Genomic DNA, 72089 nt, shown 5'->3' with positions numbered 1-72089 from the left:
AAACCGCCATCGTGAAGCACGTGGAGGTTGATTAACTAATTTGAGGTTGATGACATTGCTATCATGGTCAGATAGAGACATGGGGCAAATATCTGAGCAAAGACAGGATGAGGAAAGAGAACAGGACACAAATATGAAGTCGATCCTGGAATACGATTTGTGCCTTGAAGAATAGAATGTATATGCCTTGGCAGTGGCATTAAGAAAACGCCATGAATCTACCAGAGACAGTGCAGAAATACAGCTTCTGAGTTTATCAGTGCATGCTGCTTGTAAATGAGTTTCACTTTCTCCTGACCTGTCCTCATCATGAGACATGACCGCATTCATATCTGCCCCCATCACAATCTCATAGCCCGCCATATTGAGAAGATAGTTTGTGAGCTTTGAGAAGAATGCAGGATCATATGTGGAAGGAGCATAAACAGATAGAAAGGCCAACTTCCTGTTTCCCACCAAAGCCTTAACATGAGTCACTCTGCCATCAGTATCATTGTCATGCTCAATAATATCTATACCCAAATTCCTTCGTAGTAGTATCATAACACCTTTAGTTTTATCAGTGGCACTAGAAGCAGAAATTACTTTATAAAATTTATTGTTACATCTATGAACATCATCTTTTCTGAGATGGGTTTCCTGAATCAAAGCTAAATCTATCTTTCTCCTTTTTAACAGTTCTAGACAACATGCACATTTATGAGGTCCATTCAAACCATTCACATTCCAACTCAAAATATTTAGGTTAGTCATAACTGTCAAATACTTGCAATGAAGCAAAAAGTAAAGACAAACAATGTAAATTTCCTTCATGATGCTCACCACTATCCCACCCCCCTCCTACCCCTGGGTCAAAGAACATAACCCCATATCTAACAGGGTCCCTCAACCCAACGCAGACTGGGTATAGAACAAGCCCACGTCTGCCATGTTCCCTTACATAAATCCGTGACATCAGTAATGGATCGCACGCTAGGTGCCGACACAAGCCCTTATAATGAAAACCAAAAACTAAATAGCTTAATAGCAAAGTCTTAAACATATATTGTGCATAATGGAATTAAATGAGGGTTCATAAGAATGTAAACAAAATTCACCTATTCTCCTATTTTACTGGAGGAAGTGATAAGAAAAGACACTGTCCCAAATATAATTAAGCTCTGTTGGTGTGTTACATCCTACAACATCGCCATAAACAACGAGTCAATCATTTTGACTGTAAGCCAGGGTAGTATGTAGATATACACAAAAATGCGTGCACGAAACTTACAGTGTCCCATATAAAACAAACTCGCATCATTCCGTGTCGCTCTCAACAATGGGCTGGAATTCTGTCAGTGAGTCGCAAAAAGCACTGGCCTCCTCTGGCGTTTGGAAAAATTTCGTTTCCCCTCCTTTCAAAGTCACCTTGAGAGTTGCCGGATACTGGAGGAAAATTTGGCACCCCTTTCTCTTAAGCTCCCTCTTCACTGTGGTGAATGCAGACCGTTTCTTCGCAGTAGCGGGCGAGTAGTCAGGGAAAATACTGAGGGTCGTCTCACCATCGTCCATCTGAATGGTCCCTTGGTCCCTAGCTGCTCGGAGAATCATGTCTCGATCAGTGTAGCGGAGAAGTTTGAAGATGAACACTCGGGGTCTCTCAGGCCTCTTAATCTGCGGTGTTTTAGAGTTGCGTTTAGGAGGATTTGAATAAATGCGATGGGCTCTTTCGATTTCAATGTTTTTGTCCTTCAAAGAAGGAAACCAGACTGGCAACGACCGCTTGAGAAAGCCCACTGGATCGTCTTTTTCCAAGCCTTCGGGTAGACCAATTAAACGGAGATTGTTGCGTCGGCTACGGTCTTGCAGCTCAACAAGTTGTCGCTCAATAGTATCTAGACGCTTATCATGACTGTGCAGAATTTTTTTCTGGTCTCTTTGCTCACCAGACAGCGCGTCGATTTTCGAGCACATAGTCGCCATATGTGTCGATAGCTCACTTCTCATCGTAGCCATTTCGGATTTCAGAATACACTCCAGTCTTTCCATAGCGTCCTCCATGCTAGCACTTGCTGGCTTAGCCCGACTGTCCGCTGGCTTTGCTTTCCTCTTTTGAGAGGTGGAAGACGGAGTTAAATTCAACTGCTTGTGCGCCACGGACATTTAGAAATGTTAACAGACGAAAATTAAGTGGTGTATTCAGATATAAGCCGGATAAATACTGAAAGTAGGGCCTGATGTCAGGAGCTCCCTCAACACGCGTGCAGCTCCATCAGCGCGTCACGTGATCTCTCAGTTTCTCAGCTTTCTAAGGAATGAAATGTACTAAAATGATTAATGAAGTTAGCAAATGGCCTTGTTTGTTAAATGTTTGGGTGCTGAATTCATTTTTCATTTGTAAAACGACATATGACCTCTGATAACTTCAAGGTCATTAAACTTGGCCTATAGGCCTATGCATTTAACGGCATTTTTAAACTGACTTTACTCCCCCAAAAAGAATATGAACAGACAAAAAACAAATAGAAAGGAACAAATACAACATTAAATGCCAGTTCATGTACATGTGACTTACTTTTCACATTGAGAATGCCTAGGCGATCACCTTACATAACATTGCATTACATTTAGCGGTTATTGTTTATACAAAGCTACTGAAAAAAGGACAGATTCAGCAGCATACAAAATGTGGGGGCATACAGGGTATACAGGTTAATCAGGGTTAGTATATACGAGAGTTTTTTTCTTTGTTGTTTGTTTTTTGTTTTGTTTTAAACGGGGTAAAGCCTTTACAAAAAACAAACAACAAAGAAAAAAACCTCTTGTATATACTAACCCTGATTAACCTGTATACCCTGTATGCCCCCACATTTTGTATGCTGCTGAATCTGTCCTTTTTTCAGTAGCTTTGTATAAACAATAACTGCTAAATGTAATGCAATGTTATGTAAGGTGATCGCCTAGGCATTCTCAATGTGAAAAGTAAGTCACATGTACATGGACTGGCATTTAATGTTGTATTTGTTCCTTTCTATTTGTTTTTTGTCTGTTCATATTCTTTTTGGGGGAGTAAAGTCAGTTTAAAAATGCCGTTAAATGCATAGGCCTATAGGCCAAGTTTAATGACCTTGAGGTTATCAGAGGTCATATGTCGTTTTACAAATGAAAAATGAATTCAGCACCCAAACATTTAACAAACAAGGCCATTTGCTAACTTCATTAATCATTTTAGTACATTTCATTCCTTAGAAAGCTGAGAAACTGGGTTCAGCTGAGACGTTTACAGGCCCAAAGTTCAATGACCTCTAGAGGTCAACAGAGGTCAGATAGAGCTCGGCATATTGCAGATTTGAATTCGGCACACCCAAATTGACAAAATAAGCCTGTTTGCCGACTTTGTCTCAAAAATGCCTTTAACTCCTTAAATAAGCACTTTTTTGAATTTTGGTACCAGTCTAAGAGACAAACAATTCACATTCACACTTATGGTCAATTTAGAGCCACCAATTAACCTAACCTGCATGTTTTTGGACTGTGGGGGAAACCAGAGCACCTGGAGGAAACCCGTGCAGACACGGGGAAAGAGCTCGGCATATTGCAGATTTGAATTCGGCATACCCAAATTGACAAAATTAAGACTGTTTGCCGACTTTGTCTCAAAAATGCCTTTGGGTGTCACAATTCTGGATTTTGGTACCAGTCTATCTGTGTCAGCCCTGTGATAATTTGGCGACTTGTCCAGGGTATACCTTAGCCTGGGAAATCCCATGCTGCTTTGCACAATCGTTCCGATCTGAAAAGACAGCATGGAAACTATGGTCTAAAGGCTCGCCTGAGTTAGGGAGCCAATCAGAGAGTGGGGAGGGGTGGAAAGACTGTGACGCGTACTACTCGACAAACGGAAGCTTGTTTATTTGGAACTGTTTACGGATCACATTTAACATGGCGGCGAGCGATACGAACCAAACTTTCGATCAAGCTTTAGACACTGTTCTGAATAGTTTAGAGCGAAAGTTTGTTTTAAAACGGCAGTAATCGTTTGGTGCCATTGTTTTCCTATTTTTGTTTTGCCTTCTCTTTCCTTCTCTTCTTCGTCTTCTTCGTCGCTCTAACTACGTCACCGGGTACAACTGCCATGATTGGCCATGGGCCATGATTGGCCATACACCAAATGATAGACATTCGCAACGTCCAATAAACAGCCGTTGACAATCGTAAACCACACCTCCCCTACGAGAAATTCAATAGGCGGATTCCAGACCATATTTCACTTGTGATATGGTCTGGTGTTAACCAGACTAGGCATACCCCACCTCTCACCCATAGTCAGCTGGGATAGGCTCCAGCTTGCCTGCAACCCTGCACAGGATAAGTGATTACAGATAATGGATGGATAGAAGTAAACAAATCTGGATAGACGTTATATGCACCCTAGGTACCCCTACCTTCATGCCAGAAAGAATCAAATTTGGTGAAGAATTGAGGGAGAAGAAGCGATTTGTGTGGAACCTGCTCATTAGGACTTAATTATTTCATATTTTCATTATTAATTGAAATTATGCAAATTTGGGTAGAAGCTATATGCACCCCAGGCAGACCTACTTTCCTGCCAAAAAGAATAAAAATTGGTGAAGAATTGAGAGAGAAGAAGCAATTTTCATGAAATGTGGATGACAGACGGCAGACAACACATGATGGCATAAGCTCATCGCCTGTCGGCCATATGAGCTAAAAATGTTGATTTTTCTTCAACTATAAAAGGCTTGAAATTAACAAGGTTTCCAGAGATGGGCATTTTCTCCATTGCTACTAGGATAAGAGTAGCCTAGATATTTCATTAATTCTATCCACTAAGGACAGGTTCCTGTTTAGGGAAATATATCAATTTCAAGCCTTAAAAAAATGACATAATGAAGAGGAAAATATTGCATCTAGAAATTGTTTGATGCATCAAGAAAACACCTCATGCCAGAGCTTGCAAAATTGGGTAGATTACTTAATGGTAGGATTAATGTGTGCTGAATAACCTCAATTTTGTTTATTTGATACTTCAAATAATTTCAATTTAGTATACATGATAATCAAATCCAATTTAAATATAAATAGAATTTAATGAAAAAATATTGTTAGTCATCTACAGTTCACAGTATCACTTGTGGTCTACCACTCTAAGACTTGCAAATTTTTTTTAAAAAGTCTAGTTATTTAGAATATTCTCTCTCAGTCATAATGTCACTGTTCATACAGGAACCACTAGTTAGTTTTTGTTTTTGGTCTACCCCATCCAGCAGCATTCTGATGTTTTAGCAGTTGGTAACGAGTTGGGTATTCCAAGTCACAGTAAAGTTTCATTTTCACAAGTTTTATTGTCTTCTGACAATGGGCAGCAGCCTGCCAGAGTCGCTCTTCGTTGTCTAGTGTGTTTTAACTTTTCTTTAGATTTAAGTATTTGTAACCTATAGCTGTAATTATGTTTTTGGTCTTCGTGGTACGATGTGGTTTTGCACGTTCTTTTTTGTTTTAATTGCTTGTGGAGTACTTTTACCATGTCGGATCCCTTTCTTGGCATAGATGCACCAGGGCTCTATTGTTTACACCAGGGATCAGCTGTTGAGCCTCCAACAAAGTGATTATAGCTGGTGAGAGACCTGAAATCCCCAAGGAGCTGAGGAAGAAATACAGGGGCTGCAGAGCCGGGAGGAGATGATAGCTAAGCAAAAGGAGATGCTGACCATATTTTCCCTCTATTGTTTATAACAGGAGGAAGACTGCCTTCAGGAGTGGAGACAAGGAGGAGATGAAGGTGCAGATTGAACTGAGGGAAAAGATCGCAGAGGGCAAGGAGTGTTACAGGAGGAAGCTAGAGAGCAAACTCCATCAAAACAATGTGAAGGAGGTGTGGAGTGGTATGAGAACCATAACTGGTCATGGAAGGAAGACTGACCAGAGGATGGAAGGTGATCAGGCCAATGAGTTAAGCCTGTTCTTTAACAGGTTTGAAAAGGGGGCTTCTGCCCACTCCCCTACCCACCTCCTCCTGTGACTCCTGCTCCCCCCCAGCTCCTCCTGTGACTCATCCCTTCAGACATCTTCACCTCAAACATCTCTGCCTACCCTCCACCTCCCATGCCCTTCCCCCAACATTTCTCACCTCCCACACCATCACCACCATTTACCCCAACACCCGACTTTACCATCCCCACTCAATGACTCTCCTGGCCATTCACCTCAGCCCTTCTCCACCCCTTCTCTGTCAGGACTCCAGAGCAGCTCTCCAATCAGCATAACAGAGGAGGTGAGAAGGCAGTTCAGTCGTCTCCACCCAGGCAAGGCTGCAGGCCCTGACGGCCTCAGCCCCAGAGTGCTGAAAGGATGTGCTACTTGGTTGTATGGGATTTTTCAGCACATATTCAACCTGAGCCTGAGCAGGCTGATTGTCCTGGCCCTGTCGAAAACATCATGCCTTGTTCCTGTGCCCAAAAAGAAAAACTGCAAGTACATACAGTGATTACAGATCAGTGGCTTTGACTTCACATGTCATGAAGTCACTGGAGAGGCTGGTCTTGAAGCACCTCTGCTCAGTAGTAGAACCATCACTGGACCCCCTGTAGTTTGCCTACCAACCCCATATTGGAGTGGAAGATGCCATCATCTTTCTGCTGCACAGGGCTTATACCCATCTAGAGGAGATTTTTTTTTAAACTTTTCTAGTGAGTTTAACACAATAAGACATGCCCTGCTTGGTGATAAGCTATTGAAGATGCTCCTCTAGTGGCCTGGATCACCTCACAGGAAGGCCACAGTATGTGAGGTTGGAAAACAATGTAGGGATGGATTGCTATGCCCATAGCCATAGTCACCATTTATGAACCATCTTCTCCCTTTCACTGTACAGCATTGAACACACCAATCACTGTACTCTAAGCCATGTTCTATCTCCACCCATTCTTCTGAATCCCTGTAATGGTATTGGATACAGAGATGATACCAGATACCAAATACAGTGACATCACGACTGTGCTTAAAACCCGTGGCGAAATCGAAATTCTTTCTCTCTGGCAGTGGATTCCACGCATGAAAGAGAAGCCAATGCATCGGTGCTTCAGAAGGACAGAGAACAAAGAATGAGCTATTGATACTGGACCTTTAGCCAAAGTTCAATGTATTTGACCTTCGCATAGTTGTAATAATAACTGAACTGGTTAGTTACTGCAGCCCATGAAGTATTTCAAAGAGAAAAGGCGACTGGATCCCTTTTCCCTTTCTCAACGTCGACGAACTATAAACAAGATTCTTTCCAGATCATTGGATGACCAACAGAACACCGAAGATCTTCAGCTGACGAGCTGTAAAAGTGAAAGGAACAAAACTGTTTTCTTCCTGGACCTGCGCTCCGCACTGTCTAGGCGCACTTTCAATCGCCAAGCAAGCGCAATCTCAAGTAAGGCTGGCATCTGGGCAATTGTTAGTCTTAGTTGTGGCTATTTAATGTGAAGTGTTGTTTATTTGGATTCATTTATGGTTTAAATGTACGCATTTTGATTCACATGAAAGTCAGTCTTAGACCGCATGTTGTTTGATTTACCTTGTTTACTATTTGTATTTTAATTAGATCGTGCATGTGTTCTCTCTCTCTCTCTTTTTAAGTCCCTCTGTCGTACTATACTTCTCAACATTGGGATTTCAGGAGTAGCTAAAGTAGAAGTTGAGTTTAAGGCCTAGCTGGACTAGTTTAAACTACAGATTCCTTTGTCTCTCTTTCACGCACTCTCCCTGTGTTGACCATTCCTTCTGGGCATGGCCTGGCACAAGGCTCGCGCATTCCATTCGCATTACACACACAAACATGTGATTTCCCTCTCACATTTTAACATCCACTCGCCCCTACACTGTAAACTTGCATAGCTTATTACTTCTGATCACCATTAGTGCCTTAGTTATAATCATATACACTACTGATTATTACCTGTATACATTGTATCACCATATATATTGAATTATTCCTTGGCTGCTATTGTTGCTATATCAGTATTAGTTTGCTAATTCATGTCAGCTATCTCAATAAATGGTATCTTTTGGAATAAACTGTGTCCTGTCTATTGCTACAACACTCACTGAGTGCCAACCTCTGCCAAACAAGTATTCTAATTGCCTTCGCCCATTTGATTGTTATATGAATGTTATAGATCTAGAGTAAATGTATTACATTAGAGCTACAATACTCAATAAACTATAGGAACATCAAGTTATTCCAGTGATTTTAACAGTTTAGCTATAAACTATTAGACACTTGAATTAATGATTAATGAATTTATGAGACTGATCTCTTTTTACATGAGTCTGATTTGATAAGCCTATTGCACCTACAGCAACATGTCGGACCTTATAGTGAGCAGCACAGGGGTGCCTCAGGGGACAGTCCTGTCTCCCTTCCTGTTCACACTCTATACTTCTGACTTCAGATACTGCTCACAGTCCGCCACCTGCAGAAGTTTACGGACGACTCTGCCATTGTGGGCTGTATCAGTATGGGACAGGAGGCTGAGTATAGGAATGTGATGGACAGGTTTGTGGAGTGGTGAAGACTAAATCACCTGCAACTCAACATTGCAAAGACTAAGGAGTTGGTGGTGGACTTTAGGAAACAAAGGACCAGTCTGAGCCCAGTCAACATCGAGGGAATGGAGGTGGATGTGGAGGAATACAAGTACCTGGGCTTGTATTCCTCAGGAACAAGTACCTCAGGAGACTCAGGTCTTTCAATGTTTGCAGAACCATGCTGCAGATATTTTATCATTCTGTGGTGCCCAGCATCATCATCTATGCTATGGTGTGCTGGGGCAGCAGGGTGAATGCAGCTGATGCCAAGAGACTCAATAAGCTCATCAGGCAAGCTGGGTCTGTCCTTGGGGTGGAACTGGAGTCGTTGGTGGAGGTGTTAGAGAGGAGGATGCTGAAGAAACTTCTCAGTATTATGGACTCCCTGCATGACACAGTGGTGTCACAACAGAGCACCTTCAGTGGGAGACTGAGGCCACCGAGGAGCACTACAGAACGCCACAGGAGTTCTTTCCTACCAGTGGCCATCAAACTGTACAACTCCTCCCCCTTCTGCAAGATGGACAGCTGATCAATCATGACAATGTTTTTTTCACAACACCGTGTGCAATATTTACTTTCACCATTAGGTTAGTCTCTTACAAAACATATCTTATTTCTACTATTAGAATGCTAACCATCAAGGCACTGGTTTTTGCATTTTCTATTCCCCTTATGTAACTTGCAGTATTTCTATTGCTGTTCTGTTAGACACTGTTTTTTAGGCATTTATTTCTTGCACAGTTCTTATCATGTATTCCCCCCCCCTCCAGCTTGTACGGTTGTATTTTAACTTATATTGTTTTGTTATAGAGCAACTTCTGGCACAAGAATTTTCCTCAGGATTAATAAAGTTTTATCTTAGATTTTTTTTTGAAAAGCGTGGTCGTATGGTACTTGCTTCCAACTGGTTCATATGTGCTCCACTTTCATGCTGCGTGGTCTTTTGAAATGGCATCTTACCTCTCGAAGCTGTCATGCATGAACACAAAGATATTCAGGAAGTTGTTGTGTAGGGTTACTGGTTTTTTTTTTGTATCACCGTTGTTCTACATTTAGCGAAATTGAAGAGCTTTTCAAAACAGTCATCACCGGCTGCTGCCATTGTTTGTGACTGTTGTTAGCAAGAAGAGCTACTCCCCAAGGCCGTTATACGCTATATAGAGCTAGACAGGAGATCTTGTTTTGAACACAGTGGCTTTAACTTCTCATGACCCAATCAACATTTTAAAAGTATACGTAAACATTAACCCTCTCCCCCCCAGTGTACAGTCTGTATGCTTGTGAAATTGTTGAAAATGTTGAACCACCCCTTATCACCCAGATGAGGATGGGTTCTTTTTTGGGTCTGGTTCCTCTCAAGGTTTCCGCCTCATGTTGTCAGGGTTCTCCCCCCTTGTCACCATAATCTCAGGCTTGCTTATTAGGGATAAATTCACATGTTTAATATTTTATATTTTTCCTGTAAAGGTGCTTTGCAACATTGTCTATTGTTAAAGGCTGTATACAAATAAAATTCACATGAGGAAACTACAGTGTGATTTGCTAAGGTTACCTGGTCTCTTTAATGACAACAAGCTAATCTCTGCATGATGTGTTTTTATTCCATACTCATGTGCATTTCTTCTTTTAAAAAACAGAAGAATTTACCGAATTCAGGTGGTAGCAGGCATACATATTGCCTGATGCATTTAAAATGTAGCAAGCTAAGGTTAGCTTGGTGTCAAGGTTCTGAGTGACAGCAGCTGCTGTATCTATTCTGTCCTCAACATGTGTATGCATCTATACACGAATTGACAGATAGCGAACAAACTTCCAAGAGAAAGTCAGAGGCTGGAGTAAGATTGAAATGTCTTTACTGTTGTCATCATTCTCTTGAACAGATTTCTTTGTAAAACTGAAATTATACAAAACAATTACTAGATGCAATTTAAGTAACATAATATATGCCCAACATGAAATGATTCAGGTAACAGCTACAATATTACAAATGTCACATTCCAGTGATGTGTTAATAGCTGTATATGGCTTGCAAATAATGTACACCAAATTCACCAGTTTACACAAACACAAGAGAAGTGCTTACATATATGCAACCGAAAACAATCAAATGACTATTAAACTGAAAAGCTGTATTTGCTCATAGCTTGTTAACATTAGTAGTCTCAGCATATACTGCATATAAACTGGGTATTCAAATGTAACACGCTAAAAATACACCATATAGCACTTATATGTTGTTATAGTTAGTTGTAAATTGCAAATGTACTCACAAGCGATGCTTTCCTGGACACAAATGAGGGATGGAAAGTAAGATAGCTGTGGCTGCACTCTGGTCACATGTAATTTGTCAACTACAGGGCTTCCCTCTTTATTTTCCCTGGGCTATGACTTGACTGCATCACATGACTAAAACAACCAATGAAAAGAAACAGCTAGTAGAAATTAAGAAAGAGTGTGTTACCCATAAACAACCACCAGGTGGAGAAATACCCAACTAAATACAAAGTTATACAAAGCATGACACTCCCCACCTGGTATTGATTAAATACCATTATCTGAATAACTAGAACATGTCTAACAATAACAACCAACTCAGTCTGTATCCTCAGCACTTTTCAGAAAGACTGTCTCAGAGACAGGTCTTAAGAAAGTCTTTGCTGATCCAGATTTGGTGACCTTCAGTTCGACCTTTCTGATCTTTCCATCTTGGTCAGGGAATGATGAAGGGAAACTTTTATTTTGTGTTGAGTGTGCTATGTTCAAGTCTACCTCCTATTCTCAGAAGACCGTCTTCATCCACTCAGGGGCTCAACCTTCTCAGAGGACTGTCCTTTGCAATGTCCTTGCCGGCAGTCAAGCAGGTAAACTCTTTGTTGTAAGTCTCTCTTTGTACACACTTGATTATGAGAGATTGTGCCTTTGACAGTTGTTCTGCCGTATGGGGCTCTTTGCACTGATAACGGCTTCCGCAGTCCTTATGCTTCACTTTGGTTGTACTCCTTCGGGACTGAAGAATGCGCATCAAAGATGCTATGGCTTGTACCAGGGATTTCCAGGATGAGAACCGCTCGAAGCGATGAAATCCCAGATCAGATGGCGGAAGAGAAAGTGCAGTGACATAAGAACGTACTTCAGTGTCAGAATCTGGATCAATAAGTTCATATGACCCCTCTTCTGAAGTAGGCACACCTTCTGGTAAGGACAGGAATGGAGGTCCTGTAAGCCATGTCGTGTTGGCTAGCTCAGCTGCAGGTACAGATCGAGTAGCATGATCTGCTGGATTTTGGATAGTACAGACGTAGTGCCATTGTTCGGGTTTGGTGGACTTCCTAATTCTCTGTATTCTATTGCAAACGTAAACATAGAACCGTCTAGTTTGGTTATATATGTACCCCAAGACAACCTTGCTATCTGTGTAGAATCGCAACGTCTATAATAATGTCCAACTCGCTCTCTATCAGCTCTGCCATTTCCACTGCCAATACAGCTGCGCTCAGCTCTAACCTTGGGACAGTGAGGGCATTCATAGGTGCTAGTTTTGCCTTTCCCAGGACAAATCCCACATGGCTCTCTCCATCACAACTAATGACTTTCAGGTAGGCTACAGCAGCGATGGCCTTCACAGAGGCATCTGAGAAGATGTGGAGCTCCTTCCTTTTAGCAGTTGTATAAGCTCTTGGTATTGTGAACTCACTCAGGTCTTGCAAGGAGTCTTTCCACATCCTCCATTCCTCTTCCTTTTCCTCTGGAAGAGGGCTGTCCCAGTCGAGAGTTTCACTGCTGGTCAACTCTCGCAGCAGGGATTTCTCTTGAATAGTGACTGGTGCAGCAAGTCCAAAGGGGTCAAACAGACTATTTACGGTGGCTAGAACACCTCTACGTGTGAAGGGTTTCTCAGTGGCTGCCACTTTGAAGGTGAAGGAGTCATGTTTCAGATTCCAACTAAGCCCTAAGCTTCACTGAATGACTGTTGAATTATCAAAGTCCAAGTTCTGTAGACCCTTTGCATGGTCTTCTGGCAAGAAGGCTTCCAAAATGACAGGGTCATTTGATGCGATCTTATGGAGACGTAGGTTGGAAGCAGAAAGCATCTCGTGTCCTCTGCAGCAGGCTAATAGCATCAACAGCTGACTGAACTGACGTAAGACCATCATCAACGTAGAAGTCACGCTGTACAAAGTGTTTAGCATCCGTGCCATATTCACTTGCTCCATGTTGTGCTGCACGGCGAAGCCCATAAATGGCTACTGCAGGTGATGGACTGTTGCCGAATATGTGAACCTTCATTCTATACTCGACAATCTCTTTGTTGAGATCGTTGTCTCTGAACCAGAGAAAGCGAAGAAAATCTCGATGATCTTCTCTCACTGTAAAACTGTGAAACATCTGTTCGATGTCTGCCATCACAGCCACTGCTTCTCTCCGGAAGTGCAACAAAACTCCCAGTAAGCTGTTGTTCAGATCCGGGCCAGTAAGTAAAACATCATTTAAAGAGATGTCATGATGCTAAGCACTGGAGTCGAAGACGACTCGGATCTGATTTGGCTTTTGAGGATGGTAAACACCAAAGATAGGCAAGTACCATCGCTCGTCTCCCTCTGGCAGCGAGGATGCTAACTCTTATCAAAAATCTTTTGCATGAAGTTGAAAAAGTGAGATTTCATCTCAGGCTTTCTTTCTAGGGTGCGACAAAGAGAGGTGAGGCAACTGAGAAACTGCTCTCGATTGTTCGGGAGCTGTCGCCGTGGGGATCGAAATGGAAGGGGCGCTACCCAGCTGTTCGTGTCATCTATAAACATTTCTTTGTCCATAAGCTCCAGAAAAAGCCTGTCTTCAATGGAGAGACCAATCTTTTCATCATCTTTGGTTCTCTCAAAGACTGCGTTGCTAAAGTTGTTGGCCTTATGGACAGGGATGTTATGTGCAAAACTAAGGTGAGAAGTGCAGTGCTGTGTTTTAATGCTAAGCTTCTCCTTGACTTGAAGACGATTGGGGCATGGACTGAGAAGAGATGGACGTCCATTTTCAAGCACATTAGTTTGGAAGGAAGACACAGCCACTGGCTTATGAGCTGAGCCCAAACAGACATTACCTACAATAACCCATCCTAGGTCTAATCTTTGGGCATAGGGAGCACTATGAGGACCATTACGTTGCTCACTGACTTTATGAACCTGTAGGATGTCTCGTCCCAGAAGTAGAAGTATCTGTGCTTCTGGATCTAGGTGTGGTATCCTGTGAGCAATAGACTTCAGGTGAGGGTGATGCTGTGCAACCACTGGAGTAGGAATTTCCGATCGGTCGTCTGGCATATGGTTGCACTCGATGAGTGTGGGAAGCATCACACTCGTCATTCCATCCAATGACTCTGCTATAAACCCTATGGCTCTTCTCCCAGATGTTTCAGTGACTCCTGCACATGTGCGAAGAGTGTATGGGGAATCTAATCCTCTAATTTGGAAGAAGTCAAAGAATTCAGACCTAGCCAGGGACCTGTTACTCTGGTCATCTAGAATAATGTAGATCTTGGTGGCTTGGTCTGGGTGTATCTTGGGATATACCTTCACCAGACAGATCTTAGAACAGGATCTGGGCTCTTTACCTTCATCACAGACTTCTGTGCACTTGGACATGACTGCTGGCTGGGGTGTCTCTCCTTCTCCCTCCCCGCCATGCTCTGAGGCGGGATCAGTTATGTTCCATGGGGGTGGTCCAGGGTGAAGCGCTGCAAGGTGACTATTACTCTCACATTCCCTGCACTTCAAGACTGCCTTACAATTCTTTGCCAGGTGCATGGTGGAAGAGCAACACTTAAAACAGATACCGTTCTCTTTGATAAATGCTTTACGCTCTTCGAGTGGCTTGCTCCGAAAGCCTCTACACTTTTTTAGAGGGTGAGGTTTGTGGTGGATGGGGCATTGTTTGTCAATGTCACTCTGTTTGCTGTTTCCACTGTCTGACTGAGAAACTGGCTGATGCGATGCGACTTCAGCTTTGTGGGCAGAGACATGACTTCTGACGTAACCTGATTTCTTTTCCCATCGTTCAGGCTTCGTTGAACCTGTGGAGAACTTACAGGGACTGTTTGTTGAAGCTGTGGGCACTGTTGAGAAAGTAAAACTTGGGTCATTTCTTCTGCGTGCTTCACTACATATAAAAGTTTGTAAAGAATGTGAATGGAGGGAAGGGGACGCCATTCTGCTCTTTGTATTGAGAGCCTTGGGCTAACCACCTCTCTTGAAGGCTTAGTGGCAACTTCTCAACAATAGGGTTGACACCTCTGGCAGTGTCCAGGTACGAGAGCCCAGGCAAGTAGCCTTCAGATTTGGCAGATTCTAACTCTCTTAAGAGATCGCCCAGTTCCCTAAGCTTTAAAGGATCTTTGTGACTAATTTTAGGAATGTTGTCCAACCTCTCAAAGAGAGCTTTCTCAATTACTTCCGGGGAGCCATAGCACTCTTCTAAGCGATCCCAGGCCATTTTTAAGCCTATGGTAGGGTTGGCAACATGCACTGAACGGATCCTCATAACATATCCTGAAGACTGAGGTCCTAACCACTTTGTTAAGATGTCAAGCTCCTCACTGGCAGTCAAGTATAGTCCTTGAATAGCATTAAGGAATGAGGATTTCCACGCCCAGTAATTTTCTGGGCGATCACTGAATTTTGTGAGACCAGAATTCACAAGCTCTTGGCGTGCCAGGTACCTTGCAACATCACCCATACCAGTCCTGTCATCAGTATGTGGCTGTAATGAGCCTCTGTTCAAAGGGGAAGTGTGCAGCTTACCCATGGGAAGTGAGTCAGGAGGTTGGCGATGAGCTGTCTGTGTCATCCTCTCAAACTGCTTTGTTACATGAGGGTTGTTCATGGATGAAGGCTGTCAGATCTGGTTGAACTTCAAATTTGCTGAGTGGCTGTAGAGACGGTGTATATGGTTGATGTACAGGGAGTTCTGCACCACCGTGGTGCGATTGGGAGTATTGGTCAACATAGTCACAAGTACGTTGAATGGCGACAGAAACTACGTCATGATTACTCCTACTGCCCTGTCCAATCCCAATCTCTGCTGCTGCCTCAAGAACTTCAGCCTCTGCTAAGGCTGCTGCAACCTCTTTCTCATGCTCCAATGCTAATAACTCAGCTGCTATACGTGCTTCTATTATCTTCAGATCGGCTTCTCTTTGAACAAAAGGTGGCACGTGCACGTGCAGCTTCTGCTTTAGCACGAGCCCTGGCTGCTGCTCTGCTAGCAGAAGAGGATGAAGAGGCTGATGAATTGGAATACTATGATCTAACTTCATATGCAGGGTCTTGTACTGTGGCACCACCATCAGTGGACAATCGTTCCAATCCAGCTTCACTGGTGTGTGACATCATGAATTGCAGCCTTCCTTATTTTTTCCAGTTGCTTTTGTGTCCGCGTGAAAAGGCGCTTTTTTACTATTCTGTCCTCAATGTGTGTATGCATCTATACACGAATTGACAGATAGCGAACAAACTTCCAAGAGAAAGTCAGAGGCTGGAGTAAGATTGAAATGTCTTTACTGTTGTCATCATTCTCTTGAACAGATTTCTTTGTAAAACTGAAATTATACAAAACAATAATTACTAGATACAATTTAAGTAACATAATATATGCCCAACATGAAATGATTCAGGTAACAGCTACAATATTACAAATGTCACATTCCAGTGATGTGTTAATAGCTGTATATGGCTTGCAAATAATGTACACCAAATTCACCAGTTTACACAAACACAAGAGAAGTGCTTACATATATGCAACCGAAAACAATCAAATGACTATTAAACTGAAAAGCTGTATTTGCTCATAGCTTGTTAACATTAGTAGTCTCAGCATATACTGCATATAAACTGGGTATTCAAATGTAACACGCTAAAAATACACCATATAGCACTTATATGTTGTTATAGTTAGTTGTAAATTGCAAATGTACTCACAAGCGATGCTTTCCTGGACACAAATGAGGGATGGAAAGTAAGATAGCTGTGGCTGCACTCTGGTCACATGTAATTTGTCAACTACAGGGCTTCCCTCTTTATTTTCCCTGGGCTATGACTTGACTGCATCACATGACTAAAACAACCAATGAAAAGAAACAGCTAGTAGAAATTAAGAAAGAGTGTGTTACCCATAAACAACCACCAGGTGGAGAAATACCCAACTAAATACAAAGTTATACAAAGCATGACAGTATCTCCATGTACGTTTAGAGCCATTATTTATCTGATCCATCAGATGGAGAGTGGCACTTATTGCCACAGCTCTGACCACTGCTGTCACCTATGGCAGTTGTAAGCTCCATGCCACTTTGATTTTAATAAAATCCATAATCAGTGAGAACATACATGTTGGGTAGTAGGCCTACACACAGGCTGATATGTGTGGCTCATCCACCTGACAAGCTATCAGCTGGGAGACAGCAGAGCATCAGCTTGATTGACCCCACAATTGTTGAGAGGAAAAACATACAACCAAAACAATGATAATAATAATAGATGATTATTCTATATACAACATACATTCATCTCATTATCTCTAGCCGCTTTATCCTTCTACAGGGTCGCAGGCAAGCTGGAGCCTATCCCAGCTGACTACGGGCGAAAGGCGGGGTACACCCTGGACAAGTCGCCAGGTCATCACAGGGCTGACACATAGACACAGACAACCATTCACACTCACACCTACGGTCAATTTAGAGTCACCAGTTAACCTAACCTGCATGTCTTTGGACTGTGGGGGAAACCGGAGCACCCGGAGGAAACCCACGCGGACACGGGGAGAACATGCAAACTCCACACAGAAAGGCCCTCGCCGGCCCCGGGGCTCGAACCCAGGACCTTCTTGCTGTGAGGCGACAGCGCTAACCACTACACCACCGTGCCGCCCATACAACATACAGTGGGGCAAAAAAGTATTTAGTCAGTCACCAATTGTGCAAGTTCTCCCACTTAAAAAAAGATGAGAGAGGCCTGTAATTTTCATCATAGGTATACCTCAACTATGAGAGACAAAATGAGAAAAAAAAATCCAGAAAATCACATTGTCTGATTTTTAAAGAATTTATTTGCAAATTATGGTGGAAAATAAGTATTTGGTCAATAACAAAAGTTCATCTCAATACTTTGTTATATACCCTTTGTTGGCAATGACAGAGGTCAAACGTTTTCTGTAAGTCTTCACAAGGTTTTCACACACTGTTGCTGGTATTTTGGCCCATTCCTCCATGCAGATCTCCTCTAGAGCAGTGATGTTTTGGGGCTGTCGCTGGGCAACACGGACTTTCAACTCCCTCCAAAGATTTTCTATGGGGTTGAGATCTGGAGACTGGCTAGGCCACTCCAGGACCTTGAAATGCTTCTTACGAAGCCACTCCTTCGTTGCCTGGGTGGTGTGTTTGGGATCACTGTCATGCTGAAAGACCCAGCCACATTTCATCTTCAATGCCCTTGCTGATGGAAGGAGGTTTTCACTCAAAATCTCACGATACATGGCCTCATTCATTCTTTCCTTTACACGGATCAGTCATCCTGGTCCCTTTGCAGAAAAACAGCCCCAAAACATGATGTTTCCACCCCCATACTTCACAGTAGGTATGGTGTTCTTTGGATGCAACTCAGCATTCTTTCTCCTCCAAACACGACAAGTTGAGTTTTTACCAAAAAGTTCTATTTTGGTTTCATCTGACCATATGACATTCTCCCAGTCCTCTTCTGGATCATCCAAATGCTCTCTAGCAAACTTCAGACGGGCCTGGACATGTACTGGCTTAAGCAGGGGGACACGTCTGGCACTGCAGGATTTGAGTCCCTGGCGGCGTAGTGTGTTACTGATGGTAGCCTTTGTTACTTTGGTCCCAGCTCTCTGCAGGTCATTAACTAGGTCCCCCCGTGCGGTTCTGGGATTTTTGCTCACCGTTCTTGTGATCATTTTGACCCCATGGGGTGAGATCTTGCGTGGACCCCCAGATCGAGGGAGATTATCAGTGGTCTTGTACGTCTTCCATTTTCTAATAATTGCTCCCACAGTTGATTTCTTCACACCAAGCTGCTTACCTATTGCAGATTCAGTCTTCCCAGCCTGGTGCAGGTATACAATTTTGTTTCTGGTGTCCTTTGACAGCTCTTTGGTCTTGGCCATAGTGAAGTTTGGCGTGTGACTGTTTGAGGTTGTGGACAGGTGTCTTTTATACTGATAACAAGTTAAAACAGGTGCCATTAATACAGGTAACGAGTGGAGGACAGAGGAGCCTCTTAAAGAAGAAGTTACAGGTCTGTGAGAGCCAGAAATCTTGCTTGTTTGTAGGTGACCAAATACTTATTTTACCGAGGAATTTACCAATTAATTAATTAAAAATCCTACAATGTGATTTCCTGGATTCTTTCCCCCCATTCTGTCTCTCATAGTTGAAGTGTACCTATGATAAAAATTACAGGCCTCTCTCATCTTTTTAAGTGGGAGAACTTGCACAATTGGTGGCTGACTAAATACTTTTTTGCCCCACTATAGATATATACTGTATGATATTATAATACATTATATGGATAGATAGTGACAATGATGATGGCAAGGATACCAATATTCAACACATAATTTACAGAGATTTACCATAAGATTGGGAATTTATATATATAATACACACACACACACACACACACACACACACACACACACACACACACTGTGTGTGTACAACCCCAATTCCAAAAAAGTTGGGACACTGTGTAAAACATAAATAATAACAGAATGTGAAGATTTGAAAGACATGGAAAACCTACATTTCATTGAAAATAGTATAAAGACAATATATCAAATATTGAAACTGAGAAATTTTGTTGTTTCTTGAAAAATATATGCTCATTTTGAATTTGATGTCAGCAACATATTTAAAAAAAGTTGGGACGGGGCAACAAAAGACTGACAAAATTGTGCAATGCTAAAAAAACCCTAATTTGGTTAACTGGCAACAGGTCAGTAACATGATTGGGTATAAAAAGTGCATCTCAGAGAGACTCAGTCTCTCAGAAGTAAAGATGGGGAGGGGTTCACCACTCTGTGAAAGACTGCATGGGCAAACAGTGCAACAATTTAAGAATAACGTTCCTCAATGTAAAATTGCAAAGAATTTGGGGATCACATCATCTATGGTACATAATAATATTGAAAGGTTGAGAGAATCTGGAGAAATCTCTGTATGCAAGAAACAAGGCTGAAAACTGCCATTGGATGACTGTGATCTTCAGCCCCTCAGGTGACACTGTATTAAAAGCAGATGTGTCTGTAGTGGAAATCACTGCATGGGCTCAGGAACACTTCAGAAAATCATCGTCTGTGAAAACAGTTCATTACTGCATCCACAAATGCAAGTTAAAACCATATATACACAATATCCAGAAACACTGCCACCTTCTCTGGGCCCAAGATCTTTTATGATGGACTGAGGCAAAGTGGAAAATTGTCCCAAGGTCTGACGAATCAAAATTAGAAATTATTTTTAGAAATCCTAGACATCATGTCCTCCAGGCTAAAGAGGAGAGGGACCATCTGGCTTGTTATCAGTGCACAGTTCAAAAGCCAGCATCTGTGATAGTATGAAGGTGCATTAGTGCACATGACATGGGTAGCTTGTACATCTGGGAAGGTTTCATGAATGCTGAATGATATATACATGTTTCAAAGCAATATGCTGCCATTCAGACAAAATCTTTTTTGGGGAAGGCCTTCCTTCTTTAGCCCTGTGATGACCTGGCGACTTGTCCAGGGTGTACCCCGCCTTTCGCCTGTAGTCAGCTGGGATAGGCTCCAGCCTGCCTGCGACCCTGTAGAACAGGATAAAGCGGCTAGAGATGTGCTTGTGCCTTCCTTCTTTCAGCAAGACAATGCCAAACTGTTTTCTGCACATATTAAAACTGCATGGCTCCGTACTAAAAGAGTCCAGGTGCTAAACTGGCCTGCCTGCAGTCCAGATCTGTCTCCCATTTAAAACATTTGGCACAATAGGAAGCGCAAAATACGACAAAGGAGACCCCAAACTTGAGCAACTGAAACTGTATATCAGGCAAGAATGGGACATTTGTCTTTCAAAACTACAGCAGTTGGTCTCCTCAGTTCCCAAATGTTTACAGAGTGTTGTTAAAAGTAGAGGTGATGCAACACAGTGGTAAACATGCCCCTGTCCCAATTTTTAAAAATGTGTTGCTGGTATTAAATTCAAAATGAGCATATATTTTTCAAAAAACAATAACATTTCTCAGTTTCAACATCTGATATGTTGTCTTTGTACTATTTTCAGTGAAATAAAGGATTTCCATGATTTGCAAATTATCGCATTCTGTTTTTATTTACAGCTTACACAACGTCCCAACTTTTTTGGAATTGGGGTTGTGTGTATATATATATATATATATATATATATATATATATATATATATATATATATACACACACACACACACACACACACACACACACACAGTGGCATGCAAAAGTATGGGCACCCTTGCTGAAAATGTCTGTTACTGTGAATAGTTAAGTGAGCAGAAGATGAACTGATCACCAAAAGGCATAAGGGTAAAGATGACAAATTTCTTTAATATTTTCCGCAAGATTACATTTTTATTTCCATCATTTACAGGCGTAAAATACCAAAAAATGAAAAAGGACCTGAAGCAAAAGTTTGGGCACCTGACATGGTCAGTACTTAGTAACACCCCCTTTGGCAAGTATCACAGCTTGTAAACACTTTTTGTAGCCAGCTAATAATCTTTCAGTCCTTACCTGGGGGATTTTCGCGCATTCGTCCTTGCAAAAGGCTCCCAGTTCTACAAATTTCTTGGGCTGTCTTGCATGCACTGTTCTTTTGAGATCTCATCTCATCTCATTATCTCTAGCCGCTTTATCCTTCTACAGGGTCGCAGGCAAGCTGGAGCCTATCCCAGCTGACTACGGGCGAAAGGCGGGGTACACCCTGGACAAGTCGCCAGGTCATCACAGGGCTGACATATAGACACAGACAACCATTCACACTCACATTCACACCTACGGTCAATTTAGAGTCACCAGTTAACCAAACCTGCATGTCTTTGGACTGTGGGGGAAACTGGAGCACCCGGAGGAAACCCACGCGGACACGGGGAGAACATGCAAACTCCACACGGAAAGGCCCTCGCCGGCCCCGGAGCTCGAACCCAGGACCTTCTTGCTGTGAGGCGACAGCGCTAACCACTACACCACCGTGCTGCCTCTTTTGAGATCTATCCACAGATTTTCAATGATGTTTATGTCAGGGGATTGTGAGGGCCATGGCATCTTCAGCTTGTGCCTCTTGAGATATTCCATTGTAGATTTTGAGGTGTGTTTTGGATCATCGTCTTATTGTAGGACCCATCCTCTTTTTAACTTCAACTTTTTTACAGATGGTGTGATGTCTGCTTCCAGAATTTGCTGGTATTTATTTGAATCCATACTTCCCTCGACCAATGAAATGTTCCCTGTGCCACTGGCTGCAACACAACTCCAAAGCATGATTGATCCACACCCATGCTTAAGAGTTGGAGAGGCATTCTTTTCCTGGAATTTGCACACTTTTTTCTCCAAACATACCTTTGCACCTTGTGGCTAAAAAGTTCTATTTTGATTTCATCAGTCCACAGGACTTGTTTCCAAAATGCATCAGGCTTGCTTAGACGTTCATTTGCAAACTTCAGACACTGAATTTTGTGGCTAGGACACAGGAAAGGTTTTCTTCTGATGACTCTCTCAGGAAGGTCATATTTGTTCAGGTGTTGCTGCATAGTAGAACAGTGCACCACCACTCCAGTGTGGGTGCAATTGGTCTTAAGTGATCAGTCTCATTAAATCAGTCTCATTAAATTAGTCTGGGCCCGCAGGGCCCCAGACACCAAGCCATTTTAGGTGTTATATGGTGTATTCTGAGCATTTTCTGCAAGTAAAAAATTGATCTCAACAAGTAAATATTTGACTAGTCTTGGTCTTCATTTTGCCATATAAAATACCTATCAACAGTTTTCTCTTTTAAAATGAAAGATCCATGTAAAATACCTTGAAATATCTAATAAGTGCCTATGTATTTTATCTCTTAATCAAAATAAAAGTAAAAAAAAATGTGTAAATAACAATTTAAAGAAATGTTAATAAAAGAAAACTTTGATAGGCCTTTCAAAATGACTGTGAAAAATCATGCTCAATATTTAAGTGAGATACCTGTTGTCTTCCAAATTACACTTAATTCTTGTATTATGTCCTGGCTTTTTCCAAGAATCTGTCACAATGTCTCTTGTCTACAGAGCAAAAGTTTAAAAAAAACTAATGTTTCTTATCTAATATATTATTTACATCTTTTCTTTTACTTCTGGCTCCTTCTATTCCTCTTTGCATCACTCCCAGCTATTTCTTTCAATTCATCTTTCAGTAAGGCTATTAGTTATTAGTTCTATAGTATTTGCATTCCTCTATTAAAGCTATTTACAAAATGTTCATAGTCTGTCAAACAGCATCTAATGAAAGTCTTTTAATTTTCTTTTCTTTAACACCATCTCTTTCAGTTTTGCAAACTTGTTCTTTTTCATCTTTTCCTTCAGTCTGTCTGTGTGTTCTTTTCTAGCCCTCTTTGCATCTCTCTCAAACACCTCCTTAGCTTTCCTTTTTGATGGCATCTTAACTATGTCTGATCTTGCACCCTGTAAGTACAAAATTCACGTACGCGGTGCCAGGTCATGCAATAGCTATTTTTAGCTCTGTCATGCACTCCTGAGTCGCAGTCAAGACGTGTTCCACGCTCAGCTGCCATAAAACTGCGCAAGTCCGGCTGTATTGAGCTGCCAGTCTTGTGCAAGGCGATTAAAACCGACTAGACCCCCCCCAATGATTTTTAATGCAAAAATAGACATTTTGTGAAGATGATATTTTTCGTGACAGAATCCGCGGAAATTTCACAGCCCTGCATATTGAATTAAGTTCAACGCATTAGAAACAAAAGCACGAACGGAGTTAAAACACATTTTCTAGCAAACGGGCGCAGCCATATTGTTTTCTCGTTCTATTGCGTACAGTCTCGCGGTATTTACATCAATTTAACTTCCGAATGTTCCCGAATGTCAATGAGAACAAACGAAGCTGACAAAAACATCGCTAAACAAGCAAACCAAATCAGAATGTATTCTGCTGGTCATTTTACTTAAACAAACATATTTTTAACGGATATACAAGAGATTAAAAAAAAAAAAACACCACCACTTTGGCTAGAAAAATAGCGGAATTCCGCTAAATAGCGGACGTCTGGGATCCCTGTATTATGATCACTACTGATGCAGCAATAATGTATTACTTACCGTATTACATAGACACTACAGCCAATAGCACTCATATACACTTGGGTGAAGGCAATTTGGAGTTCTTTGAGATTGTGTGACTTCAAGAATACAGTAGCAAAAACACGGACAAGCACAGTTTAACAGAATAATTGAATTTATTATAACAATGATACTAAATGGGTAATAGCAGTTGAATACATTCAATATGGTCAGCAGCCAAACAGTGAGGTAGTATGTGTGTGTGTATGTATGTATGTGTGAGCGTGTGTGTGTGTGTGTGTGTGTGTGTGTGAGTGAGAGGGAGAGCGAGGGGTGTGTGTGTGTGTTGTAAATAACTCAGAGATTGGAATGTTATCTAAGGTGTTGGGGGAAGGGAAAATCACCTCGTGGTCTTCTTGAGACAAAGGAATTCGTCGTGGTTGCTAATCCACTCCCTATAACATTACCAAATCCACTGAAATCTTGATGAGGTCAAAATGTGTGGAATAATGAAATTAAGGGATGTTAGTGAAGATAGAAAAGAGCATGCAACAACCTATCTATTAAACAACGGAGAGAGAACAATTGTAGAACACATATTTACTAACTCGACAATCTAAGTGTCTACAGTGTGCACAATTAAACAGTTCCTGAGTTTAAATTCACACTACTTCATAAAGCTAATTCCTAAGACTAGTTTGCTCAAATGCCAGCCTTACTTCCAATATCTTGCTCCTATGCAGGATATGCAGAGATGTCCCGAAATTTCTATGCAGGATATGCAGAGATGTCCCGAAATTTCTATGCAGGATATGCAGAGATGTCCCGAAGTTTTGCGTTCGTGAGGAAAAGTCTCTGACGATAATGTGCACAGCGATTAAGTCAGAAGGAATCTGGTCGCTTCTAACTTTTAATTAACTGCTTGGGCTGCAGTCGTAACGTTACTTATAATAAACAAATAAAACTCAATTGAGTGAGATGGCGCAACTTAGGTACTATTTACCGTGGCCAGTGGTATATACGAAAGCGCGCTGAGTCCTTTTTCTTGCAAGGCAGACATCTTGATTTTGGATGTTCTGATGAAAGTGGGTGTCTCTTTATGTCTGTATGACGCGACGGTCCACGATGAGAGAGACAGTATGGAGGGTGACCGAGTCACTTATAGAGTCGGTCATGTGACGTGACGTAGGTGATCATGGCCGCCGTGACGTAGGTCATTGCGGAAGTTAGTTGATGGGATTTGTAGTTCTAGACGGGACTGTGGCTGTACCTACACCAGGGTCTGCTAAATCTTTCTGAAGGTCTTTTGCAGTCAAGCAGGAGTTTTTATTTGCCTTTCTAGCCATCCAATAAGCAGTTCTTTCAGAAAGTTTTCTTAATCTTCCAGACCTCACCTTGATCTCCACTGTTTCTGTTAACTGGCTGTAGCAAGTGTTCTAGGTGGGTGGAGCACAGAAGCACAGCAGGCCAGAACTGAGTTCTCAAAGACTCTTATTATAGCTTTTCAGCTTTGAACTATACACATACGCACACAAGTATCCAGGTTGGGGAGAAGCTCCCTTCCTCCGCTCTCCCTCTCCTCTTATAGGGCGCGGTCACTGGGGAAGACACACAAACACAGGTTAATTCCCGTCAGGTGCAGTGATTCCGCCACTTACCTTCCCTGACTCAACCCTCCATTCACAGACTGACGCTTGACCACGCCCCCGCTGCCACATACCCCCACCGCCCAACTCAGGCCAGGGAGCCGTCCGGCCTGCAGCCAACTCCCCCCCCCCCCGACGGGAGAGGAACTCTGCCACAACCATCTGTGCCCCCGGCCTGTGGACCACCTCGAACTTAAATGGCTGGAGTGCCAGATACCAATGGGTGATCCGCGCGTTGGCATCCTTCATGCGGTGGAGCCACTGCAGGCGTGCGTGGTCCGACCAGAGGGTGAAGGGGCGCCCCAGCAGATAGTAGCGGAGGGCGAGGACCGCCCACTTGATGGCGAGGCATTCCTTCTCTATGATGCTGTACCTGCCCTCGGGCACCGACAGCTTGCAGCTGATGTAAGCACTGGACAGTCCTCCCCCTCCACCTCCTGGGACAGAACAGCCCCCAGCCCTCTGTCCGATGCATCTGCCTGTAAAACAAAGGGGAGAGAAAAGTCAGGGGAGTGTAACAGTGGCCCCCCACACAGTGCAGCCTTTACCTTAGAGAAAGCCCGCTGGCATTGCTCCGTCCACTGGACCGGATCTGGTGCCCCCTTTTTAATGAGATCAGTCAAAGGGCTAGTGACATCCGAATAATTAGGTATAAACCTACAATAGTAGCCAGCCAGCCCCAGGAACTGCCTCACCCCCTTTTTGGTCTTGGGCCTCGGGCAGGCCGCAATCGCTGCTGTCTTATTGATTTGGGGACGCACCTGCCCATTGCCCAAGTGGAAGCCCAGATACCATACTTCCACCCACCCAATCGCACACTTCTTTGGGTTGGCTGTGAGCCCCGCTCGCCTCAGCGACCCCAGGATGGCCCTCAGGTGTTTTAGGTACCACGGCCAGTCATTACTATAAATAATAATGTCATCGAGGTATGTGGCCGCATAGGTGGCGTGGGGGCAGAGGACCCTATCCATAAGCCGCTGGAACATAGCGGGCGCCCCAAACAGCCCAAACGGAAGTGTGACGAACTGGTGTAAGCCAAACAGTGTGGAAAAAGCTGTTTTCTCTCGGGATAGTGGAGTCAAGGGGATCTGCCAATATCCCTTTGTCAAATCCAGTGTCGAATAAAAATGAGCCATGCCTAGTCGATCAAGCATCGTCAATACGAGGCATTGGGTACGTGTCAAATTTAGACACTGCGTTGACTTTTCTATAGTCCACAAAGAACCGGACCGAACCATCGGCCTTGGGAACCAAGCCCACCAGACTACTCCAGTCACTCTGGGACTCCTTGACGATGCCCATTTTGAGCATGGCCTCGAGTTCTTCCCGAACCACCTTTTTCTTATGTTTGGGTAGTCTATAAGGGTGGCTGCGCACTACTACCCCCGGGGGCGTCTCAATGTGGTGTTCTATGAGGTGGGTGTGGCCGGGCAGGGGCGAGAACACATCAGAAAATTCTGTTTGCAACCAGGCGACCTCCGCGAGCTGGGTCGGGGAGAGGTGGGCTCCACAGGGGACCGGAGCAGTGGGTGATGCTGATTTTCCCTTTTGAACCTTGGGCCCCAGCTCCGCCTTCTCTGGAACCACCGACACCAGCGCCACGGGGACCTCCTTGCTCCAACGTTTTAACAGATTGAGGTGGTATACCTGTAATGCCCCAACTCTGTCCGTTCACCTCACCTCATAGTTGACGTCCCCGACTCGCCGTGTGACCTCAAAGGGTCCTTGCCACCTGGCGATTAATTTAGAGATTGACGTGGGCAATAACACGAGTACTTTGTCTCCCGGTGTGAATTCCCTAAGGCGCGTGCCCCTGTTGTACAGGCGGACTTGACGTTCTTGAGCCTGCCACAAATTCTCCTGGGTTAGGTGTGTGAGTGTGTGGAGTTTTGCGCGCAGGTCAATAACGTATTGAATTTCATTTTTGTTCAAATTACAAATTCATTTTTGTTACAAATATTTTAATTATGTTTTTGAGGGTGCGATTAAACCATTCGACTAAGCCGTCTGTTTGTGGGTGATAAACGCTGGTGCGGATCGGCTTGATTCCCAATAACCCATACAGTTCGCGCAGTGTGCGTGACATAAACGTAGTGCCTTGATCAGTCAGAATCTCTTTGGGGATTCCGACTCGGGAGATGATGTGGAAGAGTGCTTCCGCAATACTACGTGCTGAGATATTGCAAAGCAGCACTGCTTCCGGATATCACATTGCATAGTCCACCAGAACTAAAATAAAGCGATACTCTCGCGTTGACCGATCTAATGGCCCGACGAGATCTATCCCAATTCTTTCAAATGGGGTCTCGATTAATGGTAGAGGGCGCAAAGGCGCTTTTGGGATGGCCGCTGGATTTACTAATTGGCATTCGCGGCATGCCGTACACCACCTACGGACATCGCTGCAAATCCCTGGCCAATAGAACCGGGCCATTATTCGGGCTAGTGTCTTATCCTGCCCTAAGTGTCCAGCCATGGGATTAAAGTGAGCCTCCGGGAATACCAATTCCCAGCGGCTCTTTGGGATCAAAAGTTGGGTTATTTGTTCCTTAGTCTGAGTGTCCTGCATCACTCGGTATAACCTATCCTTAATAATGGAAAACTAGGGGAAGGACGGGGTGGCGTTTGGCTGGAGCATTTGACCATTGATTACTCTCACTTGGTCAAACGCATGCCGCAGAGACTCGTCTCGCGATTGCTCTAACAGGAAATCCGCGAGGGATTCCCCAAGAGAGGGAGGAGGAGCCTGCTGCTCCTCACTCTGACGCAGTGATGACGTAGACAGCTCTGTGACAGCTGCTCCCACCAATGCCACACCGGGACCTCCCCCCGCTGAACTACGGCAGGACCCACTCTTCACTAAATGTGTCATTAAATCCTGAAATCCCGGCCAATCAGTCCCCAAAATTATAGAGTGGGTAAGGCGAGGATTAACCGCCGCCTGTACTCTAAATTTCTCCCCTCGAAACAGAATATGGACCGACACTAAAGGGTAGTTGTGAACATCCCCGTGCACACACAACACCTTCACCAACTGTGCTCTTCCCAATGCCTCATCTTGCACAAGGCTTTGGTGGATTGAGGTCTGATTACAGCCGGAGTCCACCAAAGCCTGATACGTATCCCCTTGGATACTCACCGGTATGTGATACGCTCCGGCCTGATCGAGGGCGGTTCCTGACGCATCGGGGATCCGGACCACCGTGCCCACCTCCATTGCCGAGCACTGATGCTGTAGGTGCCCCGGCTCCCTGCAGCGCCAGCACACCGACCCAGGCTCTCTCTCTGCACCGGTGTTCAGGATATCACTCACCTGAGGTGGGGAAGACACAGACATGGAAGTAGGAAACAGTAGGACACCGTGGGTGCGGCGGGCCGGCTGGGGTGGAGCTGGCCCCCGTCTCTGTGGTGGGGGAATGGGGCAAGGGCGAGGAACAGAAGGGGAGAGAGAGAGAGAGAGGGGAGGGGATAAGGGGAGACACGCTGTCCTGCCATTGGAACAGCTGCCATATGGTCCTCCGCCAACTCAATGGCCTGATCCAGCGATGCCGGGCAATGGCACTGAACCCACTCTGCGGTTCCTTCTGGAAGTCGAGCAACGAACTGCTCCAGTGCCACCGGATCAATGATTTCCTCGGCATTGCGGTTGTCGGCCCTCAGCCACCGGCGGCAGGCGTCCCGGATTTGCTGGCCAAACGCGAACGGCCGGCTGACCTCCTCCAGGCGCAGCGCGCGGAAGCGCTGCTGCTGCTGCTCTGGAGTGTGACCCACGCACTGGAGGACGGCCCTGCGGAGGTCCGCGTAGACCAGCCGGCTGTCGGTGGGGAGCTGTAGCTCAGCCAGCTGTGCCTCGCCTGTGAGCAAGGAGAGGAGGCGCGCCGCGCGCTGTTCCACTGGCCAACCCCACGCCTCTGCTGCCTGCTCAAAGAGAGCGAGGAAGGCCTCGGGGTCATCGTGGGGGCCCATCTTTGTTAGTGTGAGGTGGGGAGGGCCCGCGGCGGTGGAGGTGGTGGACCCCACCAACGCAAGTAGGTGCCGGAACGCCTGGCGATCTTCCTGCTGCACCAGCACCAGGGCCTTGAACCTTTGCTCCTGTTCCTTCTGGAGGGCGACCAGTGCCTGGTGCTGGCTCTGTTGGGCCATGGCGAGGGCATGAATCAGGTCCTTGAAGGGGGAGGACTCCATGGGGCTGTTCTCTCCTGCACTCCGTTCCTGGGTTTCAGCACCACTGTAGCAAGTGTTCTAGGTGGGTGGAGCACAGAAGCACGGCAGGCCAGAACTGAGTTCTCAAAGACTCTTTTATTATAGCTTTTCAGCTTTGAGCTATACACATACACACACAAGTATCCAGGTTGGGGAGAAGCTCCCTTCCTCCACTCTCCCTCTCCTCTTATAGGGCGCGGTCACCGGGGAAGACACACAAACACAGGTTAATTCCCGTCAGGTGCAGTGATTCCGCCACTTACCTTCCCTGACTCCGCCCTCCATTCACAGACCGACGCTTGACCACGCCCCCGCTGCCACACTGGCATTTCTTAATAACATTACGATCTGAGGAAACAGCTATCTGAAAACACTTTGCTACGTTCTTGTAGCCTTCTCCTGCTTTGTGAGCATCAATTATTTTATTTTTCAGAATGCTAGGGAGTTGCTTAGAGGAGCCCATGGCTGTTGATTTTAGGGACTAGTTTGAGGAGTCAGAGAATTTATACAGCTTTGAAATCTGCATCATCTGACCTTTCCTAACGAAGAATTTGAACAAGCCTCAGCTCAATAAGCTAATTAAGGTCTCGAACCTTGGTAAAAGATACCTGAGAACTCAAATGTATTGGGGTACCCAAACTTTAACATGGTGTTCCTTTTCTTTTTTCACTCTCCAATTGTACAAAACAAAAATAATACACAAATCTTGCATAAAACGCTGAAAAGAAATGTCTCGTCTTTACCTTTATGCCTTTTGGTGATCAGTTCATCTTCTGCTCACTTAACTATTCACAATAACAGACATTTTCAGCAAGGGTGCCCAAACTTTTGCATGCCACTGTATATGTGTGTGTGTGTGTGTATATATATATATATATATATATATATATATATATATATATATATATATATATATATATACACACAACCCCGATTCCAAAAAAGTTGGGACAAAGTACAAATTGTAAATAAAAACGGAATGCAATAATTTACAAATCTCAAAAACTGATATTGTATTCACAATAGAACATAGACAACATATCAAATGTCGAAAGTGAGACATTTTGAAATTTCATGCCAAATATTGGCTCATTTGAAATTTCATGACAGCAACACATCTCAAAAAAGTTGGGAAAGGGGCAATAAGAGGCTGGAAAAGTTAAAGGTACAAAAAAGGAACAGCTGGAGGACCAAATTGCAACTCATTAGGTCAATTGGCAATAGGTAATTAACATGATTGGGTATTAAAAGAGCATCTTGGAGTGGCAGCGGCTCGCAGAAGTAAAGATGGGAAGAGGCTCACCAATCCCCCTAATTCTGCGCCGACAAATAGTGGGGCAATATCAGAAAGGAGTTCGACAGTGTAAAATTGCAAAGAGTTTGAACATATCATCATCTACAGTGCATAATATCATCAAAAGATTCAGAGAATCTGGAAGAATCTCTGTGTGTAAGGGTCAAGGCCGGAAAACCAGACTGGGTGCCCGTGATCTTCGGGCCCTTAGACGGCACTGCATCACATACAGGCATGCTTCTGTATTGGAAATCACAAAATGGGCTCAGGAATATTTCCAGAGAACATTATCTGTGAACACAATTCATCGTGCCATCCGCCGTTGCCAGCTAAAACTCTCTAGTTCAAAGAAGAAGCCGTATCTAAACATGATCCAGAAGCGCAGACATCTTCTCTGGGCCAAGGCTCATTTAAAATGGACTGTGGCAAAGTGGAAAACTGTTCTGTGGTCAGACGAATCAAAATTTGAAGTTCTTTATGGAAATCAGGGACGCCGTGTCATTCGGACTAAAGAGGAGAAGGACGAACCAAGTTGTTATCAGTGCTCAGTTCAGAAGCCTGCATCTCTGATGGTATGGGGTTGCATTAGTGCGTGTGGCATGGGCAGCTTACACATCTGGAAAGACACCATCAATGCTGAAAGGTATATCCAGGTTCTAGAGTAACATATGTACCCATCCAGACGACGTCTCTTTCAGGGAAGACCTTGCAATTTCCAACATGACAATGCCAAACCACATACTGCATCAATTACAGCATCATGGCTGTGCAGAAGAAGGGTCTGGGTACTGAACTGGCCAGCCTGCAGTCCAGATCTTTCACCCATAGAAAACATTTGGCGCATCATAAAACGGAAGATACGACAAAAAAGACCTAAGACAGTTGAGCAACTAGAATCCTACATTAGACAAGAATGGGTTAACATTCCTATCCCTAAACTTGAGCAACTTGTCTCCTCAGTCCCCAGACGTTTACAGACTGTTGTAAAGAGAAAAGGGGATGTCTCACAGTGGTAAACATGGCCTTGTCCCAACTTTTTTGAGATGTGTTGTTGTCATGAAATTTAAAATCACCTAAGTTTTCTCTTTAAATGATACATTTTCTCAGTTTAAACATTTGATATGTCATCTATGTTCTATTCTGAATAAAATATGGAATTTTGAAACTTCCACATCATTGCATTCCATTTTTATTTACAATTTGTACTTTGTCCCAACTTTTTTGGAATCGGGGTTGTATATATATATATATATACAACCCCGATTCCAAAAAAGTTGGGACAAAGTACAAATTGTAAATAAAAACGGAATGCAATGATGTGGAAGTTTCAAAATTCCATATTTTATTCAGTGTGTGTGTGTGTGTGTGTGTGCGCGCGCGCACATAAGGATATTTTTGTGGATGAGTAAGGACATGTTTATTGCATAATATATTTGTGTATGGTTAAGAAGGGGAGTTGGGAGGAAGCCATGTTTTCTGGATGCTGCAACGCAACCAATATGGTGTGTGTGTGTTTCATTATGTCAGGGTGTGTCTGTGGGTCTGGTTATGAGGATGTACATTGTCTTGCAAAAGTATTCATCCCCCTTGGTGTTTGTCCTGTTTTGTCGCATTACAAGCTGGAATTAAAATGGATTTTTGGGGGGTTAGCACCATTTTATTTACACAACATGCCTACCACTTTAAAGGTGCAAACTGTTGTTTTATTGTGACTGAAATAATAATTATGATGAATAAACAGGGGTGGCACGGTGGTGTAGTGGTTAGCGCTGTCGCCTCACAGCAAGAAGGTCCTGGGTTCGAGCCCCGGGGCCGGCGAGGGCCTTTCTGTGTGGAGTTTGCATGTTCTCCCCGTGTCCGCGTGGGTTTCCTCCGGGTGCTCCGGTTTCCCCCACAGTCCAAAGACATGCAGGTTAGGTTAACTGGTGACTCTAAATTGACCGTAGGTGTGAATGTGAGTGTGAATGGTTGTCTGTGTCTATGTGTCAGCCCTGTGATGACCTGGCGACTTGTCCAGGGTGTACCCCGCCTTTCGCCCGTAGTCAGCTGGGATAGGCTCCAGCTTGCCTGCGACCCTGTAGAAGGATAAAGCGGCTAGAGATAATGAGATGAGATGAGATGAGATGAGATGAGATGAATAAACAGAAATCTGGAGTGTGAATGAAGGTATTCACCCCCTTTTGTATGACACCCCTAAATAAGAACTGGTCCAACCAATTCACTTCATAAGTCACATAATTAGTTGATTAAGAGCCACCTGTGTGCATTCAATGTGTCACATGATCTGTCACACGATGTCTGTATAAATCAACCTGTTCTGGAAGGACCCGACTCTGCAACTCTACTAAGCAAGCAACATGAAAATCAAGGAGCACTCCAAACTGGTCAGAGACAAAGTTGTGGAGAAGTATAGATCAGGGTTGGGTTATAAAAAAAATCCCAAACTTTGAATATCCCCAGGGAGCACCGTTAAATCCATTATCGCAGAATGGAAAGAATATGGCATCACTACAAATCTGACAAGAGACTCAGCAAGGAGGGCTTTAATCAGAGATGCAGCAAAGACACCAAAGATAACACTGAAGGAGCTACAAAGATCCACAGTGGAAATGGAAGTATCTGTCCATAGGACCACTTTAAGCTGTACACTCCACAGAGCAGGGTTTTATGGAAGAGTGGCCAGAAAAAAGCCATTGTGTAAAGAAAAAAAACATGTTTAGAGTTTGCTCAACAGCATGTGGCAGACTCCCCAAACACATTGAAGAAGATTCTCTGGTCAGATGAGAATAAAATAGAACTTTGTGGCCATGATGGGAAATGCCATGTGTGGCGCAAACCCAACACTTCCCATCACCCTAAACGCACCATTCCTACAGTGGTGGTAGCGTCATGCTGTGGGGATGTTTTTTATCTGCAGGGACAGGAAAACTGATCAGGATTGAGGGAAAGATGGGTGGCACTAGATACAGGGCAATTCTGGAGGAAAACCTGTTTGAGTCGGCCAGAGCTTTCAGACTGGGATGAAGGTTCATATTCCAGCAGGACAATGACCCTAAACATACTGCAAAAGCTACACTGGAGTGGTTTAATGGGAAACATTTAATAAATGTCTTGGAATGGCCTAGTCAAAGCCCAGACCTCAATCCAATTGAGAATCTGTGGCATAGCTTGAAGATTGCTGTACACACCAACTCAGTCCATCTAAATGAAGGAGTTGGAGCAGTTTTGCCTTGAGGAATGGGCAAAAATCCCAGTGGCTAGATGTGCTAAGCTAATAGAGACATACCCCAAAAGACATGCAGCTGTAATTGCAGCAGAAGGTGGCTCTACAAAGTATTGACTTTGGGGGGTGAATACCTATCAGGGTGTCTGCAGGCTTGAACAAGTTCAATTTAAGACTTTTTAAGACCTTTTTAAGACCATAGCAGGTTAAAATTTAAGACTTATGCCACACAAAAAAATAAAGAAAATTGGGAGAGCCTGAATTACTTTCGAAATAACAAAATTTATTATCATTCACCAATGAACTCATTACATCCTGAGGGTGCGCGCTTGCATTAATGAGGAACTATGTTGCAGTGGAGCCAAAGACATCCCGCAAATCACTTGAGGATGAGGCATTCGATTCCGTACGGTTTGCGTGTTGTAGCGTTACAGTTTGCACGGAGTTAGCTGATACACCGTCTTGAGATGTACTTGGATCTGACAACGGTGAACAAAATTGAGTGATGGCATGCGATTGTTGCAGACTTTTATGGCAGCCTGGTGCTTTTCCGCTTTCGCGTGCGATTCCGGTGCCTTTACACCCAGGGTGCTGAGTTTGAGTGTTCTTTTGCACAATGTGCAGTACGCCTCAAACGGATTGTTTGGTACACATTTTAACCAGTCTACGAAATCATTGCGTTCAAGCCAGCAGTCGTTAAACTTGCATTTGCCCATTTTGCTACAAACCGTGACAATAGGGCTGTGCGATATGGGAAAAAATGAATATCCCGATACATTTTCTCCATTTCACAATATACGATATATATCTTGATATATTTAAATCTCCTCTAAAGGACCCCATAAAATCTAACTTTTACTCTTTACTGTTTTCACTACAATCCCTGCAGATTAAATAACATTCTTGGTTAACTTTACAGGTGTTTTTCAACAACACATTTTACATTTTCATGTTAGTGATTAATCACAATTTAATTGAAATAAGACTATTTTTATTCAACAAAGATGTGGCACAAACTGCAAAAACAATCTTGAAAATTGCAACAAAGGGGCAACACAATACAGAGCTGCTCAGAGCTCAAATCAATAAAGTGCAAGCTCAACACTGAGAGACATTTAGCCTAAATAAGAAAAGTGCTCATTCATTAAATTATTTTAAAAATAGATCTCCAAGCTATTAACCTGACTACTGAGAACCACTGGAACATTCACAATAGAGAGAGAGATTGAGGGAGAGAAGAGAGAGATCTGCAAAACATAATTTTTCTCTTTGCACACTTTTGAACTGAATGTTTTCTGGCTCTGCCTCTCAGATGTGTATAATTCCGGTATTGCCTTCTCTGTAAAATGTCTGCGACCAGGCAACTCATGTTTGGGATCGAGTGTGTTTAGTAATTTTTGGAAGCCTGTTTTTTCCACTATACTAACTGGGATCATGTCTTCGGCAATGAAGTGAGTGACTGCATCCGTTATAGCTCTCCATCTCTGACTCGGTTTCTCATATGGGGGGCTTTGGAGAGCGAGGCCGCTATGGTCATTTGTTTAGCTCGTGGGCAAGTAGTTCGGAGTTTAAGAGACTCTTCATACTGTACCGGGTGAGTTTATGGAACATATTTGTAGTGCTGCTGCCTTTCGTGATGACAGGGTTTTTTTTGCACACTTTACAAACTGGCATTTGCTGTTCCACGTCCTCCTCGCGATATCCAAAAAATGCCAGATGACTGACCCCTTACTAGTTATTTTAGGAACCAATTCATCCGCTTCCATTTTTAATTTGTCGCTGAAATTGACTGAGCTTACACGGTAGCCTATAAAACACCAGCAATTGCACGAACTGAGTCAGCGCTGTAAACCGGAACTAGAAAATCTTCCCGCTGGCAGTGTTGCCAGATACTGCTGATGTTTTCCAGCCCAAAATATGTTCAAAACCCGCTAAAACGCACTTAAAACCGCCCAATCTGGCAACACAACTGAAACTAGAAAATCTTCCCGGAAGTTCCTTTCGGCACCGAGATGCTAACCAATCCCGGGTGACATCTAGGTGCTGAAAGGAACTTCTGGAAAGATTTTCTACGTGCAGAATAATTCTGCACGTAACCTAGGTCTTAAATTACCCAAATGAGATTTTAGACCAACAGTGCAAAATATCTCTGTATTTTAGACTTTTTTAGGCCTAAAATTGAAAATGTGTAATTTTAGACTTTTTTAGACTCTGCGGACACCCTGCCTATGCACACTCCAGATTTCTGTTTTTTTTTTAATCTTAATTATTGCTTCTGTCACAATAAAACAACAATTTGCACCTTTAAAGTGGTAGGCAGGTTATGTAAATCAAATGGTGCTAACCCCCCCAAAAATCCATTTTAATTCCACATAATGCGACAAAACAGGGCAAACACCAAGGGGATGAATAATTTTGCAAGACACTGTATTATGGTTGGAGTACTTCTATGAAGGAATTCCAGATTTCTGTAAAAATTGGTATATTTTCCTTACATCACACAATTTGTTTTTCAAGTGAAAAAAAAACAAAAGAAAAGGAAAAGAGAGGAAAAAGACAAATTAATGAATTGTGGAAATGAAGAAAGAATATGTTTGTGTTTGTGCATCTATATGTGCATGGGGATCAGGGTGTATGTTAGTATGTGTACATGTGTATCTGTATGTGTATGTAAGAGTATGTAGGAGTGGCATCAGCTCACAGGCAAAATTAGAAAGGAAATAATTGGTTTCCAAGTTTGAAAAAAGTACTCTGATTGTTTATGTAATATCTCATCTCATCTCATTATCTCTAGCCGCTTTATCCTGTTCTACAGGGTCACAGGCAAGCTGGAGCCTATCCCAGCTGACTACGGGCGAAAGGCGGGGTACACCCTGGACAAGTTGCCAGGTCATCACAGGGCTGACACATAGACACAGACAACCATTCACATTCACACCTACGGTCAATTTAGAGTCACCAGTTAACCTAACCTGCATGTCTTTGGACTGTGGGGGAAACCAGAGCACCCGGAGGAAACCCATGCGGACACGGGGAGAACATGCAAACTCCGCACAGAAAGGCCCTTGCCGGCCACGGGGCTCGAACCCGGACCTTCTTGCTGTGAGGCGACAGCGCTAACCACTACACCACCATGCCGCCCTTTTCATGTAATATCTCATCTCATCTCATCTCTAGCCGCTTTACCCTGTTCTACAGGGTCGCAGGCAAGCTGGAGCCTATCCCAGCTGACTACGGGCGAAAGGCGGGGTACACCCTGGACAAGTCGCCAGGTCATCACAGGGCTGACACATAGACACAGACAACCATTCACACCAGAAAAGCCCTTGCCGGCCACGGGGCTCGAACCCGGACCTTCTTGCTGTGAGGCGACAGCGCTAACCACTACACCACCATGCCGCCCTTTTCATGTAATATGTGTTCTGTAATTAATTGAGTCCATAATGATGTACTGAGTTTGTCTAGTTTTCCAGTTCATGAGTATTGTTTTCTTGGCGATAGCAAGGGCGACTAAAACTAATTTTGAGTTATGATATTGTGGGTCAAGAGTTGCTAGATCTCCATGTAGGCAGAACTTTGGGGATAGTGGGATGGTGCAGTTCAGAACCAAAGATATGATGTGGGTGATGCATTCCCAGAATTGATGAATCAGTGGACAGTGCCATGTGGCATGGGTATAGGTGTCTGTGGTATTGAGTGAGCAGTGAGAACATATGTCAGAGGTATTGAAGCCCATTTTGTGCATTTTATGTTGAGTGAGATGCGTTCTGTGTAATACTTTGTATTGTATTAATTGTAAATTTGTAGATGAGGTAATTGTAAAAGTACTAGAGCAGATTTATTCCCAGAAGTTGGACTCACCAGATCCATACTCACTCTCTTTGTCAAGCCGTCATCACAGAGGTTAGATTGATTGCATATGACATGTAAAGTGTTCTTGGATTGGTGAAAGACACAATATAAATCAGTGGTGAACTGTTACTATTAGAGCTGGGACTTAAGCTCAGCCAAAACTGAGCCAGACACACCAAAAAAAAAAGCAACAGGGCAAAGGATTTTGCAAGGGATTAGCAGCAGGCTGCCAGGGAGCTCCATTGTGTGTAGTTGTCAATGTTGATTTTAAAAGTAACTAAGTAAATTACACAGGGAAATGAATACTTAAGTCTGAGTGAAAAATATTGTGGTGAGTGTGTGTAACCGACTATAACCAGTTAGTTACTCTAATAATAACTAAAAGTCTCTGTGTGGTTAATACAACCCAGATTCCAAAAAAGTTGGGACAAAGTACAAATTGTAAATAAAAACGGAATGCAATGATGTGGAAGTTTCAAAATTCCATATTTTATTCAGAATAGAACATAGATGACATATCAAATGTTTAAACTGAGAAAATGTATCATTTAAAGAGAAAACTTAGGTGATTTTAAATTTCATGACAACAACACATCTCAAAAAAGTTGGGACAAGGCCATGTTTACCACTGTGAGACATCCCCTTTTCTCTTTACAACAGTCTGTAAACGTCTGGGGACTGAGGAGACAGGTTGCTCAAGTTTAGGGACAGGAATGTTAACCCATTCTTGTCTAATATAGGATTCTAGTTGCTCAGCTGTCTTAGGTCTTTTTTGTCATATCTTCCGTTTTATGATGCGCCAAATGTTTTCTATGGGTGAAAGATCTGGACTGCAGGCTGGCCAGTTCAGTACCCGGACCCTTCTTCTATGCAGCCATGATGCTGTAATTGATGCAGTATGAGGTTTGGCATTGTCATGTTGGAAAATGCAAGGTCTTCCCTGAAAGAGACGTTGTCTGGATGGGAGCATATGTTGCTCTAGAACCTGGATATACCTTTCAGCATTGATGGTGTCTTTCCAGATGTGTAAGCTGCCCATGCCACACGCACTGATGCAACCCCATACCATCAGAAATGCAGGCTTCTGAACTGAGCGCTGATAACAACTTGGGTCGTCCTTCTCCTCTTTAGTCCGAATGACACGGCGTCCCTGATTTCCATAAAGAACTTCAAATTTTGATTCATCTGACCACAGAACAGTTTTCCTCTTTGCCACAGTCCATTTTAAATGAGCCTTGGCCCAGAGAAGACGTCTGCGCTTCTGGATCATGTTTAGATACGGCTTCTTCTTTGAACTAGAGAGTTTTAGCTGGCAACGGCGGATGGCACGATGAATTGTGTTCACAGATAATGTTCTCTGGAAATATTCCTGAGCCCATTTTGTGATTTCCAATACAGAAGCATGCCTGTATGTGATGCAGTGCTGTCTAAGGGCCCAAAGATCACGGGCACCCAGTATGGTTTTCCGGCCTTGACCCTTACACACAAAGATTCTTCCAGATTCTCTGAATCTTCTGATGATATTATGCACTGGAGATGATGATATGTTCAAACTCTTTGCAATTTTACACTGTCGAACTCCTTTCTGATATTGCTCCACTATTTGTCGGCGCAGAATTAGGGGGATTGGTGATCCTCTTCCCATCTTTACTTCTGAGAGCCGCTGCCACTCCAAGATGCTCTTTTTATACCCAGTCATGTTAATGACCTATTGCCAATTGACCTAATGAGTTGCAATTTGGTCCTCCAGCTGTTCCTTTTTTGTACCTTTAACTTTTCCAGCCTTATTGCCCCGTCCCAACTTTTTTGAGATGTGTTGCTGTCATGAAATTTCAAAATGTCTCACTTTCGACATTTGATATGTTGTCTATGTTCTATTGTGAATACAATATCAGTTTTTGAGATTTGTAAATTATTGCATTCTGTTTTTATTTACAATTTGTACTTTGTCCCAACTTTTTTGGAATCGGGATTGTAGATGATGCAGAGGAGGCGAAGAGTTGATCTGTCAGCATTTATTCTGGAAAACAATGAATGACAGAGTTATCAACATGGAGACAGAGGAAAGAATTCTGGCATCCCCTTTCCAGACATCCCAAGCATGATAAAAATAAAAAAATAAATTACATACTGTAGGCTACATACTGTTCAGTAGGCTCCATTACACTGTGTTAGATAAAACAGACTGTAATAGTCAAGCACTTAATGTTGATCATATGGTGTAATTTACAATGTACAATAAATGAAATAAACCATACGGTAATTTATAAAATATTTGACCGATCTTAAGAGTTTTCTTAACATAGTCAGGCAAACATACCTGGAAAACAATGAATGACAGGGCTATCAACACTTGAAGACAGGGGAAAGAATTCTGGCATCCCTACAACATGATATACCAGTTAGCACCCAGGCAAATGGGTACTCAGTTAAACAGTTTACTTTTCCACACAGAATTTTACAATGCTAATTTACATATTTGATCCAATACAAGGAGTGGATGTGTGTTGAAACATTCTTACATCAAATATTAAACATAATATCTTGGGAAAAATGAAAAAAAAATTACTGTATTAATGAAGGGTGGCATGGTGGTGTAGTGGTTAGCACCGTCACCTCACAGCAAGAAGGTTCTGGGTTCGAGCCCAGTGACTGACGGGGGCCTTTCTGTGTGGAGTTTGCATGTTCTCCCTGTGCCTGTGTGGGTTTTCTCTAGGTGCTCCGGTTTCCCCCACAGTCCAAAGACATGCAGGTTAGACTAATTGGTGGCTCTAAATTGACCATAGGTGTGAATAGTTGTTTGTCTTTATGTGCCAACCCTGCAATGATCTGGCGATTTGTCCAGGGTATACCGTGCCTCTCACCCATAGTTAGCTGGGATAGGCTCCAGCCTGCCCATGACCCTGCACAGGATAAGCTGTTACACTGGGCTGCCAACTCTCACGCAATGAGCGTGAGACACACGCATTTGATTGTCTTCACACGCTCACACGCCATACCTCTGATTTCTCACGCTAGAAAAAAATCTAGTTTATCTATCTGATCTAGGCTACCCATTGCGTCGCGCCAACTACTTGCGATTGATCAATTACGCCTTACGCACGGCTAAACAGGCAGAGAGGTGTTCCCTTCTGTACACACTCCCCTGTGGTAGGTGGCACATCTAATGATGCTGCACTCGCCGGAAGTTGGATAATTGCCTACCGTCAATTTAGAGGAAGAGGAGGGAGAAGAAGGTATCCGAGTTGAAGACGGGTGTCTCAGACAGGTTTGTACATATGCACGCCAATGTGTGGTGTTACTGGCGTAATTATGAACTTATATAAAGTTTCTGAATCGTTTTAGCCTATAAGTGTTGTGAGAATATTTAATGCCATATCGAGAGCTGTGTACTAGGCATGCTAAATCATCCTACTGCCATGCCACAGCCTCTATCTTCCCCAATAAGCAGCACGGGAGAGCACCTCCTTAGCACATGTTTATTAAGGTGCATTTTTAGTTTGTTTACTGTATGTTATCATACTTTATGACTTTATTTGAAGCCATACTGGAAATGTTGTAAAATAAAGCAAGTAAGAGATAATATTACAAATGCAAGAAGAGCCATTAGCCACCATACCTATTGTTTATTTACAGGGTATTTATTTTTAATTACAACCCCGATTCCAAAAAAGTTGGGACAAAATACAAATTGTAAATAAAAACGGAATGCAATGATGTGGAAGTTTCAAAATTCCATATTTTATTCAGAATAGAACCTAGATGACATATCAAATGTTTAAACTGAGAAAATGTATCATTTAAAGAGAAAAATTAGGTGATTTTAAATTTCATGACAACAACACATCTCAAAAAAGTTGGGACAAGGCCATGTTTCCCACTGTGAGACATCCCCTTTTCTCTTTACAACAGTCTGTAAACGTCTGGGGACTGAGGAGACAAGTTGCTCAAGTTTAGGGACAGGAATGTTAACCCATTCTTGTCTAATGTAGGATTCTAGTTGCTCAACTGTCTTAGGTCTTTTTTGTCATATCTTCCGTTTTATGATGCGCCAAATGTTTTCTGTGGGTGAAAGAGCTGGACTGCAGGCTGGCCAGTTCAGTACCCGGACCCTTCTTCTATGCAGCCATGATGCTGTAATTGATGTAGTATGTGGTTTGGCATTGTCATGTTGGAAAATGCAAGGTCTTCCCTGAAAGAGACGTCGTCTGGATGGGAGCATATGTTGCTCTAGAACCTGGATATACCATTCAGCATTGATGGTGTGTTTCCAGATGTGTAAGCTGCCCATGCCACACGCACTAATGCAACCCCATACCATCAGAGATGCAGGCTTCTGAACTGAGCGCTGATAACAACTTGGGTCGTCCTTCTCCTCTTTAGTCCGAATGACACGGCATCCCTGATTTCCATAAAGAACTTTAAATTTTGATTCGTCTGACCACAGAACAGTTTTCCACTTTGCCACAGTCCATTTTAAATGAGCCTTGGCCCAGAGAAGACGTCTGCACTTCTGGATCATGTTTAGATACGGCTTCTTCTTTGAACTATAGAGTTTTAGCTGGCAACGGCGGATGTCACGGTGAATTGTGTTCACAGATAATGTTCTCTGGAAATATTCCTGAGCCCATTTTGTGATTTCCAATACAGAAGCATGCCTGTATGTGATGCAGTGCCGTCTAAGGGCCCGAAGATCACGGGCACCCAGTATGGTTTTCTGGCCTTGACCCTTACGCACAGAGATTCTTCCAGATTCTCTGAATCTTTTGATGATATTATGCACTGTAGATGATGATATGTTCAAACTCTTTGCAATTTTACTCTGTCGAACTCCTTTCTGATATTGCTCCACTATTTGTCGGCGCAGAATTAGGGGGATTGGTGATCCTCTTCCCATCTTTACTTCTGAGAGCTGCTGCCACTCCAAGATGCTCTTTTTATACCCAGTCATGTTAATGACCTATTGCCAATTGACCTAATGAGTTGCAATTTGGTCCTCCAGCTGTTCCTTTTTTGTACCTTTAACTTTTCCAGCCTCTTATTGCCCCTGTCCCAACTTTTTTGAGATGTGTTGCTGTCATGAAATTTCAAATGAGCCAATATTTGGCATGAAATTTCAAAATGTCTTACTTTTGACATTTGATATGTTGTCTATGTTCTATTGTGAATACAATATCAGTTTTTAAGATTTGTAAATTATTGCATTCAGTTTTTATTTACAATTTGTACTTTGTCCCAACTTTTTTGGAATTGGGGTTGTATTTATGATGTATGTAATTGCTCAGTTAAAGTAAATAAAGCATGGTAATATCAAATGATATCAAATATCAAAGAACTTGAACTTGTGAATAATTAAAAAAAAGACAGAGAACAATATACTGAGGAGACAGGGTTTCAAAGAGGGCAAGACAGGTAGAGAATATTTGTCAGATAACAGGCCCTGACAAATGCTCTATTACTAATAAGAAATAAATTAATATAACTTATTTATGTTAGGGTTTTGCTGGGAATCGAACCCGGGTCACTGGTGTGGTAATCCAGCACACGCCCACTAGGCTACCAGGGGAATGACTCAAGTGCAGAGGAGTGAGGCAAAAGTAGAGTAGAAAAAAAACTGTTTATTTACAATACAAAAAGGCAAAAAACAAAAGTATAATCCCAACGCTCAGAAGATATACGAGAAAAAATAAAAAAATCCAAAAGTTCAAAGTCAAAAACAAAAAGCCAAAGATAAGAAAAGAAAAGGCAAAAATCCAAACGCTCAGAAGATCCCACAAGAAAACAAAGTACAAAAGACCACAAAGAACACGGAACAGAGCTCTCAGGTGATAACATAACAGCACAAAGACTCCGTGACTAGGAACCAAACTGAGGAAGTATTTATACACAGGGAAATTAGAAACTAAGCGGGGCAGGAAATAAGGAACAGGGGCCTCATGTACAAAGCTTGCGTACGCATAAAAAAGCTACGTACGTCACTTTCTGCACAAACATTCGTATGTACAAAGATTGACTTGGCGTGGAAAAGTGCGGTACTCTACGCAAACCTCATGGCTGGTGTACGCACATTTCTGGTGCATCTTGGTACTTGGCGACACTTAGAGGCAGAGCAACACAACTACATTTAGGCCTACTCGGTCAAGAGTCATGACATGGCGATAAGAGGCATCCAAAAATGCATCGGAACATCAGGATGCGTGAATTGAAATGTATGTCAGTCATACGACATTGTCGAGACACATAATGCGAGACTGTTGGGTAAATGCCAACAGATCCATCAACCATCCCTTCCATATTGTAATTACGGGAAATGAGAAACCCCAGCAATATCATTTCGATATTATTCCCATTGACTATTGGTTAATTAATTAAATTAAAGAATACACATGCAGGACCATGCATTGCAGCTAGCTTAATAGATCTTCCTCACGCATTTGCCATGAGGTGTCAGACTGAAATATTATTATTAGTTGATGTTGCGTGGGGTAGCCTTATCACATAATTACCAAGATCAGTATATGAAACGATTTCCAAGTGCATACAAATCAGACACAACCACGGTGTGTGGGGACCAATCACTAGCATGCATCAAATTAAATGAGGATATAAAACATGTGCAACATGTGGCGATAACCGATAGGATGACAATGGCGTGGTTGGCCTTATTGGAAGACGCTGCAAATGGTCGGATTAGGAGGGAACGGGTGTTCCGTGATTACACTGATTTCCTGGCTCATGACGATGACTGGCTTATCAGCCGATTCAGACTTCCAAGAGCCATTCTTTTGGAGCTCTGTGCTGAGTTGGGCCCGGGGTTGGAGAGGGAGATGGCGAGGAGTCACGCCTTACCCGTTCCTATCCAAGTCCTGACCACACTTGGGTTCCTAGCAACAGGCTCATTCCAGAGGGAACTGGCCGACCGGTCGGGAATGAGCCAGACAGCTCTCAGCCGCGCTATTCCGTCTGTGTTAAATGGGATCATCCGACTGTCGGCCAGGTACATACGGTTTCCCTATGATGTGGCAGACCAAGCACAGATAAAAGCGCAATTTGCAGCGATAGCCAGTTTTCCAAATGTAATCGGAGTGATCGACTGCACGCATATTGCTATAAAGGCGCCATCTGAGGGTGAATATGCGTACGTGAATAGGAAACATTTCCACTCTATAAACGTACAGATTATATGTGATGCCCAAATGCGCCTGACAAATATCGTGGCAAGGTGGCCTGGGGCGACCCACGATGCATTCGTCCTGGCGAACAGCTCGGTGGGAAACAGGCTGGATGCTGGCAGAGTGCGTGATGGGTGGTTACTTGGTAAGCAATCTAAAACACTTGAAGTGAATTCACTTGAAATATACACATGTTGGATAGCTTATGCTGGACCTATCCCAATTGCTCATAGGAGACAGTGGCTACCCACTCCGAAAATGGTTACTGACCCCCCTAGCCAACCCACGGACTGATCAGGAGCAGCACTACAACAACCTCCACGCACGGACGCGGTCAGTGGTGGAGCGCACCATTGGCCACCTGAAAAGCCGGTGGCGCTGCCTTGACCGGAGTGGGGGGGTGCTGCTCTATCAGCCCGACAAGGCGTGCCGTATTGCGCTGGTGTGTGGCGTGTTACACAATGTGGTGCAGCAGCACGGCGTGCCAATAATGGAGCGAGACCTGCCGGAGGACCCAGACCCTGGGCCTCACAACGAGGTGCCACAGCGACATGGCATACAAATCCGGCAGCGCTTAATAGCCACAATGTGAAAAGGTAAGGGCAGACGGGACACGGGACACCATGCATTTTTTAAGATATTCTTTTAATGTGTTATTCAGTTCCTTCAATTCCTCGCGGATTCCCTCTAGGTTGTTGTTAATCGCCTCTATCCCCTTTAAAATTTCCCCCTGCAACTCAAGGACCGCGCGCGTCAGCACCCGGCCTGTGGACCCGGCGACAGGGGCAGGCGGTGGAGAAGGGGGGCAGGTGACAGTGACGCTGGATCCGCTCGGCTGGGGGTCATCTTCCTGCTCGGGTGGGATGGACTGGGGGCCTCCTGTTGTTCCCTGGCACCCTGCTAGAATACATTTGTAATTAAAATCCTATTGTGGAAAATATGTGCACGTTTTATTTCTGGTTAAATGTGGCTAGGAATATTGGGCCTACTCAGAGAGGAAGACATTTCCTCAAATACAGGGTGTCCCCGAAAAAATGTACACATTAGAGCAGTAAAGGTGTTTTTTTGTTTTCAAAACCCATGTAACTCAAATAGACACTCATTGTGGCGCAGGCACTGCGGACGATGTGAATCATACCGTTATCTTGGTATAGGCTACATTCACATTCAGTGGCATACAATCAGTGACCGTTGCATGTCTCATAGCATACACTTTGAACATCACTTTAATTGGAGGTGACAGAACAATTAAGTGATGTATGTGAATTCTATTACACTGTGCTAAAGGCAGGGATTTCAGTTCACACATACTTTATGGCGATTTAGAGTATAGGCTACATTTTTCGGGATGCCCTGTATGAAAATGATTACAGCACCTGTGAGATCCTGCTGGGCCAAGTCGGAATCCCCCTCTTCGGGCGGAACCACGCCGACTAATGCATGGTCACCGAGGACCGCGGTCACCCTCTGGTCGAAAGGGGAGAGGGCCTCGACCCCCGGCCCGCCACCCGTCTTCATTGCGCTCCTGTGCTGCGCAGCCATCCTCCTTTTCACATCTACTTTGATGTCCGACCATTTTTTTTAGTGTCGGCTGTGGATCGATTGTTGGCCCCGACTTGATGGATGACATTAGTTATTTGCTCCCAATTCAGACATTTGGTTTTGGTGCTGATTCCAGAGGAGAGGCTTCCGAACAAGATCTTGTGTCTTGCCTCTACCTCCAAAATCAGCGCCTCCACCTCGCAATCTGTGAAATTTCTTTTTCGAGATTTCGCCATGTCTTTTACCTAACGCGGGCCTTACTGCAGGTCTATTTATACTAATTAACATATTCAGTGTGGAATAATTGAGGGAGGAGACGGGGCGGGGAACGGGGCTCATGCATGTGCGCCGAATTCCACGTTGATTGGGATGCACAACAGGAGAGTGCGTGGAAACCTTTGTACGCACTGATTGATACATCCAGATTTTTTTGGTCGTACGCAAATTTCCCGATTTTGATGTGCGCACATATTTAGTGGGAAATCCACGCAGGTCTTTGTACATGAGGCCCCAGGTGAGGCAAAAAGCACATGAAAACAAGCAATCAAAACAAACACAAAACACAGAAGCAGTGGCGGCCTCTAGAGGCCAAAACAAACATGACAAGAAAAAGCAATGACAGCGGCCTCTAGAGGCCAAGACAGTCCCCAGTCCTAACAATTTAAGTATGACCAAAATTTTTAAGCCCAACTTTGTGTGCACAGTCCCACCTATGGCCAAGGTTCAGCTTTTTGTGTTTCAATACTATTCAAACTTAATCATTTTAATGTTTCTTGTAGCACATGCACATTTTGCTTACTGTTTAAGCATTTTATTTGTTCTTTTGCTGTTGATATTTTTCCCCATGCCAATCTTCTGCTGAACCCAGTGGTGGGGAAAGCCCTTAAATGCATAATGAATAGTCAGTGAGGGACAATCTTATTTTTTGCAACAGTTATTAAAAACTTAACATTTAGTTTCAATTCAGAAGGTGTTAAGGCTTAGCTGATGAAATATTTTCAAACATGAACTTGCCTTTAAATCTGAAACACAGGTCTATAGGGCTACAGGAACATTGGCAGTCATCTGTAGTTTTCTAGTGTGGGGGCTTTTAAGCCAAAACTTGGTGCTTTTGTTGGCCACAAGCTGAAGGCCTGGCAAGTCAGGGTGTGTAAGAATGTAGGTATGGCACAGCAGGCCACTCCAAAAATCCACCAGAACGCAGGAACATCTACTAAATCCAAAATCTCAACACCCCCCCCCCCCCCCCCCATTGTCCATCTCCAGCTGGATGACCCACAAACAAAACACCAGAATGCAGGGGGACAAGTGAATATCAAACTGAATACAAAATTCCCACTTACTGCATGGTGTGCGGAAAAATTTTGCCGTCAACCCCCCCCCCCCCCCCCAAAAAAAAAAAACCTCACTCCAAGGAATTTCGAAAAGTTGGCAGCCCTGGGTTACAGATAATGGATGGATGTCTGTGAATGGATGGATGGATGTATTCATGAATATTGTCCATGCAGGATTCATGAAGCCATCTTACCCCTTTCCAGACATCCCAAGCATGATAATGTCCACAGGTGTGTTTCACTAATCAACACCCCATCAGAAACAATAGTAGAGCCATTAACAGAACCCAACAAATTAACATATTTTACAGTAGAAGGATTTCGGAAAATTCACCCCCCCAAAAAAAAAAACCAACCAAAAAAAAAAACCAACTTTATTCATATGAAATTATGGCCTTGCTACATGTGTGTGGAAGAAGAGTCTAGACACAGAAATTTTAGGCTACGTTTACATTAGACCGTATCTGTCTCGTTTTCTTCGCGGATGCACTGTCCGTTTACATTAAACCACCTGGAAAAGCCGGGAAACGGGAATCCGCCAGCGTCCATGTATTCAATCTAGATCGTATCTGGTCCGGTGCTGTGTAAACATTGAGATACGCGAATACGCTGTGCTGAGCTCTAGCTGGCATCGTCATTGGACAACGTCACTGTGACATCCACCTTCCTGATTCGCTGGCGTTGGTCATGTGATGCGACTGCTGAAAAACGGCGCGGACTTCCGCCTTGTATCACCTTTCATTAAAGAGTATAAAAGTATGAAAATACTGCAAATACTGATGCAAATACTGCCCATTGTGTAGTTATGATTGTCTTTAGGCTTGCCATCCTTCCACTTGCAAGTAGTAAGTGATATGCGCTGGGATCTCACACACAGCGGCTCAGTCCCGAATCGTGGCTTGTGCACTTCACTCGCGCGCTGTGTGAGCTGCGCAGGGCCGGAGTGCGCACCCTCCAGAGGGCACTCGCTGTTCAGGGCGGAGTGATTTGGAGCGCAGGATGCCTGCGGATCCGAGCGTATCCGTGTATTGGTGTTGCTGTGTGCACAGCTAACGGTTTTAGTGTAAACGCGAATCGTTTTAAGAACGTTAATCTGATGATCCGCTGATTCGACGTAATGTAAACGTAGCCTTAGTTTCTTAGTCGTTAGCCTGTGCTACTTGCTCTTGATAGCACTGGCTTGACTGCTTTAGCATTCGCTAACACTACTGTTGAACACTACACTGGCTGTAAGGTGTGTAAAGTCAAGTCAAGTCAAGTCAAGTCAAGTTTATTTGTATAGCGCTTTTAACAATAAACATTGTCGCAAAGCAGCTTTACAGAATTTGAACAACTTAAAACATGAGCTAATTTTGTCCCTAATCTATCCCCAATGAGCAAGCCTGTGGCGACGGTGGCAAGGAAAAACTCCCTCAGACGACATGAGGAAGAAACCTCAAGAGGAACCAGACTCAAAAGGGAACCCATCCTCATTTGGGCAACAACAGACAGCATGACTATAACATTAACAGTTTTAACATGAAGACAGTTTCATTGATGTTATAACTCTTCATTGATGGAAACTTGAGTGCAAAACTGTTCATGACAACTGCAGTCCTAAAGTTAGCAAGTCAACTGTAGTCCTCAGCCATAAAAGCATTACTGTAAGAGTCCAGAGCATCCTCCAGGTATAACCCTCAACTGTCCTCATAGGGCCGTCCATCACAGGAGCGATGCGATAAAACTCTGACCAGACACAGGGCACCAGGATGGATCAAGCAGGTCCGAGGGGCAGAAGAGGCCAGCATCTCAATCTCAGGACCAACATGTAACTCAGAGGGATAGATTGGGGGGGGGGGGGGAGAAAACACAGGTTGTTAGGTATGCCCTAAAAATGACACAAGTATTAAATCTGTGTGGTAGGCTTGCAGAGATGAGAGTCTTGACATCAGGCATAATACACAACAATGGCATGTTAATATGGTTAAAAAATATCATGACCTGCTCTGGCTGGATGCTTGATTGGGTGATGGGAGCACACTCCTCAGCAATGATGAGATGCAGATGGGACCCTTAGGGCTGGCCAAGACAATTCAGTTACATTTCACCGGGTCTGGGACATGTGACAGAATGTCTGACGGCCGATTCCCTGCAGGCTACGATAGCCAGTCGAGGTCTCCACCCTCTCCACCAAAAGATTTCCTGTTGACTCCATGTAACTCAGAGGGACAGATTTGGGGGGGGAGAAAACGCAGGTTGTTAGGTATGCCCAATGTCACCTGAATAAGTAGGAACAGTATACATATTGCACTGAGTACAAGCAGGGACTCCGGCATCTAACTATGACAGCATAACTAAAAGGGGAGAGCCAGAAGGTAACACAGGCATGAGGGAGCCCCGGGACATAAAGCAGCCAACCACTACACCGTCAACAAACTCGAGTGAGCAAGCGAGTGGGGACTGACAGCATCCATACATCCCAGTTTACCAAAACACTCTATGTCTGAGGACCCTCTAGATCTACACCTTTGCCTCATAAATACCATTAACAAAAAGCTTGACTAAACAGATATGTTTTCAGCCTAGACTTAAATGCTGAGACTGTGTCTAATTCCCGAACATTACTTGGAAGGCTGTTCCATAACTGTGGAGCTTTGTAAGAAAAGGCTCTGCCCCTGATGTAGCCTTCACTATACGAGGTACTAGCAGATAGCCTGCACCTTTTGATCTAAGTAGGCGTGGCGGGTCATAGAGGAGCAGAAGTTCACTCAGATACTGTGGTGCGAGACCATTTAGTGCTTTAAAGGTCAATAGTAGTATTTTATAATCAATACGAAATTTGATTGGGAGCCAATGCAGTGTGGATAAGACAGGGGTGATGTGGTCATATTTTCTAGCTCTAGTAAGGACTCTTGCTGCTGCATTTTGAACTAACTGGAGCTTGTTTATGCACTTATTGGAACATCCAGATAGTAAGGCATTATAATAATCCAACCTGGAGGTAATGAAAGCATGGACTAGTTTTTCCACGTCATATGACATTAAATTTCTTATCTTTGCAATATTTCTGAGATGAAAGAAAGCTATCCGGGTGATGTTATCAATGTGAGTTTCGAATGAAAGACTGGGGTCAATAATCACTCCGAGGTCTTTTACTGCTGCATGTGAAGAACAGAAAGGCCATCCAGAGTCACTGTGTAATCAGAAAACTTACTTCTAGCTGTATGTGGTCCTAGTACAAGTACTTCAGTCTTGTCAGAGTTAAGCAGAAGGAAATGAATAAGCATCCAGTGTCTAATGTCCTTAACACATTCCTCAATTCTATAAAGCTGGTGTCTCTCATCAGGTTTTGCAGAGACATACAACTGTGTGTCATCAGCATAACAGTGGAAACTAATACAATGTTTACGAATAACATCACCCAGAGGTAACATATGTAGAGAAAAAAGCAGTGGACCCAAGACAGAACCTTGTGGAACACCAAACTTTACCTCAGTACGTCTAGAAATATCACCATTTATATCAACATACTGATAACGATCAGTTAAATAAGAGCTGAGCCAGGAGAGGGCCGTACCCTTAACTCCCACAACATTTTCTAGTCTATCCAGAAGAATGGAATGATCAATGGTATCAAATGCTGCACTAAGGTCAAGCAACACAAGTAGCGAGACACAGCTCTGATCAGACGCCAACAGTAGGTCGTTTACTACTTTAACCAGTGCTGTCTCTGTGCTATGATGAGGTCTAAATCCTGACTGATACATTTCATGGATGTTATTCCTATGTAAATATGAGCATAACTGTTGTGCCACAGCTTTTTCAAGGATCTTGGAGATAAAGGGGAGGTTTGATATCGGCCGATAATTGGACAGCTGACAGGGATCAAGGTCAGGTTTTTTAATCAGGGGTTTGTTAACTGCTAGTTTAAAGGATTTGGGTACATAGCCAATCGTAAGAGAAGAATTTATTATTTTTAGAAGCGGTTCAATTACTTCAGGTATTATCTGTTTGAATAGACGTGTAGGTAAGGGATCTAGTACGCAAGTTGAGGCTTTTGATGCAGAGATTAATGAAAGTAATTCAGTTTCTTTAAGGGGAGTAAAACATTCTAACTGATGATCTGATACAGTTATATAGTTAACTACAAGGTCACTTTCATTGTCTGACCTTAAATTAGTAGTTTGAATTTTTTGTCAGATATTCTCAATTTTGTCATAAAAAAAAATCATGAAGTCGTTGCTACTACATACTGCAGGTGTGCATGTGTCTATAGTGGACTTATTCCTGGTTAATTTTGCTACAGTATTAAATAGGAATCTAGGATTAATTTTGTTATCTTCTATTAGGGAGGAGTGATATGTTGATCTTGCAGCACTAAGAGCTTTTCTATACTTCAGGAAGCTCTCCTTCCACGCTAATTTGAACACTACCAATTTTGTTTGACACCATTTACGTTCCAATTTTTGAGTGGTCTGTTTTAATGTGCGAGTGTCATCATTATACCAGGGTGCTAATTTTTTGTCTCTGACCATTTTGTTTTGTTTTGTTTTAAACGGGGTAAAGCCTTTACAAAAAACAAACAACAAAGAAAAAAACTCTCATATATACTAACCCTGATTAACCTGTATACCCTGTATGCCCCCACATTTTGTATGCTGCTGAATCTGTCCTTTTTTCAGTAGCTTTGTATAAACAATAACTGCTAAATGTAATGCAATGTTATGTAAGGTGATCGCCTAGGCATTCTCATTGTGAAAAGTAAGTCACATGTACATGGACTGGCATTTAATGTTGTATTTGTTCCTTTCTATGTGTTTTTTGTCTGTTCATATTCTTTTTGGGGGAGTAAAGTCAGTTTAAAAATGCCGTTAAATGCATAGGCCTATAGGCCAAGTTTAATGACCTTGAGGTTATCAGAGGTCATATGTCGTTTTACAAATGAAAAATGAATTCAGCGCCCAAACATTTAACAAACAAGGCCATTTGCTAACTTCATTAATCATTTTAGTACATTTCATTCCTTAGAAAGCTGAGAAACTGGGTTCAGCTGAGACGTTTACAGGCCCAAAGTTCAATGACCTCTAGAGGTCAACAGAGGTCAGATAGAGCTCGGCATATTGCAGATTTGAATTCGGCACACCCAAATTGACAAAATAAGCCTGTTTGCCGACTTTGTCTCAAAAATGCCTTTAACTCCTTAAATAAGCACTTTTTTGAATTTTGGTACCAGTCTACTACTGCAATTGTCCCTAGAAACTCTGACTGAAGTCAGAGCAGCAATGTCAATGTAGTGACATGTCAAAGAGAGAGATGTCAATCAAGAGATAACAATCAGATGTAAGTGGGCACCCTGTTTTATTTAAAGAACAGGAATCTATTTATTTGTGGAAGTATATAATTGCATAAATAAGGGAGATTTCTGAGGACCACAGAAAGAGTTGAGAATGCTCATCAGGTTGCAAAAGGTTACAGTACCATCTCTAAAGAGTTTGGACTCCACCAATACACAGTCAGACAGATGGAGGAAGTTCAAGATCACTGTTACTAGGGGCGCTGATATAAATTTTGGGCCCTGTGAAAGAATATATTAAAACCCCCACCCCCCCAAAAAAAACCCTTAGTTTATCCAGATGAAGTGTCATTAGTATAATTTTCTAACAAAAAATACACCTTAATCAACCTCTAGGATTAATAGTTGAGATGAAGGTGAAATTAGAGTCAGTTGATTTCAATCAGCCTTTCTGTGTGAAGTTTGCATGTTCTCCCCAAGTCTGCGTTGGCTTTCTCTGGGTGCTCCAGTTTCTCCCACAGTCCAAAGACATGCCTTTAGGTTAAGTGGCTACTCTAAGCCCATGTTTACATTAGACCGTATCAGCGGATCATCAGATTAACATTTTTAAAACGATTAGTGTGCACACAGCAACACCAATACACGATTTGCGTGCACACAGCAACACCAATACACGGATACGCTCGGCTCTGCAGGCATCCTGCGCTCCAAATCACTCCGCCCTGAACAGCGAGTGCCCTCTGGAGGGTGCGCACTCCGGCCCTGCGCAGCTCACAGAGCGCGCGAGTGAAGTGCACAACCACTGATTCGGGACTGAGCCGCTGTGTGTGTGATCCCAGCGCATATCACTTACCACTTGCAAGTGGAAGGATGGCAAGCCTAAAGACAATCATAAGTACACAATGGGCAGTATTTGCATCAGTATTTGCAGTATTTTCATACTTTTATACTCTTTAATGAAAGGTGATACAAGGCGGAAGTCCGCACCGTTTTTCAGCAGTCGCGTCACATGACCAACGCCAGCGAATCAGGAAGGTGGATGTCACAGTGACGTTGTCCAATGACGACGCCAGCTAGAGCTCAGCACAGCATATCCGCGTATCTCAATGTTTACACAGCACCAGAGCTGACACGATCTAGATTGAATACGTGGACCCTGGCGGATTCCCGTTTCCCGGCGTTTCCAGGCGGTTTAATGTAAACGGACAGTGCATCCGCGAAGAAAACAAGACAGATACGGTCTAATGTAAACTTGGCCTAAATTGCCCATAGGTGTAAATGTGTGTGTGAATGGTTGTTTGATCCAGTAGAAGGCAACAGGAAACCACTACTGCAATTGTCCCTAGAAACTCTGATTGAAGTCAGAGCGGCAACGTCAATGTAGTGACATGTCAAAGAGAGAGATTTCAATCAATAGATAACAATCAGATGTGAGCGGGCATCCTGTTTTATTTAAAGAACAGGAATCTATTTGTTTGTGGAAGTGTATCATTGTATAAATAAGGGAGATTTCTGAGGACCACAAAAAGAGTTTTTAATGCTCATCAGGTTGCAAAAGGTTACAATACCATCTCTAAAGAGTTTGGACTCCACCAATACACAGTCAGACAGATGGAGGAAGTTCAAGATCACTGTTACCAGGGGTGCTGATATAAATTTTGGGCCCTATGAAAGAATACACTGGGGGTGCATAAGCGTACTCTTGGTGCTGGTCCCAAGCCCGGATAAATGGAGAGGGTTCCGTCAGGAAGGGCATCTGGCGTAAAACTGTGCCAAATCTAACATGCAGATTGAAAAGAGAAATACCCTACCAGATTGGTCAGGGCCTGGGTTAACAACGGCCACCTCTGGTACTGTTGGTCAACAGGGTGCCGGTGGAAAGTATGCTACTGTTGTGCCAAAAAGGAGAAGGAGAAAGAGAGGGAGGAGGTGTGTTAGGAGAGAGCATGAAAAATGGAATGGAAGGAGCTTAGAATTGAAGGTAGGAACACTGAATGTGGGGACATTGACTGGCAGAGCGAGAGACTTAGCAGGTATGATGGAAAGAAGGAAGTTGGACATTTTGTGTGTGCAGGAGACGAAGTGGAAGGGAAGCAAGGCCAAGAACACTGGAGGTGGATGCAAGTTGTTTTATTATGGAGTCGATGGAAAGAGAAATGGTGTTGGTATTGTTTTGAGGGGAGAGTTGGTCAACAGTGTGATTGATGTGAAGAGGGTGTCAGAGTGATAGGCATGAAGTTGGAGATTCAAGGAGTGGTAATCAATGTTGTGTGTGCATATGCCCCACAGGTTGGATATGAGAATGAAGAGAAAGAGTATTTCTGGGAAAAGATGGATGAAGTGGTAGAAAGTATACCGAGGGAGGAGCGCATGCTGATAGGAGCAGATTTCAACGGACATGTTGGCGAGGGAAACAGAGGAGATGAAGGTGTGATGGGCAGATATGGTGTAAGAGAGAGAAATGTGGAAGGGCAAATGGTGGTTGATTTTTCAAAGAGGATGAATTTGGCAATAGTCAATACATACTTCGAGAAGAAAGAGCAGCACAGGGTGACATTTAAGAGTGGAGGAAGCTCTACACAGGTGGACGACATACTCTGCAGAAGGGGTAACCTGAAGGAGATTGGAGACTGTAAAGTGATGGCAGGGGAGAGTGAAGCTAGACAACATTGAGTGGTCATGTGCAGGATGAGCTTGAAAGTGAAAAAGAGGAAGTGTGAAATAGTGGAGCCGAAGATTAAGTGGTGGAAACTAAGAGGTTGAGCATCAGAAGGAGTTTAGGGAAGAAATGAGATGAGCATTGAGTGGTAATGGAAGTCTGCCAGAAGATTGGGATACTACTGCTATACTAGTAAGAGAGGCAGCAAGGAAGGTGCTAGGGTGGTCATCAGGAAGGAAGAAGGAAGACAAGGAGACATGGTGGTGGAACAAAGAAGTGCAGGAAATTATAAAAGAGAAGAGGCTAGCAAAGAGGAATTGGGACGATCAGAGAGATGAGGAAAGCAGGCGGTTATACAGAGAGACGAGACATAAGGCAAAGAGAGCAGTAGCGAAGGCGAAAGCAGATGCATACCAGGAGTTGTACAAAACACTGGAGACCAGAGAAGGAGAGAAAGCCCTGTACAGACTAGCTAGGCAGAGAAACAGGGAAGCAAGGGATGTACAGCAGATAAGAGTGATGAAAGATCTCATCTCATTATCTCTAGCCACTTTATCCTGTTCTACAGGGTCACAGGCAAGCTGGAGCCTATCCCAGCTGACTACAGGCAAAAGGCTGGGTACACCCTGGACAAGTCGCCATGTCATCACAGGGCTGACACATAGACACAGACAACCATTCACACTCAATTTAGAGTCACCAGTTAACCTAACCTGCATGTCTTTGGACTGTGGGGGAAACCCATGCGGACATGGGGAGAACATGCAAACTCCGCACAGAAAGGCCCTCGCCGGCCATGGGGCTCGAACCCGGACCTTCTTACTGTGAGGCGACGGCGCTAACCACTACACCACCGTGCCGCCCGTGATGAAAGATGTAAATGGAAATATACTGACAAACAGAGTATATTAAGAAGGTGGAAAGAGTACTTTGAGGATTTATGAAATGAGGAGAATCCAAGAGAGAAAAGGTCAGATTCATTGGAGACAGCAAATCAGGAAGTAGAGTTGGTTAGTAAGGATGAGGTGAAGGCAGCCATGAAAAGAATGAAGACTGGGAAAGCAGTCAGACCAGATGGTATCCTGATTGAGGCTTGGAGATGTTTGGGTGAGACGGTTGTGGAGTTCCTAACGAGATTGTTTAATAAGATCCTAGAGAATGAGAAAATGCCGAATGAATGGAGAGTGTGCTAGTCCCAATATCCAAGAATAAGGGAGATGTACAGAGCTGCAGTAATTACAGAGGGATAAAATTGATGAGCCACACCATGAAGTTATGGGAAAGGGTATTGGAGGCGAGATTGAGAAGAAAGGTAGTAATCTGTGAATAGCAATATGGGTTTATGCCAAGGAAGAGCACATCGGATGCAATTTTTGCTTTAAGAATGTTAATGGAGAAGGCCAGAGAAAGCTACATTGTGTATGTAGACCTGGAGAAGGCATACGATAGAGTGCCGAGAGATGAGTTATGGTATTGTATGGGAAAGTGTGGAGTGAATGAGAAGTACATTAGAGTGGTGCAAGACATGTACAACCCCGATTCCAAAAAAGTTGGGACAAAGTACAAATTGTAAATAAAAACGGAATGCAATGATGTGGAAGTTTCAAAATTCCATATTTTATTCAGAATAGAACATAGATGACATATCAAATGTTTAAACTGAGAAAATGTATCATTTAAATAGAAAACTTAGGTGATTTTAAATTTCATGACAACAACACATCTCAAAAAAGTTGGGACAAGGCCATGTTTACCACTGTGAGACATCCCCTTTTCTCTTTACAACAGTCTGTAAACGTCTGGGGACTGAGGAGACAGGTTGCTCAAGTTTAGGGATAGGAATGTTAACCCATTCTTGTCTAATGTAGGATTCTAGTTGCTCAACTGTCTTAGGTCTTTTTTGTCGTATCTTCCGTTTTATGATGCGCCAAATGTTTTCTATGGGTGAAAGATCTGGACTGCAGGCTGGCCAGTTCAGTACCCAGACCTTTCTTCTACGCAGCCATGATGCTGTAATTGATGCAGTATGTGGTTTGGCATTGTCATGTTGGAAAATGCAAGGTCTTCCCTGAAAGAGACGTCATCTGAATGGGAGCATATGTTGCTCTAGAACCTGGGTATACCTTTCAGCATTGATGGTGTCTTTCCAGATGTGTAAGCTGCCCATGCCACATGCACTAATGCAACCCCATACCATCAGAAATGCAGACTTCTGAACTGAGCGCTGATAACAACTTGGGTCGTCTTTCTCCTCTTTAGTCCGAATGACACGGAGTCCCTGATTTCCATAAAGAACTTCAAATTTTGATTTGTCTGACCACAGAACAGTTTTCCACTTTGCCACAGTTCATTTTAAATGAGCCTTGGCCCAGAGAAGACGTCTGCGCTTCTGGATCATGTTTAGATATGGCTTCTTCTTTGAACTATAGAGTTTTAGCTGGCAATGGCAGATGGCACAGTGAACTGTGTTCACAGATAATGTTCTCTGGAAATATTCCTGAGCCCATTTTGTGATTTCCAATACAGAAGCATGCTTGTATGTGATGCAGTGCTGTCTAAGGGCCCGAAGATCACGGGCACCCAGTATGGTTTACGCACAGAGATTCTTCCAGATTCTCTGAATCTTTTGATGATATTATGCACTGTAGATGATGATATGTTCAAACTCTTTGCAATTTTACACTGTCGAACTCCTTTCTGATATTGCCCCACTATTTGTCGGCGCAGAATTAGGGGGATTGGTGATCCTCTTCCCATCTTTACTTCTGAGAGCCGCTGCCACTCCAAGATGCTCTTTTTGTACCCAGTCATGTTAATGACCTGTTGCCAATTGACCTAATGGGTTGCAATTTGGTCCTCCAGCTGTTCCTTTTTTGTACCTTTAACTTTTCCAGCCTCTTATTGCCCCTTTCCCAACTTTTTTGAGATGTGTTGCTGTTGTGAAATTTCAAATGAGCCAATATTTGGCATGATATTTCAAAATGTCTCACTTTCGACATTTGATATGTTGTCTATGTTCTATTGCGAATACAATATCAGTTTTTGAGATTTGTAAATTATTGCATTCTGTTTTTATTTACAATTTGCACTTTGTCCCAACTTTTTTGGAATCGGGGTTGTATGAGAACAGTGAAACAGCAGTGAGGTGTGCAGTTGGAACGACTGAATGGTTCAAGGTGAAGGTGGGACTTCATCAAGGATCTGCTTTGAGTCCTTTCTTGTTTGCCATAATGATGGATAGCTTGACAGACGAAGTGAGGCAAGAGTTACCATGGAACATGATGTTTGCAAATCTCATCTCATCTCATTATCTCTAGCTGCTTTATCCTGTTCTACAGGGTCGCAGGCAAGCTGGAGCCTATCCCAGCTGACTACGGGCGAAAGGCAGGGTACACCCTGGACAAGTCGCCAGGTCATCACAGGGCTGACACATAGACACAGACAACCATTCACACCTACAGTCAATTTTGAGTCACCAGTTAACCTCATCTCATCTCATTATCTCTAGCCGCTTTATCCTTCTACAGGGTCGCAGGCAAGCTGGAGCCTATCCCAGCTGACTACGGGCGAAAGGCGGGGTACACCCTGGACAAGTCGCCAGGTCATCACAGGGCTGACACATAGACACAGACAACCATTCACACTCACATTCACACCTACGGTCAATTTAGAGTCACCAGTTAACCTAACCTGCATGTCTTTGGACTGTGGGGGAAACTGGAGCACCCGGAGGAAACCCACGCGGACACGGGGAGAACATGCAAATTCCACACAAAAAGGCCCTTGCCGGCCACGGGGCTCGAACCTGGACCTTCTTGCTGTGAGGCGACAGCGCTAACCACTACACCACCGTGCTGCCCCATGTTTGCGGATGATATTGTGATATGTGGTGAAAGTAGAAAGGAGGTTGAGCTGGGTTTGGAGAGACGGAGGTATGCATTGGAACGAAGAGGAATGAAGATGAGCAGTAGCAAAACAGAATAGATCTGCATCAATAAGAATGGGGATGAGAGTGTAGTGAATATGCAAGGAGTAGATGTAAAGAAAGTTGGTGAATTCAAGTACCTAGGGTCAAGTGTGCAAGAAAATGGGGGCTGCAATACTGAGGTGAGAAAGAGAGTGCAGGCAGGGTGGAGCAGTTAGAGAAGGATTTCGGGAGTCATTTGTGATAGGAAAGTCCCAGCAAAAGTGAAAGGTAAGATGTATAAGAAAGTAGTGAGACCAGCTGTGATGTATGGATTGAAGACCGTACCCTTAACAAAGAGAAAGGAGGCAAAATTGGAGGTCACGGAGTTGAGGATGTTAAGGTTTGTGATGGAAGTGACAAGGTTGGACAGGATAAGGAACGAGCACATCAGAGGGACAGCACATGTGGAGAGCTTGGGAATTAAGCTAAGAGAGATGAGACTGAGGTGGTATGGGCACATCCTGAGAAGAGATACAGAGCATGTTGGAAGGAGAATGTTGAGGATGGAGCTGCCAGGCACATGAAAACGAGGAAGGCCAAAGAGGAGATACATGGATGTGGTGAGAGAGGACATGAAAGTGGTAGGTGTGGTCAAGAAGGATGCAGAGGACAGGGAGCAATGGAGATGAAAGATACGCTGTGGCGACCCCTTATCGGGAGCAGCCAAAAGAAGAAGAAGAAGAAGAAGATGATGATGATGATGAAAGAATATAGCAACCCCCCAAAACAACAACAAAACTTAGTTTATCCAGATGAAGTGTCATTAGTATAATTTTCTAACAAAAAAAAACAAAAACCACACATTAATTCAAAAGTCTGAGTTTGTCAAACACCAGTAATGACCCACAGGATCTGAACACCTCCACTGAATTGATCACAGAAGACACAGACTTTGTTTATACCCTGATATTACTTTTCACCACTAGGTGTCAGTAGTTAGTCAGAGACCTACCTAGGTTGTAGCTAGTAGATACTAAGTATAAACTTAGTGTAGGCTGGCCTTGCTGTTGCAAACAGACTTCCAAATTCGTCCTGACTCATTATATGCAGTTAAATTTCTTGGTTGGTGAATAACTATTTAATTGACAGAAGATGATTACATGGTATGCTGCAAGAAATCCACTGATTTTTTTTCTTTTTTCTTTTCTTTTTTTTGGCTCTGCCAATTCAGTAGAAAACACAGTAAATAGAGTAATCTACAATCCAGTGAGAAAAACTCAACATTCGTCAACTTATTAAATAAAGACTTGAACTCTAACAATAAATATAAATGTGAACAATGGCAAAACATCTAAACATACAAAGAGGTCAAATGGCAGAGAATAAATCCTTCAACCTCAAATATTTAGTATCTCAATGTTCAACAGCCCAAAATAAGCTAGATGACCACTGTACATACTCTACTACATACAGTTTTAAAGTGCCTTATGGGCTTTGTTGTGCAACAGAGGGGAACATTTTTTAACACAATAATGAATTTTACCTCAACAAATTGGTCATAATCCTGGGTCAACTGACAGCAGATCATCTGGTTCTGAAACCAGTGTATGTGACTCAGTGTCTGAAATGTCCTTCATCTCAGCTTCACTTTGTTACTTGCTTTTCACTGCTTCCTCCTCATCTGTGTTGCTCCCACTACTTGCACTGTCATCCTTAGCCTCTTTTTCTGTTTATCTGGCCTCCTCTCTGGCTGCATCATGGCCTGAAGAGGGCCCTGGCTCTAAAGTATCCATAACCTTAACCAGGGGTTAAATTGGGCCGGGGCTGTCTGGGGCTGAGCCCCGGCACATAAGCTCGGAGCGGATGGCATATGATCACGCACACATCAAAAGCAACAAACCCTTTTCACGATTTTCAGTTCTGAATAATTAAATATCGTTTTATTAATCAATAAACCCATGACTTTTATGAGATAGATCATAGTTTTCCTGATAACAAGACGACCTGTCAAAGCTATTTAGAACAGAACTTGCGATCAGAGATTCTGGTTTCTGGAACACTGCGTGGGTTGCCAATTCCGCTTTTTATAAGCGACTTTGGGGTTTCTTTTTTTGTGAGCTCGCTTTAAAAAAAAATCAGAAGTCGTGGTTTGCGGGTTTTTGGGCTTGTGTTTCAGCGTTGTGACTTGTTTATAATTTTCTCCGTACACCGTCTCCCCTTTTACCTGCATACGATCCTATTATTAGTGTAATTATTATTGTTATTATTATGTATTCAATTATTTATTTGGCATGTGGTGCTTTTTGTATTGTCTAGAACATACATAAGATGAGCATATTATAGCAGCAAAATAGAAGCACAATCATTTGAATGCAGCAAAAGTTTTGCTGCATTCAAATGATTGTGCTTCTATTTTGCTGCTATAATATGCTCATCTTATGTATGTTCTAGACCAGGGCTTTTCAAAGTGTGGGGCGCGCCCCCCCTGGGGGGCGCCAGAGTTCTTCAGGGGGGGCGCAACGTGAGAGACAAAATGGATCGGTTTTTAGTACCTAAAGCTACAGTGAGTGAGGAGACAAAGTCTGGGCCAAGCAAAAAAACAGAGCCTCCAGGATGTTGCGATTTGCAACTTCAACGCAAATTCAACCAATCCCCGCAAATTCAGGGCGGTGTTGCAATTATATCCAATCACCGCAACTTTCCCGCAAATTTGACCAATCGTTGGCGTCGTCTTGAGGTGACGTCGACAAACTACCTTCCGCCTTACTTCCGTGTGTTCAAGAGAAGCAGCATGCGCGTCGTGTTGCCAGATTGGGCGATTTCAAGTGCATTTTGGCGGGTTTTGAACATATTTTGGACTGGAAAACGTCAGCAGTATCTGGCAACACTGAAAGTGTGTTATGTTTACACTGAAGGACTGTGCACTTTATTTTTTTTTTACTTAATACAAGAAATTAATGGATGCCAACATTTTTGCCAAAATGGTATTTTATTTTCCATTGTTTAGGCAGCTTCAGCATCATACTGTGAGATTCTGTTCAAATTGCTTTTTTCTTCTATGAAGCCTGAGCCATTTATTTTATTAGTTTATAATTATTGTTTAATTTAGTCTTCAGGAGAGACTGCCTGCACACAGAACTAGTATTAATAGTTTTTTTTCCTTACATAAAAGCTGAGGCATTTATATTATATTTTAAGGTAACTTCATGTTGTGCTGTGAGGTTCTATGCACTTTAACTTTTGAACCAACAGGTGCATTTGGATAAGTAAAGCCTATTTTTCTGCATTTTTGTAGTCCTGGTAATCTTTTATATTGGTAAAGTTGTTTATAGGACCATTTCTCTTTGTTTTTTTAATCAATAGTTTTTCAGTAATAACTTAATATTTAACATATCACTCAGTTTTAATCACAAAAAGAGAAAATCGCAACAATTTCTCGCAACTTTCACTTCCTCCCGCAATGTAATCGCAACAAAAACCTAAAAAACACCGCAACTTTCATCGCAATTTTTTTGGAAAACCCCCCACAACATCAGACATTTTAGTCCACAACAATCACAAAAAAGGCCCGCGGAATCCTGGGGGACTGGAAAAAGAAGGAAGTATGACCACGATTATTTAAAGTTTGGATTTTCATGGACTGGATCTGAAGATGCTCCACTGCCACAGTGTGTTGTCTGCCAAGAGATGCTAGCTAACGATGCTATGGGATGTTTAAAATGTGTAAAACAAGATGTTTTAAAAAGCACAGATGTTTAAAATGTGAAAAAGAAAAAAATAATGTGTACAACAACCATTTTTTAAAAATACGAATGGAACATTAAGTATAGCAACAACAAAAATTGTAAGGGGGGGGGGGCGCTGTTGTTTATTTGCTCTCCGAGGGGGGGCTGACTCTCCCACACTTTGAAAACCCCTGATCTAGACAATACAAAAAGCACCACATGCCAAATAAATAATTGAATACATAATAATAACAATAATAATAAATGCTTCCAATGTTATAGTGTTGTTTGTATTTGGTTGCATTCACTGCATGAATATATTTGATTGACAATTTGACTGACAGTGTTTTGGCATATTTAACATTTATCCTCCAAAATAAATCAACTGTTTTGGTTTAAGATTGTGCAAGCCTTCAAATTTTCTCACTGAACATTTCTTCTTCACATTTTTCACCTGTAGGCATGTGACAAGATTTAACATGATATTGCTCAACCTACCTCTGTAAAGTCTGCTAACAACTTATTAAAATGCACCAGAATTCAGCAAATAACATGTATGATAATAAAAAACTTCTGGGGGAGGACCCTCAGACCCCCCACTAATCATTTCCTTCAAACCAATGTACAACAACCTGTACAATCTGTTACATTGGCCAACCAATCTACATTCAAACTGCCATAATGTGTAGGGGGGCACTACAAGACACACATAGGCCTACAACACACAGATAAGGTGTATATCTCTGTGCAATATGATATGGTTATCAAATTAGAGGGTTATTTTCCAAAAAGTATATTGGGGCAGGGCGGCGGGCGCAGGGGCGGGTACGAGGCAGAGCCCCCCCACATAACCAATCCCAATTTAACCCCTGACCTTAACCATAAGGTACACTACCATTCAAAAGTTTGGGGTCACTTTGAAATGTCCTTATTTTTGAAAGAAAAGCACTATTCTTTTCAATGAAGATCACTTTAAACTAATCAGAAATACACTCTATACATTGCTAATGTGGTAAATGACTATTCTAGCTAAATTCTACTAAATATCTGGTTTTTGGTGCATAGGTACATAGGTGTATAGAGGCCCATTTCCAGCAACTATCACTCCAGTTAGACTGGTACCAAAATCCAGAATTGTGACACCCAAAGGCATTTTTGAGACAAAGTCAACAAACAGTCTTATTTTGTCAATTTGGGTGTGCCGAATTCAAATCTGCAATATGCCGAGCTCTATCTGACCTCTGTTGACCTCTAGAGGTCATTGAACTTTGGGCCTGTAAACATCTCAGCTGAACCCAGTTTCTCAGCTTTCTAAGGAACGAAATGTACTAAAATGATTAATGAAGTTAGCAAATGGCCTTGTTTGTTAAATGTTTGGGTGCTGAATTCATTTTTCATTTGTAAAACGACATATGACCTCTGAGAACCTCAAGGTCATTAAACTTGGCCTATAGAGATCTTGCAGTCACGTGACCGGAAAGTACACAACCGCCATCTTGTCGGTCAAAAACACCGCTGAATACTGCTGCACTCGTGTACAGAATGGATCAATTTCAACCGACGGACTACACGGCTCATTTTTCTAATGAACAGATAACTAGATATATGTCTAAAATAAACGAGCTACAGATTTGTGACCCTTATGGCTTACCGGACGGAGGTTTCATGACCGGATTTTGAACTGCCAGCGGAATACCTGGACGTGTATAATTACCTCATTAACTTTCCCTCGCTGTTCAGTGGTGAAGCACTGGGTGCTTATAAATCTCTGGACAGTTATCTTTACAGAAATTCAGGATTTGTCAGCGACTCAGATGTGGCATCTTGTAAACAAGAATCCTCATTGGATGGGTAAGTCACTTAAGTATTGAGTATAGCACTGACCAGCCGATTATAGAATAGAATAAGGTAATTCCAGCTGTAATTCCAAATCGTCCGTCTTGTTTACATGGATCTGGCGTTGGAGAGGTAGAGGCTTGGCAGTGGAGATTTGAGTGGCTGTTTTCTGAGCTTAGTCAACAGGCCGGCTCTGCAGCCTCGTTTTTGCTTCCGCTCCCAGCACCGCCTCCTTCGCTTTGCTTCCGATAACAATCCACGGAGACCCCGCTGGTCTCGCTATCTCGTCAGGAATTTTTTTTTTTTTTCTCGTCCGGAATGTTGTGCATGCGATGGAAATCGCTACAAACCGTCATTTTCTGCTGGAAACCAATGTCCAGTAAGTCCATACGGTTGTAGTGGATATTGAAGTCCGGTACAGACGAACAACATGCAAAAATACACACAAAAAACATAAAAAACGTGCACAGGTAGGGAGAGCTTGTAGCCGCAGCCGTTGTAGTAGAATTGTATATAGTAGGGTTTTCCAGAAGAAAAGGTAGAAGTAAAAGCAGAAGTAGAACCAGAAGTAGAAGTAGAAGGTGGAATATGGCGTTTGACCGACAAGATGGCGTCTATCACAATCTGGATCGGCTGTGACGTTACATGCAAGTGCTCCATAGGCCTATGCATTTAACGGCATTTTTAAACTGACTTTACTCCCCCAAAAAGAATATGAACAGACAAAAAACAAATAGAAAGGAACAAATACAACATTAAATGCCAGTCCATGTACATGTGACTTACTTTTCACAATGAGAATGCCTAGGCGATCACCTTACATAACATTGCATTACATTTAGCGGTTATTGTTTATACAAAGCTACTGAAAAAAGGACAGATTCAGCAGGATACAAAATGTGGGGGCATACAGGGTATACAGGTTAATCAGGGTTAGTATATACAGTACGAGAGTTTTTATCTTTGTTGTTTGTTTTTTGTTTTGTTTTAAACGGGGTAAAGCCTTTACAAAAAACAAAGAAAGAAAAAAACTCTCATATATACTAACCCTGATTAACCTGTATACCCTGTATGCCCCCACATTTTGTATGCCGCTGAATCTGTCCTTTTTTCAGTAGCTTTGTATAAACAATAACCGCTAAATGTAATGCAATGTTATGTAAGGTGTTCGCCTAGGCATTCTCATTGTGAAAAGTAAGTCACATGTACATGGACTGGCATTTAATGTTGTATTTGTTCCTTTCGATTTGTTTTTTGTCTGTTCATATTCTTTTTGGGGGAGTAAAGTCAGTTTAAAAATGCCGTTAAATGCATAGGCCTATAGGCCAAGTTTAATGACCTTGAGGTTATCAGAGGTCATACAGTGGTGCTTGAAAGTTTATGAACCCTTTAGAATTTTCTATATTTCTGCATAAATATGACCTAAAACATCATCAGATTTTCACACAAGTCCTAAAAGTAGATAAAGAGAACCCAGTTAAACAAATGAGACAAGAATATTATACTTGGTCATTTATTTATTGAGGAAAATGATCCAATATTACATATCTGTGAGTGGCAAAAGTATGTGAACCTCTAGGATTAGCAGTTAATTTGAAGGTGAAATTAGAGTCAGGTGTTTTCAATCAGTGGGATGACAATCAGGTGTGAGTGGGCACCCTGTTTTATTTAAAGAACAGGGATCTATCAAAGTCTGATCTTCACAACACATGTTTGTGGAAGTGTGTCATGGCATGAACAAAGGAGATTTCTGAGGACCTCAGAAAAAGCATTGTTGATGCTCATCAGGCTGGAAAAGGTTACAAAACCATCTCTAAAGAGTTTGGACTCCACCAATCCACAGTCAGACAGACTGGGTACGAATGGAGGAAATTCAAGACCATTGTTACCCTCCCCAGGAGTGGTCAACCAACAAAGGTCACTCCAAGAGCAAGGCGTATAATAGTCAGTGATGTCACAAAGGACCCCAGGGTAACTTCTAAGCAACTGAAGGCTTCTCTCACATTGGCTAATGTTAATGTTCATGAGTCCACCATTAGGAGAACACTGAACAACAATGGTGTGCATGGCAGGGTTGCAAGAAGAAAACCACTGCTCCAAAAAGAACATTGCTGCTCGTCTGCAGTTTACTAAAGATCATGTGGACAAGCCAGAAGGCTATTGGAAAAATGTTTTGTGGACAGATGAGACCAAAATAGAACTTTTTGGTTTAAATGAGAAGCATTGTGTATGGAGAAAAGAAAACACTGCATTCCAGCATAAGAACCTTATCCCATCTGTGAAACATGGTGGTGGTAGTATCATGGTTTGGGCCTGTTTTGCTGCATTTGGGCCAGGACGGCTTTCCATCATTGATGGAACAATGAATTCTGAATTATACCAGCGAATTCTAAAGGAAAATGTCAGGACATCTGTCCATGAACTGAATCTCAAGAGAAGGTGGGTCATGCAGCAAGACAACAACCTTAAGCACACAAGTTGTTCTACCAAAGAATGGTTAAAGAAGAATAAAGTTAATGTTTTGGAATGGCCAAGTCAACGTCCTGACCTTAATCCAATCAAAATGTTGTGGAAGGACCTGAAGCAAGCAGTTCATGTGAAGAAACCCACCAACATCCCAGAGTTGAAGCTGTTCTGTACAGAGGAATGGGCTAAAATTCCTCCAAGCCGGTGTGCAGGACTGATCAACAGTTACCGCAAATGTTTAGTTGCAGTTATTGCTGCACAAGGGGGTCACACCAGATACTGAAAGCAAAGGTTCACATACTTTTGCCACTCACAGATATGTAATACTGGATCATTTTCCTCAAGAAATAAATGACCAAGTATAATATTTTTGTCTCATTTGTTTAACTGGGTTCTCTTTATCTACTTTTAGGACTTGTGTGAAAATCTGATTATGTTTTAGGTCCTATTTATGCAGAAATATAGAAAATTCTAAAAGGTTCACAAACTTTCAAGCACCACTGTATGTCGTTTTACAAATGAAAAATGAATTCAGCACCCAAACATTTAACAAACAAGGCCATTTGCTAACTTCATTAATCATTTTAGTACATTTCATTCCTTAGAAAGCTGAGACGTTTACAGGCCCAAAGTTCAATGACCTCTAGAGGTCAACAGAGGTCAGATAGAGCTCGGCATATTGCAGATTTGAATTCGGCACACCCAAATTGACAAAATAAGACTGTTTGCCGACTTTGTCTCAAAAATGCCTTTAACTCCTTAAATAAGCACTTTTTTGAATTTTGGTACCAGTCTAAGTGTTCTAATGGTACAATGTGTTTGCTCATTGCCTCAGAAGGCTAATGGATGATTAGAAAACCCTTGTACAGTCATGTTAGCACAGCTGAAAACAGTTTAGCTCTTTAGAGAAGCTATAAAACTGACCTTCCTTTGAGCAGTTTCTGGAGCATCACATTTGTGGGGTCGATTAAATGCTCAAAATGGCCAGAAAAATGTCTTGACTATATTTTCTATTCATTTTACAACTTATGGTGGTAAATAAAAGTGTGACTTTTCATGGAAAACACAAAATTGTCTGGGTGACCCCAAACTTTTGAACGGTAGTGTACATAATTCAGAATCTGTCATATAATCGTACTAACACAGAGTGTTGTGAGAATTGTGTGTATGTATTACTAACATTTGGATGGAATGAGCTGCATGCTTGGTTAGTAACATTAGTTAATCATAAAGGGAAACAAATATCTTAAACGGGTGATCTTAAAAGTGGCAATAGCATTATGCCCTTTACAGCTCAAGTCAAGCTATCTCAATCTTTTTAGCCAGTTTTTGTCCATTTCATATGCCAGTTGTCCATTTCATTATTGAAATGTCGATATGAATGTTATTAGCTAAACTTGTACTTGCTTGCTATAGCTAGCTGCTCATATGATTAATGCAGCATAAATACTAAAAATTGGTCTGCATGAGCCTTAACTCCAAAGCCCTTTATTCACAGATTGCTCTGTAAATACACTATCAACAAAACGCTGCTCACCTCCTTCTGCTTCAACAGGGAGGGGGGTTGAGGGAGGGTTTCCTAATCCTGAGGCTGCATCTGTGCATGTTGGAGGCAGACCTCATTAGTGACCAAGCTAGTTATTAGCATGCATTTTAACCTAGCTGGTGAACTAGCTGTATAGTGGACTTACAAATTCACTGAGCTCTTTGCAGACCAAAATTACATTCATTACGCATCTCATTTTCAGTGGCAATAAAGGTAGCCTATGAAATATTTAAGTAAAATGACTGCATTGAATGTGAGTGTGAATGGTTGTCTGTGTCTATGTGTCAGCCCTGTGATGACCTGGCGACTTGTCCAGGGTGTACCCCGCCTTTCGTAGTCAGCTGGGATAGGCTCCAGCTTGCCTTTATCCTGTGGAACAGGATAAAGCGGCTACAGATGATGAGATGAGATGAGACATTGCATTGTAAATTAAGTTGTTCACTTGACCATCCAAGCAGTGGTTAAGCCACAATAATAATCTTCTGTAGCATTAATGTTAGCATGTTAGGTTAATAGCCACCAAAGGAAGGTCAGTGAATAAATGTATAGACTACCTTTCTTTGGAAAAAATGCGTGACTAACTGTCTGCCCTTTTTCTCTCTCAGCTTTCTGCTGCCTCTCTTTACGTTTCTGGTAACCTGACTTCTTCATGATGGTGTCAATCTACTGATGGTTCACCATCAATTCTGCTTCTACCATGCACAGCTAATGTTAATGTTGGATTGGAAAGCAACAAACCTATCGTGATGTCACGCTCTGGCTCTGCCTATGCAAGACTGTACCATGTAATGAATAGGGAGAGGGGTGAAAAGACTATCTAGTCTCATAATTTTGCAGAAAATGAAAAACCAAACCAGAAGGTTGTTATATTTGCTCATTTTAAGAGACAAAATTATTAAAAATATTTTTTTATTAAATTAACTTACACTTGGTAATATTAATATTGTTCTCTGAGGGCCCTCTGTCAATGCTGAGCCCTTAGAATTGTTCTAACACAATCCCCCCCCCTCCCCCCAACGGCACTCCTGACTGTTACCCTCCCCAGGAGTGGTCAATCAAAAAAAGAGCACTCCAAGAACAAGGTGTGGAATAGTCCAAGAGATCTCAAAGGAACCCATTGTAACGTCAAAGCAACTAAAGGCCTCTCTGACATTAAGCCTTGATTCATCTTTTTCACTAGTCTTGTTTTTGATATTGTCTGTTTCTTGGTTTGCACAATCTTGATTTTGTCTGTTTCCTGGTTTTTGTTTGTACATTGCTGGATGTTTGGATATTGCTTGTTATTTGTACATTGCTTGACCCTTCCTGATTTTTAACTTGCCTCTGGTTTTCATTTTGGATATGTCTGCCTTGATGTTTTTTTTTAGAAATACATTCTCTTACTGCTTTTACATCCCTCTGTAGCCTGCTTCAGATTACTTCACCATCTTCATGGATGTAGCAGGAGAGGAGAGCAGGCATGCTGCCTTGTCTGCACAGGGCCATTTCCTAGGAGGACAGTAACAGCGTCTGGGTGAACTTGACACTTGTGTAATTCAGCTCACCAGTGCTGGGTTGCAGGCACTCCTAGCATGCCCTGTTCCAGTACCAACTTCAAACACTCTGATTCCACACCCTGTACAAGTTCACAGGTCACATGTCAGAGTGCAAGGGATTTCTTCTGCAGTGCTCCTTATATTTCACTGCTCAGGTGGGAACCACAGACCAACAAAGAATCACTTAGTTTATCAATCTCCTCACTGGAAAGCACTAAAGTGGGCAACCACAGAATGGGAGAAGTACAGCGAACTCATGTCTTCATATAAATCATTTCATTGAACTTTTTCTTTTTACTTTGTTTTTCTTTGTGTTTTTGATCACAGTCCCAAAGGAATATAGATTGGTGAACAGCTACCCACTGTCAAGCAATGGAGAAGATGAGTTGCAGAGTATGTACTCAAATTTTGCATGCTCGCAGCAGGAAGAGGCTGGAATGAAACTGCTTTAAAGCTGTTTTTTTTTTTTGTCAAGATCTTAATCCCAAGAAGATGAGTTGCATCAAGCTCTGCATCAAGCTGCCATGTTGTGGCAAGTCTACCTTCATTCACCCATTAACATTTGTATCCAACTCAACAACCTGCTCAGGAGCTGGTCTTCATTGCACATGGCTTCCAGCATTCCAACTCATCTCATCTCATCTCATTATCTCTAGCCGCTTTATCCTTCTACAGGGTCGCAGGCAAGCTGGAGCCTATCCCAGCTGACTACGGGCGAAAGGCAGGGTACACCCTGGACAAGTTGCCAGGTCATCACAGGGCTGACACATAGACACAGACAACCATTCACACTCACATTCACACCTACGGTCAATTTAGAGTCACCAGTTAACCTAACCTGCATGTCTTTGGACTGTGGGGGAAATCGGAGCACTCGGAGGAAACCCACGCGGACACGGGGAGAACATGCAAACTCCACACAGAAAGGCCCTCGCCGGCCCCGGGGCAGCATTCCAACTCTC

General features: G+C 42.9%; 1 protein-coding gene across 1 annotated transcript; it reads left to right on the top strand.

Annotated features, from left to right (window-relative positions):
- Nucleotides 1-44774: 44774 nt before the first annotated feature.
- On the top strand, nt 44775-71095 carry LOC132874202 (putative nuclease HARBI1). Its single transcript, XM_060910191.1, has 3 exons — nt 44775-45450; nt 45539-45747; nt 70997-71095. Exons 1-3 carry the CDS (start codon nt 44775-44777, stop codon nt 71093-71095), a joined length of 984 nt encoding a protein of 327 aa, XP_060766174.1.
- Nucleotides 71096-72089: the final 994 nt, after the last annotated feature.

This window comes from Neoarius graeffei, chromosome 26 (genome assembly GCF_027579695.1).
Source record: "Neoarius graeffei isolate fNeoGra1 chromosome 26, fNeoGra1.pri, whole genome shotgun sequence".
NCBI lineage: Eukaryota > Metazoa > Chordata > Actinopteri > Siluriformes > Ariidae > Neoarius > Neoarius graeffei.
Note: the sequence above shows the minus strand (reverse complement) of the source record. Positions and strands in the feature narration are given on the sequence as shown.

Bases quoted from the DNA above. Each gene is read 5' to 3' on its own strand.
- LOC132874202 (XM_060910191.1), top strand. From the start codon at position 44,775: ATGACAATGGCGTGGTTGGCCTTATTGGAAGACGCTGCAAATGGTCGG. The intron at 45,451-45,538 runs GTAAGCAATCTA...AATTGCTCATAG, and splicing joins GCGTGATGGGTGGTTACTTG to GAGACAGTGGCTACCCACTC. The intron at 45,748-70,996 runs GTGTGTGGCGTG...ATCCCTCTGTAG, and splicing joins AGGCGTGCCGTATTGCGCTG to CCTGCTTCAGATTACTTCAC.